This window comes from Prionailurus bengalensis, chromosome C1 (assembly GCF_016509475.1).
Source record: "Prionailurus bengalensis isolate Pbe53 chromosome C1, Fcat_Pben_1.1_paternal_pri, whole genome shotgun sequence".
NCBI lineage: Eukaryota > Metazoa > Chordata > Mammalia > Carnivora > Felidae > Prionailurus > Prionailurus bengalensis.
In genome coordinates, this window is record NC_057345.1 from 28,872,999 (window position 1) to 28,933,946 (window position 60,948).

At 53.4% G+C, this 60,948-nt stretch overlaps 1 protein-coding gene across 1 annotated transcript; it reads left to right on the forward strand.

Annotated features, from left to right (window-relative positions):
* Positions 1–51,313: 51,313 nt before the first annotated feature.
* ZC3H12A (zinc finger CCCH-type containing 12A) lies at positions 51,314–60,351 on the forward strand. The gene is made up of 6 exons (XM_043574516.1): positions 51,314–51,460; positions 52,309–52,780; positions 57,188–57,327; positions 57,812–58,046; positions 58,497–58,603; positions 58,782–60,351. Exons 2-6 carry the CDS (start codon positions 52,389–52,391, stop codon positions 59,654–59,656), a joined length of 1,749 nt encoding a protein of 582 aa, XP_043430451.1. The 5' UTR covers positions 51,314–51,460; positions 52,309–52,388; the 3' UTR covers positions 59,657–60,351.
* Positions 60,352–60,948: the final 597 nt, after the last annotated feature.

Here is a 60,948-nt window from a genome sequence, read left to right on the forward strand (position 1 = left end):
CCCCCCCCACCACCACCACCTCAAAGGACGGCTGCTGATGTCACCTGCCTCTCATATCAGATCTCTAGTCTGAGCTTCTGTTCCGAGCCAGATCTCACTCCCAGTTTGCCAAACTGTCTGGAACTTGGCTTTGGACTAGGGCCCAGGAACCAGCCTCTTCACTCAACCCCCTCCCTATACCCAGTACCCCAGCCACCTCCTCTCCACAAGCAGGGGCGCTGGAGACACAGCGTGTGCCCTTAGGCCAAAAGTTTTCAAATATTATGGTGCTTAGGAATTAATTACTAGGGAAATGCAAAGTCATCATCGCAGAGACCCTGGAGCAGCAGATCTCTAAGGGGCCCAGAAATCTGCATGTGTAACAAGGTGATTCCAGTGTTCCCATTATCCTGGACCCACAGTCCTGTGGTCTCTCCTCTGGGCTAGAAGGTGAAACTGATTGTAAATTTCAAATATTACCTTTCTAAGGGGCTTTGAGGCTGGGTAACGTTCCCTTTCTTCCTCCAACTACAGATGAGAAAATCGAGGCCTAAAGAGAAAAGGTGATTCCTTTCATTTTTTAAAAAAATATTTGTTTATCTAAGTAATCTCTACACCCAACGTGGAGCTCGAACTCACAACCCCAAGATCAAGAGTCACACACTCTTCTGACCGAGCCGGCCAGGCGTCCTTTCAGATCAGACCATTGGTTACACAAGCCAAGACGGGGGCTGCTCCACACCGTCCACGAGGTCCAGAGAGCAGGGACACGGATGGGGGGAGGTGAAGCCGTAGCAACCCCCCAGCCCTTGGGTCACTTGGTTGTGGGGCCATGGGTCAACTCAGCAGGGAGCTAGGAGCCTTTCACACTGATTTATGAAGGGGCCTCCACTGGAAGACTCCTGGGTCGGGCTGCCATTTGTTACTTCCCCAAAGAAGGCTCCAAAATGATGATCACAGTACTGACCCCAAGGCACGCGTGCGTGGACACACATGCACACATACACACAGCCTCTCATTAGTAACTCCCAGGCCATCTGGTGCTGCCACCACCGGGGCTCCTGGGCCTGGGTGTCAGGTGCAGGGGCCGTGACAAGAGGTGGCACAGAGCTGGATTCTTTTGGCCGGCAGGAGAGACGTTTGCGCAACGCACTGAGCTAGAATGGGGAGACACCCGCGTGCGCCCATACCAAGGTGTGGGTACGGGTGGGTTCCCGGGAGCTGCTCAGCTCCTTGGGTCAGAGGTCTGCAGCAGCACTGGCCCACAGAGCTTTTTGTGCTGATGGAAACGGTACGGAAATGACACGTGACGTCTGCTCCGTCCAATACTCCAGCCACGAGCCGCATGTGGCTAGCGAACACCGGAATGTGGCGAAGGAGACCACGAAACATTCATTTTATTCTAACACATATTAAAATGACTTAAAATATCGAGCCAGTTAAATCTCACTAGAGACTTACGAGTAGGGACCATTACTTCCTTCATTTATAGAATGAGGAAGCCAAGGCACAGAGCTCAAGTGACTTGTCCAAGGTCACACGGCTGTAGAGTGGTGGTGCTCAGGACTGAACCCAGTGGTCTGGATCCGGAGTCTCTCCCAAAGCACTAGAGTAAGCCACGCCCTGTGGCAGGCTGCATTCCTGCCTCACCGCCCGTGGCACACCGCGACAGACACACACGCCAGGGTCTGAACCAGGAGCCTGAGCAGGCACCAGGCTGAGAGCAGAATCAGAGCTCTGCTCTGGAGGGGGACGCTAACTTGGTGCAAGAGAGCCCCCTCCCCGCCCCCATACCTTGGCAAGGCCCTGGTGGAATGCATAAAACCCCAGCAACAGCATCGGGAGCCTAGACTCAGGGAGAGAGAGTCCGGTCTCTGCATGATGGAGAGACAGTCTGATAGGAGGAGCCCAGTCCCTGCCCTGGAGCACCTCCCCATCAGCAACCCATCAGACCGAAGAGACAGTGAAACCGCAGAGGCTCCAGCTGGGGGTGTCGTGAATCGGAGGACAGGTGTCCTGTTGAACTGTCACCCCCCCACACACACACCGTCTCCACGTCAGCTGATGCCCAGAAAGTGTTTGCGGTTCCTGGGAGCCTCAGGATAAGCCGCTCCGGAGCCTCTCTGAAAGCAAAGGTCTGGAGGAAGTATGGCATCACAACGATCACTTCTCCCACACTCCGGGGTAGGAGAGCCCTGCTACAGCTAATTAGGAAAATGCATTAAGAACACGACTTACAAACGGCCCCATGATTCCCAGCAGCTCATTTGCATTGAGCCGTTGTTACCTTATTGATTATATTAAATTAGGAGATAGTCACACCGTCTGCAATGCAACAATTATCATCATCAAACCAATTAGTATCAAATAGGATGTGGTCCCTGTCGCTCCAGCTCTGCACTCGGCTATTTCCAACACTGTCAGCCGGCCTTATGAAATAATTGTGTTTCTACCGAAACAGCGGCAATCAGCAGAAATCTTCCCAAGAGACCCACGTCTCTCTCCATGGCTCCGTGTCGGGATATCTTGTCACGCAAACACAAGCAAAATGACACAACTGGTGTCTTCGGCAGCAAAAGTCTCAAGGGGGACGCTGTACAGACAAACTGCACCAGGCCACAGACACCCTTGATTAGTTCATCACCATACCCTCATGCAATGACCGGCCGCCCACGACCCATGCGTGCACGTCCTGGGGACTAGAATATACACACAAAACACATTTAAAGCCCCTCACTCACACACACCCCTCAAGCAAAGGTACACGGCAAACTCACACACACACACTGACACATGTCACCCTCTGGCATCCCCACCACACACGTCTGCAACCAACACACGCGTGTGCAGCTCACACGCGGTGATTATACACCCAACGGGGAGCCCGGGTGGCTCAGTCGGTTAAGCGTCCGAATCTTGGTTTCGGCTCAGGTCATGATCTCATGGTTTTGTGAGTTCGAGGCCCACCTCGGGTACTGTGCTCACAGTGCGGAGCCTGCTTGAGATTCTCCCCCTCCCCTCGCTCTCTGCCCCTCCCCTGCTCACACTCTTTTGCACAAAAATAAATGATAAATTTAAAAATTATACACTCAACACATAAAAGTAAGCCCACATGGGATCCAGATTCACACACACACACACACACACACACTGGCATACTCACAATGATTTGTCACAGTCACACAGAAGCACACACTGCACAACACACTCATGAGCACACGACGCTTTTAGAGACATTCTAGATGGAATCCAGGAGTCCGCCCCAAGGATCCCTAAGACCCCTGCTCATGACTCCTTAGCACAGAAACCTCAATCCTTGTCCTCACTGACGCACAACACTCCGGGTCTGGCGTATCGCTCTCAGCGGTGTGGTTGGAAGCCTTGTCCAAGGTCACTACCTGCTTTGTGGTTCTCCCTCTTGGGGACAGGGGAGGTGGCACGGGAGGGGACTCAGGCAGAAAACCGGATGCTCGGACATTTCCTATGACAAGGCAGCCCTTGGAGAGGGAAGCTCCGCCACAAAGTTTCTCTGCTACGTCGGTGCCTGTTCATTTGCTCATACAGTTTGAACCCCCTTGCCATTTACCAAGCGCACCGTACCCCGTACCCGTCACAGCGACTATTCCTTCGTTTACGCATTCAACACTTCCCGCGTGCCTCCTATAAGCTGGTGCTATTCGGGGCACCGGCGAGTCCACACTGAACAAAACGGTCCCCGTGCTTGTGACACTGCGAGTCTAGAGGAAGAGACAGATGATAATGGAATAAACCGCTACATATATAAAATGTCAGGACCTGCGAATAAAAATAAAGCAGACACAGGGCGGGGAGGGTGCTGTTTCAGGTGAGGGCATCAGCAAAGGCCTCGCTGAGGAGGCGACATTTGAGCAGAGACCTGCCGGAAAGAGAGGCGAGGCAGCCGTTCGAATACCTGGGAAGGGAGCGAGCCACAGCCGAGGCAACGGCCAGGGCGAAGGGCGTCCAGCAGGGGCGCGCGTGTCACGGCTGGAAGCAGAAGCGTGCCCCACACAGCTGGGGAGAGGAAGCCAGAGACAGGTGTCGCCTCCCTCGGGTGCATTATCTCGCTTCATCCTCACAGCTCTGGAGGACTGGATAATTATCATCTCCAGTTTATAGACGAGAAAGCTGAGGCTCAGAGAGGCCACGCGACGGCACCAAACCACACGGCCCTGAAGATACTGAGCAGAGACACGCATCCAGGGCTCCCCACTCCAGGGCCGCCTCTTAGTCCGGGACCCTCTCCTGCCCTCACACAGCCGACTCGATGCCAGGCCGAGTCCGGGTCTGCTAACACAGAATCGCGCTGTCGCTCACTTAAGCACGGTCACCCAAATCACCACTGACCTATTAACTCATTGCTAGAGCTCTCATTACACACATTATTACGACGCACACGATTATGGTCCTAGTGGAGCTCACAACTGCAAACAGCATTAATAACTCAGCGCTCTTTCCGTCACGGCTAACGGGCCCCTCCCAGAGTCTCCCACACAGACACGCGGACCCGGGAGGGACTCCGGCGGGTGCTGGGCGGGGGGCAGGGGGGAGCTTCACAGCCTCTGCAGTCTGCCCCCCAAGCCACCTGCAGCCGCCTCTCCCAACCATCCCAGGGAGCCGGCCACGGCCACACCGACCCCACGGCCCTCCTCTCCGAGGTGGACTCTGCGGTCTGGACTCGCTTCCCTTCACTCGCGTCTTCGGGTTTGGGGGAGAGAGAGAGAGGGCAAGCGGGGCCCCGTAACCCGCAGAGAACCGGACACGAGCGGCAGAGGATCCGCAATTCAAGTTCCAGGCGTAGGCGAGAAGGAAGCCCCTCAAAACAAAAGAGACAGCAGAGGTTCACAGCCTGTGCCAGAAACCCCTCCAGAACGAGGTGGGAAGAAAATTCTAGCTGTAAACACTGCCTCGCTGAATCTTCACGACAGCCCTGTGAGAGAAGGATCGGTATGCACGCCGTACAGATGAAGAAGCCGCAGCTCAGAGACGCTAAGCCACTTGCCTGAGGTCACACAGCCAGTAAGCAGAAAAGCCGGACTTGGAATCCGAGTTGGTCTGCCATCACAGGCTGTGGCCTTGCCTGAATCGCCCGGATCAGGGACACACCAGGGGGACTGAGGAGGATCGTGGCACGTTCAGCCAACTGTAAGACCCTCACGCAGCTGTGGCCCTCTCCCTGCAGGTGCCTGTGGGGGGAGGCGCAGGGAATTTAAGAGAGAGCAAGAGGGGGCAAAGGGCTCTCTCCCTCTCTCTCTGTCCCTACCCGGCACTCCCTCTGTCTCGGTCTCTCAAAATAGATAAACTTTAAAAAATAAAATAAAATACTCACCTCAAACGTCATCACCTCTATGAAGCCACCAGTGACAGGACTCTCACAGGCAACAACTGTATAACACAGAAGGGTATAAAAGTTCATTTCTCCCCCTCCCTGCCTTCAATCTCCTTCCCTGAGGTCACAACAGAGGGTGCATATTCTTTCATAGAATTTTCTAGGCCCATACAAACACGCAAATCACATGTGTGACCTTTTATGTTTTCCTTTTTATTCCTTTCTACTTATGTGTTTTGTGGGGGTTTTTTCCCTTTGTTTTGTTTTGCTTCAAGATTTTATTTAAATTCTAGTTAGTTTACATATAATGTAGTATTGGTTTCAGGAGTAGAATTCAGTGACTCACCACTGACATTTATTTTTTTTTATTTTTTTTTTTCAACGTTTTTTATTTATTTTTGGGACAGAGAGAGACAGGGCGTGAGCGGGGGAGGGGCAGAGAGAGAGGGAGACAGAATCGGAAACAGGCTCCAGGCTCCGAGCCATCAGCCCAGAGCCTGACGCAGGGCTCGAACTCACAGACCGCGAGATCGTGACCTGGCTGAAGTCGGACGCTTAACCGACTGCGCCACCCAGGCGCCCCTTACCACTGACATTTAACACCCAGCGCTCATCCCAACAAGTGTCCTCCTTAGTACCCAGTCCACTTATGTGTTTAATTAAAAAAAATAGGATTTGGGGCGCCTGGGTGGCTCAGTCGGTTAAGCATCCGACTTCGGTTTAAGTCATGATTTCATGGTTCGTGAGTTTGAGCCCCGCGTCAGGCTCTGTGCTGACAGCTCAGAGCCTGGATCCTGTTTCAGATTCTGTGTCTCCCTCTTTCTCTCTCCTCCCCTGCTCATGCTCTACCTCTCTCTGTCTCTCAAAAATAAACATCAAAAAAAATTTTTTTTAAATAGGATTCACATGACTCCATGGGGCGCCTGGGTGGCGCAGTCGGTCAAGCGTCCGACTTCAGCCAGGTCACGATCTCGCGGTCCGTGAGTTCGAGCCCCATGTCAGGCTCTGGGCTGATGGCTCAGAGCCTGGAGCCTGTTTCCGATTCTGTGTCTCCCTCTCTCTCTGCCCCTCCCCCATTCATGCTCTGTCTCTCTCTGTCCCAAAAATAAATAAACGTTGAAAATAAATAAATAAATAAATAAAATATGGGGTGCCTGGATGGCGCAGTCGGTTAAGCGTCTGACTTCAGCCAGGTCACGATCTCGCGGTCCATGAGTTCGAGCCCCACGTCAGGCTCTGGGCTGATGGCTCAAGCCTGGAGCCAGTTTCCGATTCTGTGTCTCCCTCTCTCTCTGCCCCTCCCCCGTTCATGCTGTCTCTCTCTGTCCCAAAAATAAATAAACATTGAAAAAAAAAATTAAAAAAATAAATAAATAAATAAATAAATAAATAGGATTCACATGACTCCACACTTGTTTTGTTCACTCAGGACAACTCGGACAACCCTCTAGGTCAGCGTGTGTAGACAGAGCTCCCCTCCTCCCTGCCCGCTGTGGCCACCGAGGAGCTGAGCCAGTTTCCAGTTAAGCACTTCCCTCTTGATGGGTATTCAATGGTTTCAATCCATCACTACAAACCGTGCTGGAATTTATGTCTTTGTACATGTATCTCTATGTTCTGAGGCTGTTACTCCCACAGGGCGGATTCCCAAAAGAGGGACTTGTGAATCAGAGGGTGAATGTATTTTAAATTTTAATTGCTACTGCTGATTTTGTTCCTTAACATTTGTAGCAATTCTCGCTCGGGGTGATGTATACTAGAACCCTCTTCCCACACCACGGCCAGCACTGGATGTTCACGGTCTTTCTCACTCTTGCCAATAGACAAATGATACTACCTACCTCATAAAGTTGTTGTGAGATTTAAATAGAAAATACAGTATCCAGCATGTAAGTTCTTAATAAATATCAGCCATTTATATAACTCTGATGTCACCTTATTATCATATATCTAAGGAAAGCCTAGAGTACATGATGACCTCTGGGTTCGGGAGATTGTATTTTTTTTTTCCTAAAAGTTTATTTTGAGAGAGAGATCCGGGGAGGGGCAGGGAGAGGAGGGGGAAGAGAGAGGATCCCAAGCAGGCTCCGCACTGCCAGCGCAGAGCCTGACGCAGGGCTCGATCCTACGAACCGTGAGATCATGACCTGAGCTGAAGTCCAATGCTTGACAGAGACTGAGCCACCCAGGCGCCCCAACTGCATTTTTTTTTAGGTAGATCTGAATTCCAACCCAGCCTTCCCTGCCCAGCTGCGTGGCTCTCGGCTAGTCACTTTACCTCCCCAACCCTCAGCGGCTTCACCTGTAAAAGGGGGACCTGAATGAACCCTGCCCATTCTCCTTCATGAGGAAATAGCTCAAGCGAATCCATGACTGTGAGGTCATCTTTCAGACTCCATTCGGGTATGGAGATTTATGCTCTCGGTTCCACTAATAACCAGGCATGATCTCTGAGTGGTTACCCAGAAGCCACTTCTTAGGAGAGCAGGGACCTTGACAGTCAGAGGAGGAGGAGGAGGTCCCGTGATCCTTGGCCTCGACCCTTCAACCAGGCATCCTTGAGGACAAGGCAGACACAAGAATATGGGCACAGGGTCATCTAAAGGGCCCCAAAAGAATCTCCCCCCATCCGTGGCCCAGAGAATACTGGGAGATGTCTGAAATTTCACCACTAGAGACCCATGCCTCCCTGCAACACCCCCTGGGGGGACCGGGTCCGCCCCTAGGCTTCAAGCATTGCTTACCAAACATTTCTGAGTCCGTGCTCCATGGGAGGCACTGTGCCGGTGCTCGTGGTACCCCAGGACCAACTCTGTGCTTGACTGTATCAAGGTCATCTCTCCCCCTCTGACTTCCCTCCGTGCTTCAGACCCATGTCTGTCTCCTAGAAATCTCGCCCTCAGTGTCCTGCAGGCCCCTGAAACTAGGCATACCCCAGAGTGAGCTTACCAGCCCCCTCCATAAACCTGCCCCTCCCTCCTCTCCTCCTGCTTCCCCAACCCCAGGCCTGGCCTCTCCCTGCTCTGGGCCATCATGCCAGAAGCCTCCGCATCCACCCACTCCCCCACCACCTGCAACCCATCACTTACAGAGTCATAAATTCGGCTGCCTTCTCCTCCCGCCCCCCCCGGCCCCGCCCCCAGCCAGGACTCAGATGAGGTGAGTGAGGCAAATTGAAGGAGGCACGCACAGGTCCCTGTAAGTGCTGACCCTCGGAGTGAGCGCCTTCTTAAACTCGGCACCCCATGGGGCACCTGGGTGGCTCAGTCGGTTAAGCGTCCGACTTCAGCTCAGGTCATGACCTCACAGGTCGTGGGTTTCAGCCCCGTGTCAGGCTCTGTGCCGACAGCGGAGCCCGCTTTGAATTCTGTATGTGTGTGCGTGCACGTGTGTGCATGCCCCTCCCCCTCTCAAAAAATTTTTTAAAAACAAACCTGGCACCCTAGCCTCTTCAGCCGCCCACCCTAGTCCAGGCCAGCTCACCACCAGCCCTCTCTGGGCTAAGGCAGGAGCAATTGCCTGGTCTCCCTGCCTCCCCTCTCGGCCTCCAATCATCCTCTTGCCTGTGGCCAGATTTATCATCCCAGATCCCAGCTTTGACCCAATCGTATCCTCAAGCATCTCCCAGGGCTCGCCACCGCCTACCGAATTGAGTACCAAGCCTCGCACTCGCACGGGACAACTTCGCCACCGCGCACCCAGCTTCCCTTGGAATCTCCCCTGCCCAGAGCTTCAGAGCTGACATCTGATTGGACCGCAGATAACCACCAGACACAAAAGCAGCCCGGCCATAGGCTACATGACAGCCTATCACATGGCCTGACACAAAAAGTTCCACCCGGAGACCGTGGGCATCAGCTGAGCCAACCAGCTTTCTTCTCTCAGGAGTTTGTACTAGAAGGAAAAAGAGGACAGAAAATGCAGAAGAAGCTGGACCTGGGTCATGTTAACAGTTAATGGACTTCTTCCAGCTGCAGCGGTCCTGGTGCCATCTCAAATCCAATCAGCCTTGGCTTCCCAGCCCTGTGACAGCGCCTCTTATTGGATCCCCATAAGAGGGCCCTTATGATGCCAGTAGGGCCTTGGGTGAGCTAGCTTGAGTGGACCGCTGATCCAGAAAACCAAAACATTCACAGCTCTTCGCAGTACAGCCCTGCTTAGATTCTTGGCTGCAAGTAACAGAAAGCCCCTCAAGCCGGCAGGGTTGGGGCTGGCTTTTATTCCAGGGATGCGCTGAAACCAACATTGCCATGCCTGTGAACTAAAATCTGAATGAAAAATATAAATAAAATACAAAGATGCAGGGAATTTCCTGGGCGAGGACAAGAAGTGGGGTGCAGAAGGGCACGGGGAACCAGTCCTTTCTCTACAGTCCGCTTGGTCCCTGGATAGGCCCACTCCCAGCTTCCCGGTTGGAGATCCCAACTCCGCCTTCTCCAGTCCCAGGGCTAAATTTCCAGAATAGAGAATCCGATTGACCCCATTTGAGTCTGGTATCCAATCCACCATGAACCAGGAAATCAGTTCATAGGAGAGACACGGCCCCGGAGCCTTTGAATTCCACCCCTGGGTTAGCCATTGCCCTCTCCTGGTTCATCCCCAACCCATGACTGTGTTCTTGCTAAGGTTCTGAGATGGGAACCAGAAGGGGTGAGGGGCTGCTTTTCCTGACCTTGAGGGCCTGGCACTAGGTGAGGAAGGCTGGATCCCACCAAGATCCTGGGGCAGAAGACAGCTGTCTGGAGAGGGGTGTAAACCCCAGCTCCTGCCACACAGCCTGGAGCCTGGCTGTGACACTCACACACCCACGAGAAAAGGGGCATCTGATGTTTCTGTGCAGTTCCAAAAAGCTGGAGACATCTCACACCCACAAATAATAATCATGATTTTCTGTAATTATTATTTGTGTATTTTGCATAATTGTCATAATTATTATCATCAGCTCATCAGCCTCCCATCCCAGTGTGCTCTCCTCCCGTCCTCAGCCCTGAAATCTGATCACATGGGGCACCCTTTCCTGCCTCTGACTTCCTCCCTAGTGCTGGTTCTTAAGGATTCCTCCAGAAAACGGGGTGGGACGCTCCTGAGGGTTCTTCTGCCTTGCTCATCCCTCCAGAGTATTTCTGGGCCTTGGTGCCAACTCTGTGCAGGGCTGTGCCTGGAGGAGGGGCGGGGTGAGGGGGGGGGGTACTGGGTGAAGGCAGGGAAGGGAGGATAGGGGGAGATAGAGGGAAATGAGAGGAGCTGGCTTGTTCACTCGCTGCAGTGGGTGCATTCCAGTGTGTGACATCACATCGGCAGCCTGAAACCAGTCACGGTGGGAGTATTTACCCCACAGAAATTGGCAAAAGGCGTGCTGATAAATGTTTACCAATTAGCTCACTGGAAAAACGCCTTCAAACCCACCCTCCCCACCCCAGACTAGACATTCTTTTTTTTTTTTTTTTTTTTTTTACTTTGAGAGACAGAGAGCATGAGCTGGAGAGGGACAGAGAGAGAGAGAGAGAGAGAGAGAGAGAGAATCCCAAGCAGGCTCCACCCTGCCAGTGCCGAGCCTGACGTGGAGCTCGAACACACGAACCATGAGATCATGACCAGAGCCAAAATCCAGAGTCGGACAGATGCTCAACCGACTGAGCCACCCGGGGAACCGCCCCAGATGTTCTTTTAAGGCTGACGTATAACCATGTCACTGTCCTTTAACGGCTCTATGTGACCTACAGGTGAAGTCCAAAGGCCTCCAGAGCCCTGCATGACCCAGCGCCAGCCCATCACCCTGGCCTCCAGTCTTACCATTCCCCAGGTCCTTCATATGCCTCTGTGCCCCCAGAGAAGTCCCCTCCCGTCTCCTCCACAGGCACCCTCGCTCAGATTTATGTTCGCCTGCCTTCTCCCCTTTCCCCCCCTCGGTTTCGGCTGTGACTACCACACCTCTCTGGGGAGGCTTCGCTGGCCTGGGTCAGAAACCCTTCCCTGATGCTCCCGTCCGTCCCCTACTATCAGGGTAGCACGTGTCTTCACCATGCATCCACCTGTCGTGGCCCCACTAAACTGCCTACAGGGTCAAGTCTCGTGGACTCATTCTTTTACCTTCAGCCCCTGGCACGGAGTCCAGCCACGTTGAATTGAATAGACTCAAACTGCATGGAGTCAAATAGAGTCCATGCCACAGCCCAAGACAGGCTGTGGGCAGTGTCCCGGCAGAGCCCGAAGGGAGTGCTCTGGGAGGTCAGAGGGCAGGATGCTTCTGATGGGGACACGTCCCCAGGGAGAAACACCAGGCCACACATTAGCAGGCAGGACAGGTGCCTTCCTCTTCACTGCTTCCTGTCTACCTGGCCCTCTCAGTGGGCCACCCTCATTAATGGGCCCCCATGCTGCTCCCCTATCTGCCCCTGCTTGATCTGCAGCTTCCCAACACTTTGGGTGCAGGAACCCCCACAGGCACCTGCCTCATGTGCCCATGCACACCTGGCTTCCCCCCAAAAGTGGCTGAGGCTGAATTTCCCAGCTCCCCAGAGGACAACAGCGGGGGCTCGATGTTAGACAGCAAACTTAGCTTAAAAGGGGATAAAACATGGGGTCCCTGGGTGGCTCAGTTAGTTAAGCGTCCGACTTCAGCTCAGGTCATGATCTCACAGCTCCTGAGTTCAAGCCCCGCATCAGGTTCTGTGCTGACAGCTCAGAGCCTGGAGTCTGCTTCAGATTCTGTGTCTCCCTCTCTCTCTCCCCCTCCCCTGCTCATGTTCTTTCTCTCTCTCAAAAATAAATAAACATTAAAAAAAATTTTTAAGGGAATAAAACGTGGTATTTCTTGCACACTTAAATATGCAGACCGAGGTGCCTATATCATAGGTAACATTTATTGAGAACTGTCAAGGAGGAACACAAAAAGCAGCAGAGTTAAATTGAATAATAAAAAATAAACAAAACCGAACCTGAGTGCTTTAGTAAGCTACACAGGGTCCATACACCAGTGGAGATATTCACCGAGCAGTTTGCTAAAGAGAAAAAATCCAGGGTTTTCTTTTTCTTTCTTTTTTTTTTTTAATGTTTATTTAGTTTTGAGAGAGCGCAAGCAGAGGAGGGGCAGAGAGAGGGGGACAGAGGATTGGAAAGCGGCCCTGCACCGACAGCAGTGAGCCGGATGTAGGGCTCGTGAACTTACCAACCATGAGATCATGACCTGAGCCAAAGTCTGTCACTTAACCGCTTCCCCCGCTTAACCGACTGAGCCACCCAGGCGCCCTAATCCTGGGGTTTTTATGCCAGAAAAGGGACAGGCAGCTGATAGCGGTTCTGTTACAGGAGGATGAAAACTGGTGGAGGGGCGCCTGAGTGGCTCAGTCGGTTAAGCATCCGACTTCAGCTCAGGTCACGATCTCGCGGTCCGTGAGTTCGAGCCCCGCGTCCGGCTCTGGGGTGATGGCTCAGAACCTGAAGCCTGTTTCCGATTCTGTGTCTCCCTCTCTCTCTGCCCCTCCCCTGTTCATGCTCTGTCTCTCTCTGTCTCAAAAATAAATAAACGTTAAAAAAAAAATTAAAAAAAAAAAAAAAAGAAAGAAAACTGGTACTCCACCGAGGACTTGCTCACAGACCAGAAAATCTCCAGCTGGGTCCAGTAAGGGTCCATCGTGGGTCACATGGTGACAGCAGCCATCCGCTGTGACGCTTCCTAGGCAAGTGCTGCCGAAAGTAGATGTTTTCCGCGTGAGGTGCTGACATTTACTGCACTCTTCCCATGTCCTGAGGACCTGGCTTCCTGCTGCAGAGGGGGGCAGCAGTTAAGATCCGGGTTCAGAGGCCAGATCACCTGTATCTGTTTAAGACCTTGAGCAACTCCAGTCGGTTAAGTTCCGACTTCAGCTCAGGTCATGATCTCACAGTTCATAAGTTCGAGCCCCGCGTCGGGCTCTGTGCTGATGGCTCAGAGCCTGGAGTCTGCTTCGGATTCTGTGTCTCCCTCGCTCTCTGCCCCCCGCCCCGACTCGCGCTTTGTCTCTCCTTCAAAAACAAACATTCTTAAAAAAAAGTCTTTAAAGACCTTGAGCAACTCAATCCCTAAGTTTCCTCTTCTATCAAATGAGAATTATAATAGTATCTAACACACAGGGCTGTTAGGAGGGTTAAATGCGTTATTACGCGAGGAGTCCTTGGAATGGTATTTTGTAGAATCTTTTAAGAGCTGACTAATCCTCGGATTATCTCATTTAATGTTGTCATCAAAGGAAAGACACTATTCTCTTTTTTTTTTTAAGTTTATTTATTTTTGAGAGAGAGAGAGGGAGAAAGAGAGAGCAAGCGGGGGAAGGGCAGAGAGAGAGATAGAGACAGAGAATCCTAAGCAGGCCACGCACTGTCAGCGCAAAGCCCAAAGTGGGGCTTGATCCCACAAAACCATGAGATCATGACCTGAGCCAAAATCAAGAGCCAGAGGCTTAACTGACTGAGCCACCCAGGCTTCCCTCTCCTTCCTTTCTTAGCACCATTCACACCCCAGGGTCTAAGAATTGGCAGTGTAATGCCAAGGCCCTAGGGAGGCCCCTCTCAGCGTGGCCATCATTCAACAGTGATGCTGTGGAGACACGACTATCCTGGCCCCTCGGACCCCTTCAGCACCGCCAGCACACTCAGCAAAAGCTGGGAACCACACAGTCCCCTGGGCATCCTGCCTCCCCCAAGCCAGGGAACAGACAAGAGTCCCCTCTGCCCGGGCGATCCCAGAATTCCCTTGTGTCCCAATCTCTTGAATCCATAAAGATTCTCCCTCTAGTCAGGAGGAATTCATCTCTTTCTCTCTCTTTCTTCAATACCCTCTCCCTGCCCTTCCCAAGACACCCAGCTTAATCCTCTGGAGAGGCTCCAGCTTTTGGCAGACAAAACCCCAACAGAGAAGTGTCTTGCACATCTCTCTTCCTACCCGGCCCGCCATCCTCCCTGGAGCACGGAAGCTCAGGCCAGCCGCCTGCCACAATGGAGGGAAGAGAGAGAAAACGTCACTACCTCTGACCATCAGTGCACGGGAACACGGGTGGGCGCTGGGATTCTGCTCAGGGTGACTCTCCCAGACGTTGGGAGTCCAGCCCAGAGGTACCAGGCTGGCCCCGGGGCACCAGTGAGATAGTCCCAGAGGAGGCCGCAGTTTGGTGGGGACACACACCCCAGCTGACCAATACTATGCGGAGCAAGAGCTTCGATGGTGGTCTGAAGCTTAGCACTGAGGGAAGAGCTATCCATTCCTCGTGGGAAAGGCAGAGAAGGCTTCCAGGGAGGGGAGCGATGAGCTGGGCCTTACCAGCTCAGATGGGTAAGAGGCCCAGCAGAGGGGGCAGCTGGAGGCTTAATACTGCCCTGGTGTCCAAGAAAACAGTGCCAGGTGGCCCTGAGCATGGTGCCATGGGGGCGGTGAGGGCGGTGAGGTAGGGAGGTAGGTAAAGGTCAGTAGTCAGAGGCCTGGGATGCGGGGCCAGGAGCTTGGACTTTATCCTGTAGGCAGTGAGGGGTCACTGAAGGCTCTGCAGGAGGGAGGGATGTGCCTCGGTGGTGCCCTAGGGGTGGGGCGGTGGGCCCGGCATGCCCAGGGGGTACGCGGGGCCTGCCACCGGCTGCCAGCGAGAACAGCTGCCCACCTGCAGGCCGACTGAACACATTGTGCCTGAAGAGGCCGTGGTGGATTTTTCTAAGCCCGCACTTGACTCTGTCCACACAGAACCCGCCCGTGTGCGGTCTTTGGGGAGGCTGCCCGGGAACAGCATATCGATCAGGCTGCAAGGAGAGAAGGAGTTAAAACACCTTCAAACAGAAGAGCTTTAAATCCGTTATTGGTTCCTAAAGAGCCAAGACCACGAGCACACGCAGGCCGGCTCTGAGCCAGCCTCACGCGAGAGACACAAGGACATAGAGGCAAACACGTGGGTGCAAAGACACACGCGTACACAGAGGCACCGGCGAAGCCGCCGAAGCAGCCGCTAGTGCTCACAGCTGCAAGCACAGAGCGACACTCATGTGTACTGACACATACCTGCAGCACAGAGGCAAAAGTGCACGGGCGCGTGCAGGCAGAACAGCCCAGAAGGACCCGCATACGCCCAGAGAGACGCATTTCCACGAACCTTCAGCCGAGAATACGCCTCTGCACACGCCGAGACGCTTGCGCATGCGCGCGGACACACACCCAACAACCCACTCTGAACTCCCCACCCTTGGGCGGGTGGCGCCCTGCTCACCACCTTCTTTCAGCTTCCAGGTGTCCTGTCAGGAGCGGAGGGCCCCTGGACTCCCTCCTGTGACAGTCGAGGTCACAGGATGTAAATGACTCAGAGCTACCCCACAGGGGGGCAAAGGGGGCGCATCAGTTGCCTCCGGGTAGTTCAGGGCACACGCACGGCACGAGGGTCGCGGAAGAGACTTCTAAATTACTCATGCCCGGGGCCCCACCCCCAGAGACTCTGATCCGATTGCTGAGGGGAGGGCACTGGGCACGGGTAGAGTTTTAATCCTCCCAGGTGATGCCAACGTGCTGCCCGGGTTGGAGATTTTACTGGAGCAGCAGATCTAGCCTCTGGGGTCCCGCGAGCATCCTCGTTCTCCGGCAGGACTGCCTCAACACGGGATCCTGAGGGCGCCCTTCGCCACCCTCAGGAAGCTCTTGACACCCCGGGTCTGACGCACCCCACCCCCCACCCGCAGACTCTCTTCTAGGAGTCCCTGGTGCAGAGCGGAGTCTCGCTGGCGGGCGTGCCCATCCGCGCACTGCGACTGCCCCCTGCTGGACAGAGACGGCCGAGCCCGGCTGCCGGCGGACCTGTTCCCACCGCGGCTGAGGGCAGGCTGACGCGTGGAGCCAGCCAGGAGCGCGCAGTCCTGCAGGGGAACCCCGAAGCGTCCCCAGACCTCTGCTCTGCCCCTTCCTTCCAAGGGCCAGCCACCTCTCCAGTCCCAGCCATCTCGGACCTGGGTGATCATAAAGGTCCTTTTTTGTTCATCTACTCAATGATAGCCACTAATGCCATTGACCTGGGGGGGCGGGGGGGGGGGGCAGTCCTAGCAGCTGGGAGATGAATGAGGGAGGAGGCGTTTCCAGTCTTCGCCCGCGCCCACCCTTCCTCCAGCAGCGGCCTGAGCCGCCTCCCTCCAGCTGCCTACTCCATACACCAGATTCGCCCACTGCCCTAAGGGTAAAGCCCAGACTCCTGAAAACGGCTGCCCAGTCTCCCTGGAAGGACCCCCCCTCCCCCCCCCCCGTGAGGCTGCCTGGCAAACTCTTAGTCTTGCACGTCCTTCTCCTGCCGCCTCCTCTAGGAAGGCTTCCCTGACCTCCTCACTCCACCGCCCCCCACACCCATTAATTGCCTCCTCCTCTTCTTCCTGAACATTACATACCTACCTACCCGTTATAAATAATTCTCTGTTCACATGTCAGCCTCCCCCCCGACCAGACAAGGGGGATTCCCCAAGGGCAAGGACCAGGGGCCTGGGGTCAATGAAGTGTTGTAGTACAATGAATGAAGCCTTCTCCAACCCGCCTGGTCCACGGTGCACGTTCCCGGCTCTGGTTCCACCACGCTGAGGGGCAGAGCCCTCTCCTCAGAGGAGCAAGGTCTAGGACAAGGAAGATAACGACAACAACACTAGCTAACGAAACACTTACTCACCAAGTGCCGGGTGCGTATTCTGCCCCCAGTGCTTTACATACGTCAATTCGTTTAACCGCCACAACGCTATTATCCCCATCTCATAGATGGGAAGACTGAGGCACAGAGAGGCCTAAGCAACTTTGCCCAAACACACAGCGGGGCAGCCCAGGAGGCGGCTCCAGAGGCCACGCTGTTCGCACTTCTCGCTTAAGGGAAGAGAAAGCTGGGAGAAGACCCAAGAGAAGTCATGCCCACATCCTCCCTCCAGCCGGCAGTTCTAGGGCTGCGGCTGCTTTCGCTTCCTTCTTAATTTTTCTGACAAGAACAGATGCCACCGCAGCTGACAACCAGCCTGTCGGTGTGAACGGGAAGGCAGGTCCGGCCGCTCGTTTGTCTGGTAAGGAAATGGAATTGGACAAGGCGGCAGCTGAGCTGTGGGAGACCTGGAGTTCTCCAGGGGTGGGGGCGGGAGCCGGAGGAGCCCCAACAGGTGGAGAGAGGGTGCGGTGGCGGGATGGGGTGCCCAGATGCCCGTGGACGCTCTGGACCAGCCCCTGCCTCTAATCTTTCCCTCCTGCCTTCTTCCCTCCCCCCCCTCCCTTCCTCCCTCCCTTCCTGTCCTTCCTTCCTCCTTTCCTCCCTTCCTCTTCTTCCTTCCTTCCTTCCTCTCTCCCTCCCTCCCTCCCTCCCTTCTTCTCTCCCTCCCTCCCTTTCTTCCTTCCTGTTCTTCCCCTCTTCCTTCCTCTCTCCCTCCCTCCCTCCCTCCCTTCTTCTCTCCCTCCCTCCCTCCCTTTCTTCCTCCCTTCCTGTTCTTCCCCTCTTCCTTCCTTCCTCTCTCCCTCCTTCCCTTCCTTCTATCCAGGCCTAGTGCACAGACTTGCCAGAGCTGTGCCGGCTACAGGAGCACAAGGAAGGTGCAGTCACTCTCACTGTCCTCAAGGCTGATGGCCCCTCAGAGCCTGGCATGAAGAGGGCTTTGACTTTGACGGAGCAGGACTCCGAAGCCCCGGCTGCCTGGGTGCCTTCGACCAAGTGAACTGCACAAGGTCCTAAGCTCCACATCTGTAAACCGGGGCGCGGAGGCTGGGAGGACTGAGCTCACATGGGTAAGCACTCTGACACAGAGCCTGGCCCACAGCCGGCCAGCTCCTTCTCCCTACCCCCAGCTTCCTCGCCAACCCCGGGGAGCCTCGACGCTCCTGTCATTCCTCACACCCCCTCACAATCCAGAAGTGCCCCTGGAGGTCTAACCACTGTCCCTCCTGCTGCAGGGCTCTTGTCATCCACGGCAGCTCTTGGCACGCACGTGCGGATGCGTTCCACGCTGCGCTCACGCCCCTTCTGCCTCAGCCCCCCGCAGGAGGGGTGTGGACACTCTGAGACCCTGGTCTCAGAGGAGGGAAGAGCTCGGCTTGGGTGAAACGGCTCCCGGCCCCAAACCAGGTGTGTCTGCCTCACCAGTGGCTCAGGCCTGGGTGCTATGCGGGTGCTAGCACTGGGTGCTACCCCTGACTGCGAAAAGCCAGCTCCTCAGGCCGTCCAGCTGCAGCACCAAGGTCCTTCTGACAGAGCTGGGGGCTGGGGGGGGGGGGGCTCCCTGGCCCAGCCCCAGCCCTGCAGCCACAGTCCCAGGAAGCAAAGTCACAAGATGGCAGGGTTGGGCCACCCCTCTGGCTTAGCAAGCCCCTCAAAGAGGAAGCACATCCGTGGGTCCGGTGTCGTGAGCGTGTGCCTGAGGAGGTGCTCTTTGTCAGTTTCTGAGCGTGCACGATTGCGTGTGTCTGCGTGTGTCTGGGGGGGGTGGGTGGGAGGGGGAGGGTGACTGTGCATTGGCTTCTGTGCTTTGTGTGATTGTAGCTCACGTGTCTGTGTCTGACCGTGTCTCTCGGTACCTGCATGAACGTGTCTGTGTGGCCCTGGGACACTGTCCCAGACGGGGCGCCTCATCATCATCGCCAGGATCAGCATTGCTATCCCTCACTGAGTACTCACTGTCACTGGGGGCCGTGTGCTTTACCTACGTGGTGTCATTTATGCCTCACAAAACAAGCTTCCTGACTCCAACCCCTTGCCAAGCCCCATGCATATGGGGTCTCAGAGGCCAGGCCAGGCTCAGATTCCATGGTTTTGGTCTTTGAGGTCCCTCACATTCTAGCTCAGAGCAATATGCCAGACTGTATCTCCCACAGTCCCCCTCCTCAGCCAGGAAACTACCCCTCACTCTGCCAGACCCTGCTTCCTCGTGGAAGCACCACCAGCAACCCCCTCCACAGCCCTGCCACCTCCTCCAGGAAGCCTTCCCTGACTTGCCAAGGGTAGGCAACTCTGATGCCCCAGGCAGAGCCTGATTCCTCAACTAAACCTCCAGTATATGGTAGGTGCTCAGAAAGTGGTAACTGAGCCTGTGACGCTTGCCTAGGAGTAAGGGAAGCAGGGAGGTGGCCCCGTTTCCCTTCCTGAAGCTTCCCCCAGCTTCCTTCAAGGATGCAGCTCTGCTCTCTCTCCTGGCTCATCTGTAAGGGTCAAGGTGCCTCGTCCGAAGCAGACGATCCGAAGATGCCCAGACCCGGAGAAGCAACGTAGGGGTGTGCCCAGAGCAGGCACAGAACCCTGCTTGTAGCTGAACTCTCCCCTTTTCCCCAGACAGCTGCTACCCGCGCCCCCCCCCACAAACCTGAGACCAGCCACAGCCACCACCCCTCCCTGTGGTCTCTGGGTGGCCTCCAGGAGGCCTTCCTTGGAAGGGGGCAGAGCAGAGGGAGAGGAAGGAAGTGAAGCAAAAGCAGGGACAGATGAGGAGCTCAAAGTCCAAGGAGGCTGCCGGAAGGGAGGGAAGGGTAGGCAGAAGAGAAAGGGGGACTGATCGTTTATTCCTCTCTGCATGTCTGCAGGCTGATGCTTCCCCCTGGTTAACAACTGCGGTCCAGGCAGCGGCCCCAGCCCCTGCTAATTACCATGATTAGCACTGAGCAAGCTGCTGCATTTTATGACTCTCCAAACCAAAAAAAATAATTAAAGCAATTACTGTCATTAACACTCTGCCCTCTTCACCACCTTCTCTGAGAGTGAGCAGCCAACAGGCCCCGGGGAGTCGTGATCAGACCCTGGGTGCCCTCCCCTCCCCATTTGGTGCCCCACCACCTGCCACCTCCAGGAGCACCAGCCTGGATAGTTCAAGCCCCAGCAAGCCTGGAAGGCCACAAGGCCTTGGTGGGACCCCAGGCAACCCCCTGCGAGCCTGGAAAAGCCGGAGCCAGGCCCCTGGGAAACTGCACAGAGAAGCTGCCCTTCCCAGGCAGGAGCCCACCAGACACACACACACACACACACACACACACACACAAGGAGGACCCCTGCAGCCCCTGCTCCCTCCCGTCCCCACAGCCCGACTCAATGCTCCGCCACACCCAGCTGAGTGCCTGGGTCACCTACACCATGGAGCTTCAGTTTCCTTGTCTGTAAAATGGGCTGCCTAATCTGCTTTGGCTGCTATAAAATACCATAGGTGGGGGTGTTTTGAACAACAGACAGTTGCTTCTCACAGTTCTGGAGGCTGGGAAGTCCAAGATCAAGGTGCTGATGAACTCAGTTCCCTGGGAGAGCCCTCCATCTGGCTTGCAGAAGGCTGCCTTCTCACTGTGTGTGCTCCCACCCCTTTCCTGGTAAGGGAGCTAGGGATGGGGGAGGGGGAAGGAAGCCAGCCCTCAGGTGTCTCTCCTCGTAAAGGCACCAATCCCATCATGGGGCCCCCAACCCCATGTCCTCAGCTAAACCTAATTACCTCCCAAAGGCCCCACCTCCAAATACCACTACACGGGGTTTAGAGCTTCAACATATGAATTTGGGGGGCGGAGGCAGGGGTGGCTCCATTCAATCCATAGCAAGGGCTTTTGAAATGTCTGTGAAACAATGCCTTCCTCGTGAGCCTTTGAAGATTAAATGAGCCGATCAGCAGGATCACCTAAAACAATGCCTGGCACGTAGTAGGCCCCAAATCAGCAGTGGTTCCCTTCAAAGAAGGACTGGGGAAGAGCAGAAGGAGGTGCTGAGGAGGCTGGAGAAGGGACCAGGCTCTGGGCTGGGCTGCTTTCGTAAACCACGGTGCCTGTGACCCAGGGTTGTTGCAAGAGCCTAACTGATCTCCCTGCTCTGTCCCTGCCTCCTACCCTTCCATTTATTCTCAACGCACAAGCCAAAGTGAATCTTCTAAAGCATAAGTCACAGAGCACAGAGGATTCTTAGGGCGGTGGAAATACTGTGTAGGACAGTATAATGATGGATACATGTCATTACACATTTGTCCGAACCCATAGAACGTACTCGGAGAGTAAACCCTGGTTTTTATGGTCTTTGGGTGGCAATGATGTGTCAGTGGAGCTTCGTCAATTGTAACAAATGTACCACTCTGGTGGGGGGGCGTTGATAATGGGGGAGGCTGTGCACGAGGGGGGGCAACAGGTGTAGGAGAAATCTCTGTATCTGCCTGTCAATTTTGCTGTGAACCTAAGCCTGCTCTAAAAAAAAAAAAAAAAAAAAAAAGTCTTTAAATTGCCTCTCCAAAAAAAGTAATAAATACTTAAAAAAAAAAATAGGGGTGCCTAGGTGGCCCAGTCGGTTAAGTGTCCGACTCTCGGTTTCGGCTCAGGTCATGATCTCATGGTTTTGTGAGTTTGAGCCCTATGTCGGGCTCTGCACGACAGTGCGGAGTCTGCTCGGGATTCTCTCTCTCTCCCTCTCTCTGCCGCCCCCCCACCCCCGTTCATGCTCTTTCAAAATGAATAAACTTAAAAATTTTGTAATAAAAAAATAAAAGCATAAGCCAGATCCTATCACTTTTCTGCTCAGAATCCTGCATGTATCCCCATGTCACTCAGTAAAAGCAAAAGTCCTTATGATGATCTCCCAGGCCACTTCCTCTCCTGCTCCCCACCCCCACTTGCTCTGACCTCAAACATACCTAACATACTCCTGCTCTGGGGCTGCCCCATCTCTCAGGAACGCTTTCTCCAGATGCAACTCACCTCTTTCAGGACTTTACCCAATAGCTTCCCAACGATGCAACTCTCACCTACCTCCCAGTCCCCTGCCCCTTTTACTCTTCCATTCTCCCATTGTGCTCAACACCTTCCAACACACTTTGCAATTTACTTGTTTATTGTGGTCATTGTTTATTCTGTAGCCGCCAGAAAGGCAGGGATCATTGTCTGTTTTGTTCTGATGATTTCCTACATCAATGCCTGGCACATAGTAAGGCACCCAGGAAATATTCGTCTGGTCTAACTGAGGAACTAATCTTAGCCAAGGCATTATGCTTCGTCTGGAAGATCTAGTGGCGCCCCCTGGAGGGACGTGAGCCACCAGAGACCTCAGCGCAAGTAGCGGATAAGCAACGGGCTTCGGACAGTGCAGGACTGGCCTTCAACAGCGACACCGTGTGTCGAGAAGAAGCAACAGCAGCGGTGAGCTTTCTTGTTTCTTCTGGGCGTGGCCAATGGAGAGGGCGCGGGGAGATTCTCAGCTGGGCTTTCTTCTAATAAAGGGCAACCAGCAATTATTTTAAAACTCAAAGTGCACATCCATTAGGATGGCTATTACTTAAAAACAACAACCAGATAACAAGTATTGACAAAAATGTGCAGGAATTGGAACCCTCATGCCTTGGTGGTAGAAACACAAACTGGGGCTGTGGGAAACCCATAAGGTGGCTCCTTGAAAATTCAAACATAGGCTTATCATATGATCCCGCAATTCCACGTCTAGGTACCTACCCAAACTAATTGAAAGCAGGGATTTAAACAGATGTTTGTGCATCAGTGTTCATGGCACCATTAGTCACAATAGCCAAAAGGCAGAAGTAGCCCCACTGTCCATCAATGAATGAAAGAATAAGCGTAATAAGGGGGCGCCTGGGTGGCCCAGTCGGTTAAGCGTCCGACTTCAACTCAGGTCACGATCTCTCAGTCCGTGAGTTTGAGCCCCGCGTCGGGCTCTGTCTGGGCTGATGGCTCAGAGCCTGGAGCCTGCTTCAGATTCTGTGTCTCCCTCTCTCGCTCTGCCCCTCCCCCGTTCATGCTCTGTCTCTCTCTGTCTCAAAACTAAATAAACGTTAAAAAAAATTTTTTTTAAGAATAAACATAATAGGTAGATACATACAATGGAATACTATTCGGCCCTCAAAAGGCATGACTTCCTGGGCGCCTGAGTGGCTCAGTCAGTTGGGCCTCTGACTCTTGGGTCGTGATCTCGCAGATCGAGCCCCAAATCGGGCTCTGTGCTGGCGGCAAGGAGCCTGCTTGGGGTTCTCTCTCTCCTTCTCTCTCCGCCCCTCCCCCACTCACACTCCTCTCTTTCTTTCTCAAAATAAATAAATAAACTTAAAAAAAAAAAAAAGGAATGGTATCCTGCCAGACACTACAACATGGGTGAAGTTTAAAGACATTATGCTAGTTGATGGGAATGCAAGCTGATGCAGCCACTCTGGAAAAAAGGATGGAGGTTCCTCAAAAAATTAAAAATAGAACCACCCTCCGACCCAGCAATTGCACTACTAGGCACTTATCCATGGGATACAGGTGTGCCGTTTCGAAGGGACACATGCACTCCCATGTTTTTTTTTTTTTTATTTAAACTTTTTTTTTTAACGTTTATTTATTTTTGAGACAGAGAGAGACACAGCATGAACGGCGGAGGGGTAGAGAGAGAGGGAGACACAGAGTCAGAAGCAAGCTCCAGGCTCTGAGCCATCATCCCAGAGCCCAACGCGCGGCTCGAACTCGCAGACTGCGAGATCATGACCTGAGCTGAAGTCGGACGCTTAACCGACTGAGCCACCCAGGCGCCCCTGCACTCCCATGTTTATAGCAGCACTATCAACAATAGCCAAAGTATGGAAAGAGCCCAAATGTCCATCCATGGATGAATGGATAAAGAAGTTGTGGTATTGGTATATATATATATATATATATATACACAATGGAGTATTACTCGGCAATCACAAAGGATGAAATCTTGCCCTTTGCAACTACGTGGATGGAACTGAGGGTATTATGCTAAGTGAAAGTCAGAGAAAGACAAAAATCATATGACTTCACTCATACGAGGACGTCAAGAGGCAAAACAGATGAACATAAGGGAAGGGAAACAAAAATAATATAAAAGCAGGGAGGGGGACAAAACAGAAGAGACTCGTAAATATGGAGAACAAACTGAGGGTTACTGGAGGGTTACCGTGGGAAGGGGATGGGCTAAATGGGGAAGGGGCACTAAGGAATCCACTCCTGACATCATTGCTGCACTATAGGCTAACTAATCTGGATGTAAATTTGAAAAAAGAGGGGCGCCTGGGTGGCGCAGTCGGTTAAGCATCCGACTTCAGCCAGGTCACGATCTCGCGGTCCGTGAGTTCGAGCCCCGTGTCAGGCTCTGGGCTGATGGCTCAGAGCCTGGAGCCTGTTTCCGATTCTGTGTCTCCCTCTCTCTCTGATCCTCCCCCGTTCATGCTCTGTCTCTGTCTCAAAAATAAATAAACGTTAAAAAAAAAAAAAAAGAAAAAAGAAAAAAGAGAATTAAAAAAAAAAAAGAGACATTATGCTAGTTGGAATAAGCCAGTCACCAAAGGACCCATACTGTGTGATTCTGCTTGTACAAAGTACCTAAAGTAGCCAAATTCAGAGAAAGCAGAATGGTGGTTGCCAGGAAGTAGGAGGAGGGAGGACTGGGGAGTTGTTGTTTCATGGGGACAGGGTTTCAGTCTGGGAAGACTGAAAAAGTTCTGGAGGTGGATGGTGGTGATAGTGGTGGAACACTGTGAGTGGACTTAACGATGAGCTGGCTGTCCACTTTATTAAAACGGTACTGCTTATATTATGTATATGCATATTTTACCACCATAAAAAAAAAGATTTAATTTTTTAAGGCAGAAAAATAAAACAGGAAGTAACAAGGTGGGTGCAACTCCGAGTCCAAGGAGAGATGCTCCAAAGCATGGCGCAGGGGTGGGTACAGACCATATTCTCCCCTCCCTCTGCCCCACATGGAGCCTTCCAAGCCCCTGGCACCAAGGGCACCTACCTTCATGTGCCCTACTTCACCTTGTCGGGACCCAAGTTTGGCTCGTATTTCTTTTCGGGGCCCATCCATAGTGACTCTGAGCTCCTGAAGGTCCAACTGCACAAAATACGTTCCTCTGTGAAGTTCCTTTCCCCTAGCCCTATTCAAAACTTTGGAAATAGGCAAAGTGATAAGCCTCCATCTAAAGTCAGCTGGCTCGGGGCGCCTGGGTGGTGCAGTCGGTTGAGCGTCCGACTTCAGCCAGGTCACGATCTCGCGGTCCGTGAGTTCGAGCCCCGCGTCGGGCTCTGGGCTGATGGCTCAGAGCCTGGAGCCTGTTTCCGATTCTGTGTCTCCCTCTCTCTCTGCCCCTCGCCCGTTCATGCTCTGTCTCTCTCTGTCCCAAAAATAAATAAACGTCGAAAAAAAAAAATTTAAAGTCAGCTGGCTCTAGGGGCACCTGGGTGGCTCAGTCGGTTAAGTGTCCGACTTGGGCTCAGGTCATGATCTCATGGTTCATGAGTTTGAGCCCCCTCTGGGCTGACAGCTCAGAGCCTGGAGCCTGCTTCGGATTCTGTGTCTCCCTCTCTCTCTGTCCCTCCTCCACTCATATTCTGTCTCTCTCTCTCTCAAAAATAAATAAAGATTTTTTAAAAAAATTTTTTAAGTCAGCTGACTCTAGAGCATGCAGCTTTGTTTGATACTCTAATTCCTATTGAGTAGGGCCCACACTCTGTGGAGTTAGACATTCATTTGTAGAAAACTGACAAGGTCCAGATGATTTCCATCCAATCAATAACACCAAAGATTGTGGGGCGGGCAGGGGGAGGCGGTTGCCTTATAGGATATTAACCAATTGGTATCTAATTTAATAATCTTTATTCCATCATTGTTTTTCAAATCAGTTTCCATATCCTCCATTGAAACAGCTTTGTTGGAAGATTCTCTTCATTGGGTTAAATAATATTTTGATTGTGCTCACTAGGTATTGCATGAGAATTATGTTTTTAACATTTTGAGAGTTATACTTTGGCATCTGGGGAAACTGGACAGGTGCTCCTGTGTCCCAAACACAGTCCTGGGACTGCTTGTCACCTCTCTGCCTCAATGCTCCTTCTCCTGACTCCCCTCCCCTGCCTTGCTCCCTCTCTCCCTCTCTCTCCCTCTCTCTCCCTCTCCCTCCCTCTCCTTCCCTCCCTCTCCCGCCCTCCCTCTACCTCACTCTCTTTCCTTCTCACCTTCTCTCTCTCTCTCTCTCTCTCTCTCTCTCTCATCTGAAAATCCCTGTTCTCCTGGGCTCCTACCCCAAGCAATAAAACCAGATCACATCCACAGCAAACTTTGTTTGAAAAGTGGTCATTACGAAACAGAATATTTACCATCTCAGTTTGCCTTCCTACACTTAGATTTCTCTTCAGTCTCTTGCTAGAAAAACGGATGATATTTGCGTTACTATGTAAAGGACCCATCCTGTTGATTTTCTTAAAAAGTGTGAGGGGAGCCATCTAATTCAAGGTCATGGGTGTGTCTACACCTCCAGAAACCAACTATCCCCAAATGGGCTTCCTGTTGTCTTTTTTTTTTTTTGAGTAGGCTTCACATCCAGCATGGAGCCCAATGGGGGCCTTGAACTCATGAACCCAAGATCAAGAGTCAGATGCTTCACTGACTGAGCCACCCAGGTGCCCCTCCTCGTTGTCTTTTTTTTTAAAAAGTAAAAACTGCCTCCTATAGATAACCCATTGTAATATTTTAAAACTGTTTATTGTTAATTACAGAAAGAAGCTTTTTTCCTTATTTTTATTATTTTGTGTCTGACATTTTACTAAACTCTTTTATTAACCATAATTAATTGTCTTGAGTTAATTTTATTAGGTTTTCCGGTGATAAAATTGTGTCTTTGGCAAATGATGATAATTTTCCCACAGCTAAGTTTTGTAATCATGTTTTCTGTCTTATCACATTGGCTGTACTACGTGTTCTTTGCTACGATTAAACGTGTCAAGCTTTTGAATAGCTGTCGAGAAAAATTTATTGGTGAGCAAAGAGGCTAGGGACTCAGTTAGCAGTTAAAAACAAAAACAAAACAAAAAAGATCAGAGTAAACTGTGTGGGTGATGGGGGGAGCCTGGACCAGTATCATGTCTGCAAGGGAGGAGCTATAAGGAACAGAAAGTTTAGATGAGGAATCAGCAACCGGGGCAGAAACCGAACACGGCTGCAGGTCCGCACACCTGAAGCCCAGAGGTCCACCCGAGCGACCAGGTACAGTAGGCGCCCCTTCCACCTTCCTCGGTATCCCAGTGATCATTTTATGAATGGGCATTTGATCCAGACCCACGCCAAATAGGCCCTGATGTTCCCCACCCACATGACCCAACTTGGTCCAAGCAGAAGTGAAGCTCGGGAATTCTGTTGGATGGTTGGCCAAAGGGCACCCCGTCTCTCTCCTGGAATTTGAAGGAAGCAGCCTAGGAGCCATTGGCATCCAACACAGAGAAGCCGGCCTGAACATCAGGTGTAACGCACTCTGGAGCAGACCTATCGAGGCTCCTGCTACCCCCGGACTTTCCAATCCCATAAACTCTACCTTGCTTTTACTGGTTAGGCCCCTTTGCAATGGGTGTTCTGTAATTTGCCATATAAAGAGTCCCAGCTGATAATGCCAGGAAATCGACAATGTTTTTAATAGATCCTATAATTCTTAGAGTGTATTCATCTGAGAAGAGGTGTGAGGGTTTTGGAAAAGTAATTAGAATGCTCAGTTTATAAACATTTCCTAAAATGTGAATTCAAGAGAGAAATTAGCAGATATTTTAATTGTCTACTCCATTTCCACATCCTCACACTTGGTCTACCTACTCTCTAAATGTATTCATTAACATTTTTATAAACACTTTTCCAGCTTACAATTCATCTTCACACATCTTGACTCATTTGGTTCCCACAACAAACAAGAGAGATGGGTGGTTAACAGCAATGCCTCATTTCGTGTAGCTCCCTACGGTTTGCAAGGTTCTTTCTCTTGCATTATTTTGTGTGGCATGGGCATGCCTGGCTCTTGCATGTTCTGGACTCTGGGAAAACTGAAGCACTTGTGGCCAGTTCTCTTAGCCCACAGAGAACTGGTGTGCATTTCTGTGTCCCCACTGGTGTCACTAGGTCAATACTGTCCCTCCCTCGTTCACCAGGTGAACTCCTATTCACACCTAAAAACCCATTTCAGATAAGGCACATCGTGTGTCTCTCTCCCCGGAAGTGGACAGGTGGTGCGGTCCTCAAAAACCGTTGCCTTTGCCAGATTTGTCAAGGTCAGCCAACTGGTTGTTGGGATGGAACAGGGGAGCTCTGGCCAACCGCTTTGTGGTTTGGTAAAACTTCATCCATCACCGGAGGAAAGACTCCAGCCACTCCAACAGCCCCCTGGCCAAAAGAACGTGCTTCAAGCTTGGCCAGACTTACTCTCTTTGTTGTGTTGGAGGAAGAAGGGTCAATATCAGCTGTGGCCTGAGGCCGTTTTTATGGGTTTCAAGCTACCGGCCCTCAGGCCATCCCAGACAGGGTTTGGGCCTTCAAACAGGCCTCAAAGAGACTTACAAATAAACCTCAGACAGGTTCTCAAATTGGTCTCAAAGAGACCCTCACCTGGAGCCTCAGATAGACCTTGGAGGGACCCTTCAGAGCACACACCTGCATCACAAAGCCTCTTCCTCTGACCTCAAGTTCCCTCAAAGACACTCTCCCAAGACAGCCAGAGCCTGGCGCCCACTGTCCATGCCCCAGATGGAGGTCTCTCCAGGGCCTGCAGGGCTCTGGGGTGTATTTATGGGTCCAAAGACCTGGCTGGGGAGGACAAAGCATCCCGGTGGCTTCCAGCTGCACTTCCTGACTCAGGGCAGGTGGGGCACATGGCTTCCCCCATCTTACTGCTGCTCTGGGGACTCTGGTAACCAGAGTGGCCCTCTCCCTAGAGTCAGGGGTCAGAGGGCAGAAAAGGTGGGGAGAAAGCTGCCCCAGTGGGGTTCAGAAAGAGTCAGTGGGGCGAAGGAGGGAGGTAAAGGGATCAGAAAGGGTAGTCCAGACCCTTCCTCTGAAGCTGCGAGGCCTGCAATCCTGGGGGCCGGCTGGGGCTGCAGGACCCCGCCCCGGTAGTTATAGGACCTCGTAGTGACTGTCAGTGTGAAATCTACTCCTGTATCCCCAGCACAATCAGGTCGATGGGGGAGGGGGGGGGCGGGTACCATACTGAATTCCTCACCTTCCATCCTGCTCCTCCGGGGCTCCCCAACTCAGAGGAGGGCCCCACCCACTCCCAAGCCTTCTCTCCCGGACCCCCGGCAGCCGCAGGTCACCAGGACCATCCAGCCTGAGGTCCTCGGCGCAGCCTGGACTAAAGCCACTACACCTAGCTGGCGCCTCCTTCCCCTCCCACCAGCCTCCAGAATCGGTTTTCCAGAAACCACCTCCGACGGTATGTATCAACCTGCTTTGGAACTTCCAACAACCTTCACTGACCGGGAGATAAGGAAGCTCCTCCTCCCACTCTTAAGCCGGCCCCGCCCACCCGCCTGGGCTGCCTTCCCCCCCCCCCCCCCCCCCCCCCCCGCGGAGCTGTTCGCTCTGCCCTCGCGGGGGTCCCCAAAGCCACTCTCCCAGGGCGGTCCCACTGGCACTGCCCCTCCCTCTTGGGATCTTGGGTGGCATTTTGCACCTTTTCTGCCAAAAAACAACAACAACAACAAAACCCTGCACTGGCTGATAAGCTCTCTGAGTGATTCACTGGTCCATTACTCTTGTTTGCTCAAATAAAGTCGTTGTTCAGTCACCGAGGATTTGGGGGGGGAGGGGCACCTACCACACTCCTGGCACCGTCTGGGACCTGAGGCACGGCCACGATCAAGACCAGGCCATCGCCTTCAGGGATGGGACTCATACTGTCCCTGAAGAGCACTATCGAGTGAATTCTGGCCCTTGCCGAGGCCTTAGCTATACGCACGGCTGTCTCCCCAAACTCGGGGTTCAGAGCGCCGGGAATCTGAAGCAGCCATCCCCTGTTTGCCCACCCCCACAACCGCCTGCCAAGGTCACCCGGGCCTGGGGTGCTGGGCGCAGGGCGGGGGCCTGAGGCCTGCACCTGCTGTGTACCCCCCCTCCTCCCCCACCCCCACCGCGGCCCGTCTGAGCACCTCCCCCAGCCGCCGCGAAGGGCTCCCTGCACACCGCGCTGCTGATGTTTAATTTTGCTGAACACCGAGTCCCAACCCCGTGTTAATTGGTTTTACTCCAGCCTTTTGTGCCTCCCATTAAATGAGGAAATGCCACCCATAAAATTTTAATTTTAAAAGCCAACTTGTTTGTTTTATATTGAAATTCCCCGGGCAGCTCCAGCAGAGGGAAACAGACACATTTTCGTTTCATTAAAGCAACTTGAGTGAAGATAAAAAAGAAGCTGAAAAATTAGATTTAAAAACAGAGGGCGAGAAGCATTTAAACAAAATGAATGAAAATGAGCTGCCGCGGAGGGCGGCAGGAACCTGCCCCACCTCCGTGCGGCCCGCACCCCTGCAGGGAGACCACAGGGGAGCTGAAGGGGCAGTCAGTGGACGCTCTCGCCTGGTGCCCCCAGAAGGCTGAACCGTGGACTCCGGCCTCCCTGAAAATCGGCCCGCTGGGTGTCCTAGAGGAATCAAGCTGGAGGGATTCGGCCCCCCACCCCCACCCCCACCCCCACCCCGGGGCCAGCAGCATCCTCTTCCGTCAGGACAAGCCTGGTGGGTAAGCCAACTGCGTGGCCTTGACTCTACCACTTACTAGCCCTGTAAGAAAGGGCAAGTGACCTCAACGTTCTCATCTGTAAAGTGGGAATAGTAATGTTAGTTTAGAAAGTTGTGGTGAGGACGAAGTAAGTTGATACGTTGAGAAACCCTTAAAACGGAACCCGGTAGGCAGTGAGTGCTTCCTAAATGCTAGCTTTTATTATCTTCATTCTGCTGCTACTCTTCCACTCCACGCTCCTAACACATTCCCCTCTGCTGAGTGCACCTGTCTGCCTCCCTCTCTACACATCCCCTTACCACTCAAAGTCGTCCTTTTAATGATGTCCCTAAGCTAAAGCCAGCTAAGAGAGACTAGGGGCAGGTCTGAACCGAGGCTCGGGGAACCCCATTCCATGGCACGATTCTTGTGGTCCAAACTAACCCATTAACATTTTATTATAATCCTTCCAAGGAGAGCCAGTCTCCCTGGGTTCAATCCCCAGCTCCACCAACTGCTACCAGCTGTGTGTTCTTGGGCAAGAGTCTTCTGGGTCTCAGTCTCTCCGTCAATGAAATGGGAACGATAACTGGATCCGCCACGTGTTGTCATGAAGAGCCAATGAAACAAGCTTCACAGGGTGCCCAGCACAGCCAGCTGCCCAGTGAATCGCTGCTGTTCCGTATCGGGTCCAGGGGTCTGTGGTTGCGGAGGTGGAGAAGGGGCAGGGCAGGTGGTTCCATAACAGAGTGACCTTACCACCCATTTCTTGGCTGTTGCCACGGCATAATTATTAATGGCACTCCCTTTCATTCTCAAAGGTGTCCCTAGTGTGGATGACTCACTGGATGGTCATCCCATTTCAAATCCCCCACCCCAGTGAGGGGCCTCAGAGCTGGCCCCAGGGTGCTGGGGAACGGCCCTGACCCCCTGCCCTGTCTTCTGCCTGACTACTGAATCCTAACCCAAAGCCCTAACCTCACACTCGGCTCACATGGGGCTGGGAGAGGCCTGGGGAAAGACCCAGGGCTCAGGGAAGGTGCTGGGATTGGAGTCTGTTGGGACTCCTGGCCTCTTCTCTGCACACCAGAGGGCAGTTTACGCCACCTCTGACCCCAACTTCCTCTTCTTCCCTTGGTGGGTGGGGGCAGCGGATTATCTCACCAGTGGTTGCAAAGATCAAACCAAACCAGCAAACAGATGCCAGATGAGTGACATCTCCAGCCGGCAAAACAGAATTCCCAGGTTCTGTTCCCGGACGTGAGCAGAGACGGGGACACAGAGATGTTACAGAGGGGCGTGATGGAGAAGGGGTCTGCCCCCCACCTCAGCACACGCAAGCCCCGTAGCTCACAGCCAATGTCCTGCAGACCCTGACCCGCTTCCTGCAGGCCCCCACACCTGCCCAGGGCCCCCCAGTGACACCTCCTTGGCCGAGAGCCACCATGGGTCCCCAGCTCCATCAACCTCGGGCAGAAGATGAGCCAGCTACCTCAAGGGCTGCTTCTCGGAAAAGCTCCGAAAGGACACCTTAGTGCCCGCAGAGCGGTATCATTTCTTCTTGGCAGATTTTTTTTCCAGTGGTTCCCAAACTGTACACCAAGGAACCCCTAGCACTTAATGATGGGGCCAAGTGGGCGGGGTTCCAGGTATACTTGCAAGCTCTCTCTCTCTCTCTCCCCCTTCCTCCTGCTCTCCTCTTCTCTGTTCTTTTCTCCCTCTCTCTTCCCCCATCTTTCTCTATCCCTCCCTCCCTCCCTCCCTCTCTCTTCAACCAGAGCATCTTCTATTTTACATAATCCAAGATAATTGCTTGCACAAAAGTTTCCACGGTTAAAATGTTGTTTTCAAAAACACTGCTCTGTTCCTCCCCTTCCTCCCTCCCTCCCTCCCTCTTTCCCTCCCTCCCTCCCTCCCTCCCTTCCTTCTCTCCTCCCTTCCTTCCCTCCTACCTTCTCTCCCTCTCCCCCTCCCTTCCTACATTCCCTCCCTCCCTTCCCTCCTTCCTTCCCTTCCACCTTCCCTCCCTTCCTCCTTGCCTTCCTTCCTTCCTCCTTCCTCCCTCCCCCACCCATCCTAAAGCCCTTAAGTACAGCAGAACAAGAGAGACACCTACTTGCAGGGAGGCGGGGTGCAGAAAGGACAAGCAGGGTTGCAGAGTAAGGTGAGGAGGGATCCACGTGGGAGGCAGCTTGGCACAGGCATCAGAGCCCCTGCAGGGTGAGGGAGCATCTGTTACAAACCGGCAGCCTGTACCAAAGGGAGGCATGCAAATGGACTGGGGGGGGGGGGCGCCCACGCGCAGGGAAGCCTAGAGTGGGTGTCAGAGCCCAGGAGGGTTAAGCAGGGTAGCCACGCTGGATGGATGGGCCCAGGGTGGGTAATCAGAGGCCGAGTTGGATGAGGAGGGGTCCATACATGGGCCAGCCTTGAGTGAGCGGCTGTCTGAATGGAGGGAGGGGTAACCCTGCTTGGGAGGTCAGAGCCTGAGGGGCCCGGGACGCTAGAGAGGGACGGCCCAGGTCCCTCATCGGTCAAGCCTCAGGGCTTGGCCTCCTTCTCGGCCTGCCCAGACCCTTTCTAAAACCAAGGAAGACCTGGGACACCTTCCCAAGTCAACTGGAGTCACCAACCACGCCCTGAACACCACTGACGTGCCAGGCAGCATGCCTGGTGCTGGGGAAAAAGCCAGGCTGGGGGCTCGCAGCCCGGCGCCGAGGACAGACATGGAGCCACCATTCCAGAATGTGAGTGGTGGGAGCATGGAGGGGACAGTGTGACCTCTCATGGGGAATCAGGAGCCGTCCAGAGAAGAGGCGAGCTGAGGGACGGAGGAAGATGAGCCCGCAGGATGAGGGCAGCAATGACTCTGGGCCTGGTTCCTTACCCTGCCCGTCCTGACCTGATTTTCTAAGGCAGAGGGGAGAGCAAGCTACCCTCGGCTGTCCCACCGGTCTTCTAAGGGCCCCGGGGGAGATCCAGGTTAGACACCAGAAAGGACTTCTCTGGTTCAGAGACGAGAGGCCTGGCGTCCCGGGCGCCCGGCCTCCTTGCGGTCACCAGGAGGGGGCGCCACAGGCCAGCCCACGGCCCGTGCCACCGGAGGACCGGGGCCGCCGAGCTGGGAGCCAGCGAGGGTCTGGCGGGCCCTGGGAGCGCGGGGACCGGGGCAGCGGGACAGATGCTGGAGGAGCTAGGCCACTGGGTCGGGTCGGGGGGGGGGGGGGGGCGGGCGACACAGCCCCGCGCCCGCCAGGACTCGGGAAAGGGAGCATTGCCGGCCAAGACGCGTCGTCCCTGATGTCAGCCCTTCAAGGGGCTTCGTCCCAGCAAGCCCCGGGCTCCAGGAAGGGGAGTCGCGGGGCCCAGAGGTTACACAACTCGCCCAAGGTCACGCGGGAAGGGACCGGCACGCCAGGGGGTTGGAACCCGTCATGGTCCGCAGGTGGCCGGGCTCCACGCAGCACCCGTTACAAACCCCGCGGCCAGAGCCCACGGCCTTGGCCTAGCTTCCTTCTTCCCGTCTCTAAACGCTCTTTCATGGCAGGATCTCCTTGGCAGCTTTATCATAAGAGCCTCCTAAAACCACACACGTTTCTAGATGAATTCAGGCCCCCGGTCCCCGGAGTGGGGTGGGGAGGCTTTCAGCAGGAAGGGTAGCTGCCCTCCTGGGAGCCCAGCAGCGACCTGCCAGCACGCCTGCGGGGACACGAGGGCCCTCGGCGGCGCGGGAAGTGTCTGCTTTTGCAAACTCGCGGGTCCTTGGGCTCTGAGTGGTTTTGAGTTCCGTCCATTACGGGAAATCTCCTTTTGAGGATGGGCATTCAAATCCAGATGTTGTCCCCGCAGAACAAAAGCCTCCCTCCAAATTCTCTTTGTGGAGCAGGGCTCTCCTTTGAAGGAGTAACATCTCGTGATAAGTGGGGTATTTTTCCCCCTCCCAGCCAAGAACCCGATGTTCTGAATGTTTTAAAACCGATTTAATAGCCTGTCTCTATTCCACTTCAGCTGCCAGGACGCCAGAGACAAGGTGCAATGTCACCTGCTGATGGATTCAATAGAATCACAAAGAAGAGAATGTTGGGGTTGTTTTGTTTCTTTCAAATATTTATTTAGGTAGGTTTCTGATGAAATACACATTGTCGAGAAACTTTCCCAATGGTACACTGTGCCGATTCAAAAATGCTCGAATAACAACTTCTTAAGAAAGAAGGATGCATTAAATATACATATGGATTGTAGGACAGTCCCAACTTCAGTAAGATTTATTTTTAAAGATACCTTAAGGGGCACCTGGGTGGCTCAGCCGGTTAAGCGTCCCACTTCGGCTCAGGTCATGATCTCACAGTTTGTGAGTTCCAGCCCCGCTTCCGGCTCTGTGCTGACAGCTCAGAGCCTGGAGCCTGCTTGGGATTCTGTGTCTCCCTCTCTCGCTCGGCCCCTCCCCTGCTCATGCTCTGTCTCTCTCTCTGTCTCAAAAATAAATAAACATTAAAGAAATTTTTTTTTTAATTTTTTGAAAGACACCTTAAAATAGGGGAAAAATGGAGTACACATTTCTTGACCCTACGATGTGTATATAGAGCCAAGGAGGAAGGCCCAGAGTTTTTGCTTGAAACTATCTGAGAGCTCAAAGCAGGAACCCTTCCCTCACTTGACTTGCACACCCGCTCCTGACCCCATCACAGAGTTGATTCTCATTCTGCCCTGGAGACAGGCAGGGCTATACTTCTGCTTCTGCTCCTAGATCTTGTCTCCAAGATCAGTGCCCCCAGTTCTCTATCATTTGCCCTCCACAGACTGGACTCTATAGTCTCTCCTTCTCCCCTCAGAAGTATGGCGACCAGAATTGAACACAACCCTCTAGCTATCACCTCCCTTATCCACAAGCCTATACCTCTATAGATGCAGCCTGAGATCCCATTAGTTTGGAGGCAGCTGTTTATCGTGGGATTATACTGAACCTTCAGCCAAAATCTTTTGCATGAAAAATCTTTTCGCTTTCCATCCATGCCTGTTCCATTTTACTTTAGGGGGAGTTAGTCTATCATTTCATCTGCTTCAGGTGCTTTTGAACCCTGCTTTAGTCACTTAAAATACCAGCCACTGCATCTAGGTTTAGGTCCTTCTGCAAAATGAATAAGCAAGCCTTCTGTTCCTTCACTCCAGGTAAATATGTTGCGTGGTGATCTTGACCCAGCCGGCCACAGTCTCTGTGAGACCTCAGTTTCCCTATCTGGTAACGAACAAAAGTGGTAAGTGATTAGCTCTATGAATAGAGCTTGTGCAGACAGTGCTAACATCATGACATTTAATTCCTTACATCAATTCTCTGAGGGAGGAATTATCATCCTCCTCATTCTGTACATGAGGAAAACAGGGACTTTCAGGATTCGAACCCAGTTCTGCCTGGCACCCAATCTGTGCTTTTAGCCACAATGGTTCACTGTCCCCCTCAGAGAGCAAGCAGTATCTTCAGTATGGCCTAGAATCGGGCCCTCTAAGAGCAGTCTTCTTACAAGCTGCTAAACAGCGTTCCTTGGGCACCCCTCAAAGACCCCCAAGTCCCATGCACGGGTCAGAAGCCGTGGAGAGAGGAAGGTTTACAGGGGCTTCAGAAAGAACGCCAGGTGCCTCAACCATGACATGCGTGTGCATGTGTGTGCAAACAGATGATCAGAGACAAATAACGACCCCAGAAAAATGGACCCCTTCCCTCCCCTCATGCCTGATTTTTCTTCAGAGCAAGGCAGATTAAAAACTTTAAGGGGGGCTGGGTGGCTCGGTCAGTTGAGCAGCCGACTTCAGCTCAGGTCATGATCTCACAGCTTGTGAGTTCGAGCCCCACGTCGGGCTCTGTGCTGACAGCTCGGAGCCTGGATCCTGCTTCAGATCTGTGTCTCCCTCTCTCTCTGCCCCTAACCCCCTCACATTCTGTCTCTGTCTCTCTCAAAAGTAAATAAACATTAAAAATTTTTTTTTTAATTTTTAAATAATAAATAAGTAAAGGCACTACTAGCATTTGCCTCTATTTCTACACTGCAATCAATTAATACTTATTTATTAATTTTTTAAATATTTATTTTTGAGTTGGGGCGCCTGGGTGGCGCAGTCGGTTAAGCGTCCGACTTCAGCCAGGTCACGATCTCGCGGTCCGTGAGTTCGAGCCCCGCGTCGGGCTCTGGGCTGATGGCTCAGAGCCTGGAGCCTGTTTCCAATTCTGTGTCTCCCTCTCTCTCTGCCCCTCGCCCGTTCATGCTCTGTCTCTCTCTGTCCCAAAAATAAATAAACGTTGAAAAAAAAATTTAAAAAAAAATATTTATTTTTGAGAGAGAGAGAGAGCTGGGGAGGGGCAGAGAGAGAGGGGGAGGCAGAGGGTCCAAAGCAGGCTCCTCAGTGTTAGCACAGAGCCTGATGCTGGGTTCAAACTCATGAACCGTGAGATCATGATTTGAGCCGAAGTCAGCAGCTTAACCAACTGAATCACCCAGGGGCCCCTATTTGACTGCTTACCAAGTGAGCATTCACAGTTCTTCAGTCTTTTTGTCATGGCTGAATACTGCTGGCCTCTGGGGTAGCTTTGCCTATAAAACTGTTTTGAATTACTTTTATTATAATAACAAAGTCTTAGTCTACACCCACAATGGACCATTGGTTAAAGACAAAACTTTTTTTTTTTTTAATTTTTTTTTTTCAACGTTTATTTATTTTTGGGACAGAGAGAGACAGAGCATGAATGGGGGAGGGGGCAGAGAGAGGGAGACACAGAATCGGCAACAGGCTCCAGGCTCTGAGCCATCAGCCCAGAGCCTGACGCGGGGCTCGAACTCACGGACCGTGAGATCGTGACCTGGCTGAAGTCGGACGCTTAACCGACTGCGCCACCCAGGCGCCCCTAAAGACAAAACTTTTTGATAAAAATAATGCTGAAATACAATTGGGACTTTTTTTTTTTTTAAGATTTTATCTTTGAGAAATCTATACACCCAAGATGGGGCTCGAACCCACAATCCTGAGATCAAGAGTCACATGCTCCACCAACTGAGCCAGCCAGGTGCCCCAGATAGGACAACTTTTTGATGAAAATATTTCTGTAAATTCCGCCTATCTACACACCGCTTATATCTGCTTACCGTTTTCACACGTTGTTGATAAATGCTGTTGGGACCACCAAGGACCCACCAGGATGACTAGATCGGGTCCTGACCTTACACCTATGCCGAAATTATGTTCCAAGGGATTAAAAAAAAACAAAAACAAAAAAACTACACATAAAAAAATTAAACCGTGTGTTAGGGGAAAAAATGGGAGCATTTGTGTCATTATCTTAGAGAAGGCCTTCCTAAGTATCACAGAAATCCCCAAAACCATAAAAGAAAATGATCTGTTTGCATTAAATTGAAAATTTTTTTCCTGGTAAAGAAAAAAGAAAAATAAAACAACCCTTATGCACAAAGTCGAATAACTTAAGAGGAAAAGAAGATATGTGAAATACATCACAAAGAGTTAATTTCCCTTGTCTTTAAAGAGCTCCTACAAATCAATAAGGATAAAAGACCAAAATAATCTAGTAGGAAAACACGCAAAGGATGTAGACAACTAGGCACCAAAATAATGCAAATCTGTCTTAAATGTAAGAAGAAAGAACCCTTATCCTCACTTACACTAAGCAAAATGCAAGTGGGGCTAAAATGAGATGCCACTTTTCATCTACTGGACTGGCAGAGACTAAAATGTCTGATGCCTCACTCTGCTGGCGAAGAAATGTGACACAGACCATTTTCATCATTGCTGGGGGGAAGGAAGGTAATGTACAATTCCTATGAAGTGCAATAGAGCAACACATTGAAAGGTAAATGCTCACATCCCCTTTGTTATGGGTTGAAGCGTGTTTGCCTTCCCCACCCAAACTCCAATGTCCAAGTCCTAACCCTCAGTACCCCAGAATGTAACTTTATTTGGAAATAGGGTCATTCCAGATGTAATAGGTTAAAATGGGGTCATACTGGAGTGGGGTGGGGCCCTGATCCAGTATGACTGGTATCCTTATTAAAAGAGGAAATTCAGGGGCGCCTGGGTGGCTCAGTCGGTTATGACTCATGGTCATGATCCCGCGGTTCACGAGTTCGAGCCCCGCTTTGGGCTCTGTGCTGACGGCTCAGAGCCCGGAGCCTGCTTCAGATGCTGTGTCTCCCTCTCTGTCTCTGCCCCTCCCCTGCTCAATCTGTCTCTCCCTCAAAAATAAATTTAAGGGGCGCCTGGGTGGCGCAGTCGGTTAAGCGTCCGACTTCAGCCAGGTCACGATCTCGCGGTCCGTGAGTTCGAGCCTCACGTCGGGCTCTGGGCTGATGGCTCGGAGCCTGGAGCCTGTTTCCGATTCTGTGTCTCCCTCTCTCTCTGCCCCTCCCCCGTTCATGCTCTGTCTCTCTCTGTCCCAAAAATAAATTAAAAAAAAAACGTTGAAAAAAAAAAAGAAAAATAAATTTTAAAAAAACATTAAAAAGAAAAAAAGAGGGGATTTGGACACAGACACGCAGAGAGAATGCCGTGCAAACATCGACGAGGAGATGAGGTGATGCTTCTATAAGCTAAGAAACACTAAAAATTGCCAGCAGACTGCCAGTAAGCCAGATTTACCCTCACAGCCCCCCGCCCCACACCTTGATCTCAGACTTCCCAACCTCCTGAGGTGTGAAGGCATCTCTATTGTGTAGCCGTCCAGTGTGTAGGACTTTGCAAACTAAGACACCCTTTGACGCAACAAGATAATTAAAAAAAATTTTTTTAATGTTTATTTATTTTTGAAAGACAGAGACAGAGCGTCAGCACAGAGCCTGATGCGGGGCTCAAGCCCACGAACCGTGAGATCATGACCTGAGCTGAAGTCGGACGCTTGACCGACTGAGCCACCCAGGCGTCCTGCAACGAGATGAATTTATCCCGCTATATACTTGCACAGAAGCAAAGTGCTGAGCAGAGGGGGGTCCACACTGCAGTATTTGTAATCGCTAACGATTAGGAACGCCTAGATGTCTGCCAAAAACTGCCTAACAAATTATGAGACACCCCTACAAACGTAGTATTTTTCAGCTGAATGTTTTTCAGTAATGAGGCGGCATAACCTGTTGGAATTATCTCAAAGGTTTATTATGAAGTGAGCAAAAGCAAGGTGCTGTTGGTTGTAGAGAGGGCCTCATTTCTGTAAAAATACCGAGAAAGCTAGCAGGATATACGGTATATGCACAAATATTTGCTTGCAGATGCATTGATGCTGTCTATGAAGATATATAAGAAGCTGCTAACTTCTGTTGTTCTTAGAGAACCAAATCACTTTAAGGACCAAGAAAAGGAGGCTTTGGCTCTACTATAAACACACCTGTACCTTTTGAACCTTTTACATTATGTATTACCTGTTCGGGAAAAAAAAAATCTTATGTGTAATGTCAAAATGGCTTTAGTACTTCAAAAAAAACAGACTAAGAAGAGAAAATATAGCCATTTTAGCTTTTCATCTTTTGGAAATAACAGCTATTCGTCCCTGAAATGGGTTATTTGAGGAGATCATATCTCTTCTCTTATCTCTTCTTTTAGAATCAAAGCACAAAATTTGTTTTTAAAATAACTAAATAAATCACAGAAATGAGGCACAGAATGCAAGAAGTCTAAACGCACATGTAGTGAAAGCAGAGTATATCTATTTTTTTAATTCAGCATGTAAATTTCTGTCTATGAGGATAATTTCAGCATATATTCAGTCCTCAAACCAAGTGTGACAAAATATGTTTAATTCATTTGTCTAGAAGTCTTACTTTTCTTCATAAAATTAATTTAAATTCTTTTAACAGTGGGCATTACTTACTAAATAGAAAAGGGTCAAAAGTCACTTTAACACAATAAGAAATCATAATTGGGGGCGCCTGGGCCCTCTGATAGCTCAGAGCCTGGAGTGTTCTTTGGATTCTTTGTCTCCTTCTCTCTGTCTCTCCCCCCGCTCATGCTCTCTCTCTCCTTTAAAAATAAATACACATTAAAAAATTTAAAAAAAAAAAGAAATCTTAATTGATATGAACTTTAAAAAAATATTTATTTTTGAGAGAGAGACAGAGCCTGAGCTGGGGAGGGGCAGAGAGAGAGGGAGACACAAAATCTGAAGCAGGCTCCAGGCTCCAAGCTGTCAGCACAGAGCCTGATACAGGGCTCGAACCCATGAACTTCAAGATAATGACCACAACCGGATGCTTAACCAACTAAGCCACCCAGATGCCCCTATATGACCTTTTTAATACAGTCTTTGGGATCAGACTAATGTAAAATAAAATGAATTTTCTCCAAATATCTTCTCTCTCTTGTGAAAAAGATGAATTTTTTTATTCAAAAAAGTGTTTTCAAGGTCATTTATTGCTATGAAACCAGTTTAAGGGTTCAAACATGTTGAGAATTGAAACCTAGGCTCACCGTGTATGGTTGCGCACGCTGTGAAATGCACAACTCCAGGGGGCGCCATTCAGATTATAAGCCAAATTGTGCAGTGCACCACCTGTGCAGCTGTGCATATCAATCCCGTGACTACTGAAAACGTTGCGGAGCCATGAAAGCCTTTTGGGTAGGGGAGGCTAGGTGTGAGAGCTGGGGCCACATGAATTGTGAGGCCAGAGTCTCATACATACAGCTTCCTCTCTCTCTAGGTTGACCTCCTCCCTTTTGGAGGCACTGGCCTAAGTTTTCAATAAGCCTCATACCTTTGGTCTTCCTAAGGCTGTGGGGAAGGACCATCTCCCAGGGCCTGCAATCACTTCCTTGGCTTGTACAACTCAAAGTCCTCTGTAATCACTTGGCAACTAAGAAGAAAGGCCAGAAGAAGGCCCTCCGCCCCCCCCCCCCCCATGCCCCTAATCTTTACTGCTACCCTAATGGAGGCAGAGGTGGAGGGAGCTGAACTTTAAGTGACGTTCAGGTCATTTGGTCTCCAGACTTTTCTGTGTGATCTTAGCAAATCTTTAAGCGTCTCTGGGCCTCTGCCTCCCTATTTGCAAAACGAAGAGGACCTATTGCCATTCTTTCTCTGCCTCGTGGAAAAACCGACAAGAGAGAAAAACAGGTAGTGATGATTTCACAGAAAATGCAGAGAAATTCCAGCACCCCAATTATTGTCATTACACATCAAGAATTAGTGGACTGAGCGCCAGGAGGCCCTACTGAGCAGCTATAGAACCTCAAGCAAATCTTATGACTTCTCTGGGTCTTACCAGGTGCCAAACAGCAGACTTTGAACTAGATCAGCAGCTTGCTGGCCTTTTCACCACTAAGAGTCTGTTTTATTATTTCCAGACATCCCCCACAGACCTCATATTGTATAAGATTTTATCCCCTAAGCTATATTTAGGTAGTTATGACAAGCTTAATAATTATTAAATGATTGCTGCCACCATAATAAAAGATATTTTCAGTTGGAAGAATTATGTGCTTACACAGCCGAAAGGCCTAGAACTGGTAATGGCTTCAGGCAAGGCTTGATCCAGCAGCTGTTACCAAGGACCTACGTTCTTCCAGTCTCTTGGCTCTGCCTCCTATGATGTGTCACAGGGTGGCTTCCAGAAGCTCCTGGCACTACCTGCTTTACTCATTTGTGATTGGCAAAAATCAGACAGCTTGCTTCCCAGTTAGCTCAAAGACAAGACCCAGAATTGAGACTCAGTTTACCCTGATTGGCCTGATTTGGGTCATGTGCCTTTTCCTGACCAATTGCTATAGCCTGGAGGATTATTCTGACTTGCTTAAACCAGTTAGGCCCCGCCCTTGGAATGGGGTCATTTCCGGCCATATCACATGGCTGGGAAATTCCCAGTACTGTTAGCAGGGGAATCAGGCAAGGGTGCTGTGGAACCTACGAGCAAGCTTCCTGCTGCATGTTTAGCAGTCAGTGAGACCTCAAACGGCCCATCGCCACTTCCGAGTGGCATGTGAGCTACTCACTAGTGACCTCTGGGATCTTGTGAGTTGGGTCGAGATGGCAACCCCGTCTGTGGGCGGCCACCTAACCATGTGAGCTGACGTCAGCCCAGCTAGCAGCAAGCTCCCTACTCTGTGGTTAGACCTGGCCTAGATGCAAGTTCACCCGTGTCCAGCTTCCAGTTCTCCGTCCCCATCTGAGCCTTCACAAATGGCTCAGTTGGGGACCCCAGGTGAACCGCCAGCTCTCCCGTTCCCAGGCCTACGACTGCCCTGTTCAGACACAAGGTAACACCTATGAGCTGCACTGGGCAAACAGGGTACGACAGAGACGCCCACGGCCAAACATCCACTGGGGCTCACTCGTCCATTGACTCACCATGCATTTACCAACATCTGGGCCAAATCGTGTCCCAGGGAGCCACAGTCAGGTGGGGAGACAGTGACGCCCCAGACCATTACAATTAAGTGTGGGAACACAGTGTGGGGGGCAGTGGGGGCCCAGGGACAGGGACAGACCCCTTCCCTTCCCAGGACAGAGACGTGAGCATCCACCCCAGCACACTCTCAGCAGCAAGGTCGCCTTGGCCCAGCCCCTGCCCTCCAGATCCTAAGGAAGCCCAGGGGCCTCTCTGGCAGCTCCGAGATCAGCAAAGTTGTGTCTGCCACTGTAGAAAAAAATTTTTAATGTTTCTTTCTTTCTTTGAGAGAGAGAGACAGAGTGTGAGTGGGGGAGGGGCAGAGAGCCAGACACAGAATCCGAAGCAGGCTCCAGGCTCCGAGCTGTCAGCACAGACCTCAACATAGGGCTCGAACCCACAGACTAGAGCCGAAGTCAGGGGCTTAACTGACTGATCCATCCAGACGCCTCTCCCCCAGTACAGAATAGGAGTGTTCAACCCGGAACTGGGGACCTGACCCCGTAGGGCTCTACAGAATTCTTTCTGGCGCCTTCAGTGCAGCTCTGGGGCAGGGGCAGGCCGACTCAGCCTTCTGCCCACCTTCAGACCCCATGTCTTCTTGGATCTTCAAAACCAGGTGGGGTTCGCTGCTTAAGGGGGTGCACGGTGGGGGAAACTTCCGCCGCACCCACCCCCTTTAACAGACACTTGAGATTCAACCATTCCTCAGTGTTAGGCACTCCCCGGACCTAGTCCCTTAAGTGAGTCACTGGTACTTCCGAGCACTCGTGTGGGTCTGTGGCGAATGAGGCCAGGGGTGCCTGGGATGGAGAAAGCCTGGCCAGTCCCCTTCTCAGCTTTGCCCAAATTAACTTGCTGTGCGGCTGGGGGCAAGTCCCTTTCCCTGTCAATCTCCTCATCCATAAAACAAGGGCTCCAGGCTAGTAAGTCTCTCTGGGGCTTTCCAGCTCTAACCATGCAGAATGTGAGCGTTCACAGTTCAGAAAAGAGGGAACAGGGGTAACTGAGGGGGGGGGGGCAGTCTAGGGAGGAGGGGAGGCAGGAGGGCCATCTGCCCAGGGCCCCATAGACCAAAGGCCCCAAGTGTGGACTTTGGATGCTATCTCCAAACGGAATTACACTCAGGCACAGTATACATACAAACCCATAGAAACGAACAAACACAGGGGCGCCAGGGTGGCTCAGTCAGTTGAGCGTGGGACTTCAGCTCAGGCCATGATCTCTTGACTCGGTTTGTGAACTCAAGCCCTTCATGGGGCTGCTTGCTGCTGTCAGCATGGAGCCTACTTCCTGCTTTGGATCCTCTGTCCCCCTCTCTCTTTGCCCCTCCCCAACTTGTGTGCACGCTCTCTCTCTCAAAAATAAACTAACAAAAAGAAATGAACAAAGACATCAGCCTCCTTGCCAAAATACACCACCTACAAGGCCCATGAAGTTATATATACAGGGATTTTTTAAAATAAACTTTTTATTATTGTAATTAATGTGAGATTTACAGAAGAGCTGCAAAGAGTGTAGAGTTCCCATATACCCCTTACCCAGTGTCAGTTTTCCTAATATGATCGTCTCACCCCTCAGTGGCATGTTTGTCAAAGCTAAAACAAAACAACACTGGGGTGCCTGGCTGGTTCAGTCTGTAGAGCATGGAACACTTGATCTCGGGGTTGTGAGTTCGAGCCCCACGTTGGGTGTAGAGGTTAGTTAAAAATATTTTTTAAAAAATATTAAAGGGGCACCTGGGTAGCTCAGTCGGTTGAGCCTCCAGCTCTTGAGTTTGGCTCAGGTCACGATCTCACGGAGTTTGTGAGTTTGAGCCCCACTTTGGGCTCCCTGCTGATGGTGCTGAGCCTGCTTGGGATTCCTTCTCTCTGGCTCCCCTGCTCACGTGCTCTCGCTCTCTCTCAAAAAATAAATAAACTTAAAAAAAAAAAAAACCTTAAAACAAAACAATTCTGGTACATCTCTGTTGCTAAAGTCCAGGCCTTATTTGGACTTAACCAGCTTTTCCATTAGCGCTCTGTCTGATCCAGGAACCTACCCAGGCAACTATATTGTATCCAGTCAGCACATTTCCTAGCGTTCTCTGGTCTGTGACTGTTTCTGTCTTTCCATGCTTTTTATAACCCTGTTTTCAGGAGTCCTGGTCAAGTGTTTTATAAAATGTCCTTCAAATGGCGTCCGTCAGAGGTGTTCTCCAGAGTCATGGGTTTGGGGGAAGAAAACCACAGAAGTGACATGCCCTTCTCATCACATGATATCAGGAGTACACGACATCCAGTCCACTCACTGCTGGTGACGTTAACCTTGATCACTTGGCCAAGGTGGTGTCGGCCAGCATTCTCCATTGCAAAGTTACTATTTTCCCATTTTCCGCTCTGTAGTTGAGAAGCTAGTCGAATGTCCAGTGCACGGTCAAGGGAAGGGGAGGGGTAATTAGGTTCCATCTCCTGGAGGGGAGAATCTACATAGATTAGTTGGAATTCTTTGGGAAGGAAAATTTATTTCTTCTTTCCCAGTTAGCTATCTATTCAATAATTTCTTTTTTTTTTTTTAATTTTTTTTTTCAACGTTTATTTATTTTTGGGACAGAGAGAGACAGAGCATGAATGGGGGAGGGGCAGAGAGAGAGGGAACACAGAATCGGAAGCAGGCTCCAGGCTCTGAGCCATCAGCCCAGAGCCTGACGCGGGGCTCGAACTCCCGGACCGCGAGATCGTGACCTGGCTGAAGTCGGACGCCCAACCGACTGCGCCACCCAGGCGCCCCTCAATAATTTATTTCTACCAGTGTGGACTCATGGATGTGTATTCTATACTTTTGGGTAATAATCCAATACTCTCTCTGTTATTTCTTTTATTGCTCTAATATTTGCAATTTGGGCCACTGGAGTGATTGGGCTCCTGGGTCCCTCTGACAACTCATTCTTTTGTGTTTTGAGTACTTTCCAATTCTGGTGCCTCCAGATGTTCCAGGCTCACCTTTTCCCTCTCCGAGCCCAACAATCAGCCATTGCTCCAAAGAAATAGTATATTTTTAAAATGAATCCTCCATGGGGCGCCTGGGTGGTTCAGTCAGCGAAGTGTCCGACCTCAACTCAGGTCATGATCTCACAGTTGTGAGTTCGAGCCCCGCGTCGTGCTCTATGCTGACAGTGTGGAGCCCGCTTGAGATTCTCTCTCTCTGCTCGTCCCTTGCTTGTGCTGTCCCTCTCAAAAATAAATAAACATTAAAAAAAAATTGGGGGGCGCCTGGGTGGCTCAGTCGGTTGGGTGTCCAACTTCGGCTCAGGTGACGATCTCGCAGCCTGTGAGTTCAAGCCCCACGTCGGGCTCTGCACTGATAGTTCAGAGCCTGGAGCCTGTTTCAGATTCTGTGTCTCCCTCTCCCTCTGCCCCTCCCCTGCTCTCGCTCTGTCTCTCTCTCAAAAGCAAAATAAAAACATTAAAAAAAATTTTTTTAACTAATTCTGCAATTACTATCTTGTCAGTGGTCCAAATACATCGCACTGCATTTGAATACATGATGAAAAAAAGTTATCTTGTTCAATTACTGCTTAAAACACACCTTAATTTTTTTGCAGCCCTACTGTGATGTCTTTTTACAATATACTAGGAGATGGGGAGCCTGGCTGGCTCAGTCAGAGGAGCATGTGACTCTTGATCTCGGGGTCATGAGTTCAAGCCCCATGTAGAGACTACTTAAAATAAATATGTGAATAACTTGGGCCACCTGGGTGGCTCAGTCGGTTCAGCATCCAACTCTTGATTTCAGCTCAGGTCATGATCTCACGGTTCATGGGATCAAGCCCTGCCTCAGAGTCCGGCTCTGCACTGACAGCATAGAGCTCGCTTGGGATTCTCTCTCTCCCGCTCTCTGCCCCTCCTTTGCTCTTTCTCATACATACATACATATATATGTACATAAATAACTTAAAAAAGTATACTAGGAGCATAGAAACAGGGGAGGGACCTGTGATCTTTTCTCCACTTCCAGGAGTCCTTGATGAATTTAACCTCTGTGTTCTGCTAAAGCTTGGGTCACCCTTCCTACAGAGGTGACCTGGCTCCTGGGTCCTCCCCAGTCTGAGCTGCCCAGAGGAGCTATCAAAGGCCAAGGTAATTCCTGGATCCTTTCTCTCTCCAGGTCCCCCATCCCCCGCCAAGGAGATAAGCAGTCCTGGACCTCTGCAGACCTCACCCAGGCTGGCCAGGTGCAGGCAGGCTCCAGGAAGGAAGCTGGCAAGCCCAGCCACCAAGACAGACAAATGTGGGCAGGGCACCATTACATCCAGAGTGTTCCTGGGAATTGGGGCCAAGGTTTGCAAAATCCAGCCGTAAGTGGAGCAGGGGTTCCCCGGAGCAGCCCTGGGTTCTGCAGAAGAGTCAGCTTCTCGGGAAAGAGCAGCTTTCATGAGCCGGAAGAGGGCGAGACTTCAGCTCACGGCTCACTTTGGGAGGGCACATAGCCGCGTGACTCATCACCCGGTCGTGCCGGCTACAACTGGCCCAGCGCTGGACCTCCCAGAGGAGGTCCCAGGCAGGCAATCAATGCCGCACGTAGGGACACAGGCCCAGTGCTGGGGGAGCCCTGGGGAGGAAGGAAAGTAGCATTTGAAGAGTCTCAGGCAGGCCTCACAGAGGAGGTGACATCATCAAAAAGATGAATGGAATTGGCCAGGCAGCAGTCCGGAGGGAAGGAGGGGAGGGCACTCCCAGCCAAGGAAGAGGCAGATGTAAAGGGCTGGCACAGGGCCCGTGGCCTAGACAGTAGTCCATAAATGTGAGGCATTATTGTTGTGGTTGACTTATCATCGTGACGGTTGTTAACCTGGACTTGTTTCTTAATATTTTTACTATCTTACAGGTACTTACTACAATGAATAAACGCCGAATGTCACTGAGTTTTTCTTACCTATAAAAGGGCTGCTGTGAAGATTAGGGGTACAGGGGCACCTGGGTGGCTCAGTCGATTGAGGATCTGACTACGGACGGCTCAGGGCATGATTTCATGGTTCACGAGTTCGAGCTCCATACCGGGCTCTGTGCTGACAGCTCAGAGCCTGGAGCCTGCTTCAGATTCTGTGTCTCCCACCCACCCCCCTCAAAAATAAATAAACATTAAAAAATGTATATAAAAAAGAAAACATAGTAACACATTAAAAAAATGTTTTTAATTAAAAAAATTAAGATTAGGGCCACAGCATACACAACGCTCAGTGGAACAGCTGAGACCAGCTGTGGGCCCCAGTCGCCTCGTTTTCCCTCTCTTCTTGGCTGGTGGCCAGCCCCTGGGGTTGTGCATGGGGGGCACAGGAGGGAACACTTTGGGATCTTTAAAGTTGATGGGCAACAAAACAGGGACTTGGGTAGGCAAGGTCAGGCAAGCCCAGGGGAACAGCTTCAGGGACCGGGTACAAATGCACGCTCCCTCCGCCTGGGCCCTGAGTCTTCTGTGGCCTCCTAAAACCAGCAGGCACTGGAGGCTCGCTGCCTCAAAGAGAGCTGTGTGACCCTGGGCAAGTGACGTGTCTTTTCTGAATCTCTGAGTTTTTTGTTTCCTCAGCTCTGCAAGTGCATTAAAGCCATGCACAACAATGTCCAAAGCCCACTCCCTGCAACAGCTATATAAACAAATAAATAACGAATCCTAGAAATAACATCCAATAACAGAATGGATTAACGACTAGTGGTATATTCCTAAAATGGAATATTATTCAATCGTAAAATAAATAAGTCATAGGTATATAGGCAATAGAAATGTATTTTTTTTAATGTTTATTTATTTGGGGGGAGGGGGGAGGGGGCAGAGAAAGACAGAGACACCGAATCTGAAGCAGGCTCCAGGCTCCAAGCCGTCAGCACAGAGTCCTGACAGCACAGAGCCCGATGCGGGGCTTGAACTCACAAGCAGTGAGATAATGACCTGAACCGAAGTCGGACGCTTAAGCGGACACTTAACCGACTGAGCCACCCAGGAGCCCCAACAGAAATGTATTTTAAAAAACAATGCTAGGGGTGCTTGGGTGGCTCAGTCGGTTAAGCGTCCGCCTTCAGCTCAGGTCACGATCTCGCGGTCCGTGAGTTCGAGCCCCGCGTCCGGCTCTGGGCTGATGGCTCAGAGCCTGGAGCCTGCCTCCAATTCTGTGTCTCCCTCTCTCTCTGTCCCTCCCCCATTCATGCTGTCTCTCTGTGTCTCAAAAATAAATAAATGTTAAAAAAAAATTCAAAAAACAATGCTAGGGGCGCCTGGGTGTCTCAGTTGGTTGTGTGTCCGACTCTTGATTTCAGCTCAGGTCATGATCCCAGAGTGGTGGGATGGATGGAGTCCTGCCTTGGGCTCCACACTGAGCCTGCTTGAGATTCTCTCTCTCTCTCTCTCTCTCTCTCTCTCTCTCTCTCTCTCGCCCTCTCTCCCCTTCTGCCCCTCTCCCCCACTTGCACTCTCTCTCCAAAAAGTTAAAAAAAAAATGCTATGTTGTGAGTGTCTGGCTGGTTCAGTGGGTAGAGCACGACACTCTCGAAATCAAGGGTGTGGGTTCGAGCCCCATGTTGGGTATAGAGATTACTTAAATTCAGGAAGGGCGCCTGGGTGGCTCAGTCAGTTAAGCATCCGACTTCGGCTCAGGTCATAATCTCACGGTTCGTGGGTTCGAGCCCCGCATCGGGCTCTGTGCTGACAGCTCAGAGCCTGGAGCCTGTTTCCGATTCTGTGTCTCCCTCTCTCTCTGCCTCTCCCCCACTCACACTCTGTCTCCCTCTGTCTCAAAAATAAATAAACGTTAAAAAAAAAAATTCGGGAAAGTGGTCCTTCAGGATGGGAGGGAGGCTGCACTGGACGCATGTGGAAGGTCTCAAAGGTACTGGTGTGGGTCTAGTTTTTATTTTATTTTATTTATTTATTTTGGGGGGGGTCTAGTTTTTAAATTAGCTAGCGAACACATGGATGCTTGATTGTAATTATTATTAGCCGTTAAACTGCACATGGTGTCTTTTACAATAAAATTTTCTGTATATAACACTAATACCTACCTTCTAGGATGCAGGCCTCTCTGATAGGGCAGAGAAAATGTGAGTAAAGTATTGGCACAGTAAGCTCTCAGTTTTGAGTGCTTTGGCTCCCTAAGCCTCAGTTTCCCCATCTTCAAAGTAAGCTGGTGGCACTGCTGAGGCTTTGTCCTCCAGCTTGTGGGTTCTGTGTTCCCTTTGTTCACACACACACACACACACACACACACACACACTGGAGGGCAGGTGTCAGGCCCCATCCTCTCTCCAGTCTCCCCACTGCCCTGTCACTGGTAATTTCGAAAGTGGCAAAGATGACACCCGGGGCCCTGGAATGGGAGCTCCTAGCCCTAGTTCCAATCCTTTCCAAATGGGGCAATTAGGCCTTTTCTGAACTTCTCGAGGATAAAATAGGCATAGCAATCTGTTTTCCTCCTCTAAGCCCATGGGTTAATAGTGGAAAGTGCTGTGCTCCAGTAAGAGACCATGACTGGTTGACCTGGGAACCTAAAAGCGTTCTCACGGTGGGGGTGGGTGGCATCCGTGAGCCGTGAGAGACTATTCTGTGACCGCTCACATGGTGATTGGTGTAAACGTACCTCTTTGCCTGGTTTTCCGCCTCGGTCACTGTGTACTTCCTGGTTGTACTTTTCTATCCTGCTAAGTGTCCTCACCACGACCCCACCGCTGTGTACCTGCTCCAGTCACGGTGTGCCTGTTGACTGTCCCTGTCTCAGTCTGAAAGGTGCCTGTCTTTGCAATTATGGACCTACCTCCAACGCTGTGTACACCAACCTCTGTGTACCTGATTCACTCAGCGCGACCGTGACTGTCCCGCGGTCGGTCGGGGCGGACTTGTCGGGCGCTCCTAGGTCTGAACGTGCGTGGCTGTACCTGTACCGGCCCTCGCATCGCTGTGCGCACTCCGGTGAGTCCGCGCGCACCTGGCTCGGCCCACGCCTCCCGGACGCCGGCGGGCTGTGCGCTCCGGTCCCGCAGACGTCGGCGCCGCGGGGGCCCCCGTGCCGCGTCCTGCGTGCGGCGTCCCGCGTCCCCGCCCCCCTTCGGGCCCGGCCGGCTGGCGCGCACCGGCTGCGGGGGCGGGGCCGGAGGCCGGGGCGGGGCGCCGCGGGGGCGGAGCAGGAAGGGGCGGTGGCCGCTCCGCCCCCTGCCGCCCGGGCCGGCAGCCACCTCCCCTGCCCGGCTTCCGCGTCACGGTGCCGAACGCCACCTGCCTTCTCCGTATAAAGGCGCCACCGGCCTCGCCCCCAGGACTCGGCCCCATGGAGACGCCGCGGGCCGCGGCTGGCGCTCGGCGGGGTGAGGCGCGTGGCGGGGCGGGGGGCGCGGACCCCGGGGGCGGGTGGGCGGCGCGGGGAGGGCTCCGGCCGGTCCGGAGGGGAGGGATGTGGGGCGGGTCTCTCCGATTTCGCCGGTCCCCGGGAACCCCTCTAACTTAGCCCAAGTTGGGGGGAGCCTCGGGGCGGGGGGCTGAGGTCCGGAGGGGGGCCGAGGGGCCGCGGAGCTCGGGGCCGCGACAGCCTCCGCGTCACCCGCGCCCGGCGGCCAACCAGAGTTTCCCAGCAACTTTTCTCGCCAGTGGGTCGCCTCGGAAACTTCCCCCCCCCTCCCCCCTCCCCGGCCGGGGAGTCCGGCCGCGGGCCCTGCGCCTCCTCGGCCTGGGCTCCGAGCGCGGGGCGGGCGGAGGCGCTGACCTCAGCGGGGAAGCCCCCGGTACCCCCTCCCCCCCGCCAGCGCCCGTCCAACCCCGGGTTTCCATCAGAGAGCCCCGCCCCGCAGCTGTGGGGGCGCGGCGACGTCCTCCGAGGCCTCCCAGGACTTCTGGCTCCCCTGGGTTGCCACGGGACTAGGGGCGGGGTAGGAAGTGGAGTCAGACAGCGTAAGTTCAAGTCCTTGCGCCACCAGCTAACAGCTGGATGACCTTAAGCAAGTTCTTGAAGTCTGTGGCTCAGCTTCATCCTGTATATACTGGGAATGATGACTCCTAGCTGGGACAGCTTTCGAGAGGGTAGGAGAGGTGACACGTGCGGCCGGCTTTGCCCGTTGCCACCAGTCAGTGTGGTCTCAACCTGTTGGGTGGGGTAGGGGCTGGAGAGGGGTAGGAGAGAGAGCCAGTCCCATCTTTAATTCTTGTGGTTGTCCTACAGGAGCCGTGACAGGTGCTTTCCATCGGTGTGAGCTGTGAGTGGCAGGTGGAGAGAGGTCCACTCAGGAAGCCAGCCCCACCATGAGTCTGTGGGAACTTGACAGTCGTAGCTGCCAAGGTACTCCCAGGCCGGATCAGGAGCCCAGCACTGAGGAGGCATCGGCTGTGGAGCTACAGATGAAAGTTGATTTCTTTCGGAAGCTAGGCTACTCATCTGCTGAGATCCACAGTGTCCTGCAGAAACTGGGGGTGCAGGCCGACACCAACACGGTGCTGGGCGAGCTGGTCAAACATGGGTCAGCAGCCGAGCGGGAGCGCCAGGCTTCCCCGGACCCCTCTGCTCAGCTCCCCCTGGTCCCCCGGGGTGGGGGCACCCCCAAGGCTCCCACCCTGGAGCCCTCGCCCCCAGAGGAGAACAAGGAGGGCAGCGACCTGAGGCCTGTGGTCATCGATGGGAGCAATGTGGCCATGAGGTACGTGTCATTTCTGGGGCTAAGACCAGGGCCTGTGGCTGGGAATGGTGGCCATGTGTCTCTACACCTGTGGTAAAGAGGCCTTCAGGAAGGAGTGTGACCTGTTTTCACAGACCTGTCTAGAGGAAGGGAAGGCCTTTTACTGAGGCTCTACGATGTGCCAAGAGACCCCCTTAATCCTTACGGCGTCTTGGAAGTGGGTCTGTTAGGAATGTTTCCGGGATGAGAACAGAGGCTCAAAGACGTGCTCATGGGCTCAGTATTGGTAAGTGGTAGAGCAAGGATTCGAACTTAAGCCCTTCTGTCTCTGGAGTTCACCTTAGGCACTACGTCTCTCCCTGAAGGCCAGCACTCAATCTCAGTTCCTCTCCTGTGACATCAGGCAGCTTGGTGTAAGGGGAGTAGACTGTGGGGCCAGCTCCTCCGTGTAGGAGCCAGTCACTTGATGTCCGGGAGCTTTCTCTGCTCATCAGTAAGACCCAGCCAACCCCTGCTCAGGTGACATTTGTGAGGAGGGGCGGCACAGAGCCTGGAGAGAGACGGAAGCCCAGTAAGCTGTAGTTGTTCTTACTGCTGTTACTTAGGGTCTGGGGCCTCTGAGGCCTTGTTGTGCCAGACCTGGACCCCCAAGGAAGCAGGCCCAGGTACTGAGGCCTTTGTCGCTGTGACCAAGAGTGACCTCAAGGATCTGGCTTACATGGGGGGTGTGGGCAGGTCAGCTGTGACTTGGGTTGCCTCTGCTACAAATGAGGCACCTGGGCCCCAGGGCCAAAGCCAGGACTCCATCCCAGTAACAGTCCCCTCTCCACAAAGACTGTCACAGGGAAGGGGGGCAGGTGAAGGCAGGGGCCACGGCTGTCACTGACCCCACGGAGCACAAGCCTGCTTTCAATCCAGGCTGCTCCCTCTGGCCCTGCTTTCTCCCAGTCCTTCCAAAGTGGTTGCTGAGTCAGGGCTGGGTGGATCGTTCACCAGGAAAAGTTCCAATGGGCGTGGAGAGGGAGCCCCCAGACTCAGGGTGGGGCCTGGAGAGGGTTCTTTGGTGCCAGAGGGGTCTCCCAGGTGGGCTGCCTAAGGCTTCAGTACCCAGAGCCCCTCCCACTCCCAGCCCAGCTGGGCCAAGTCAGCTGTAGGGCTGGTCCTGGCCCAGCTCAGTACGGATGCAGGTGGCCTGTTCTAGCCACCTTTGGATCAGTCTTCCCGTCTCGGAAATGGGCTGAGCCTAGGTGGGAGGTTGGGTAGAGCTGGCTGCCACACGGCTAGCGGCAGCTGGTTACAGTCTGTGCTTTGAGCATTAGGGGGTCCCTTCTCAGGCTCCAGCAGCCTGTGGCTGGGCGAGGAGCTGCATAGGTCTGTGACTTCTGCCCCTGGAGGCTTGGGTGGGCTGCACCAAGCTAAGGCTGCCTGCCAAGGACTGTCTTCCCACCCCCTCCCACCCCAGGGGCAGCCATGTGCTCTGTGTGTTTGTATCCAGGCAGGAGGAGGAGGGGCCTGGGCGGGAGGAGGGGGTGGCCCCGAGAGGAGCTGGGCCGGAGAGGCACCGCCTTGGGGGTTTCTGAGCTGGGGCTGTAGCAGGAGGGGAATTCCTGCCTCAAACTTCCTGTCTCAGCTGCTGCTGGGTTCCTGCCCTGCCGCCCCCTCCCCCCCAAGGGCAGACAGACCAGCCCCCACCGTATGCAAATCGTGGGGAAATTCACCTCTGTTTCCTTCTAAGGGAATTTTTCTCTTGTAGCTGGGCCCAGCCCAGGCAGATCTCTTTACCTGGGTAGCCTGGCCTAGCCCTGCCCTCTATCCTAGGGTGGGAGCAGCTGAGCCCGAGTCCCTACATCCTCACACATCTTAGCCAGTCCCCTCACCTTCTGGGCGAACGGGACTGCGGTGGGGGAGGGAGGATGTCTGGTTTTCCTGTGCCAGCACAGCTTCCTCCATTGCAACAAGAGGGACTAAAGTTAGCTCTAGGGAGGCACTCCTGGCCTGGCTTGACTTGAGGGACTACATCATGGGCTCTACTCCTGCCAAGAGCAAGGCTCTCCCTACCTGCCTCAGGAGTGCTTTCGGGGCTAGGACAGCTGCGGGCAGACTTGTCCCCAGCTCAGGCTTTTGATGCCCAGAGGCAGTACTCTGTCCTTGAAAGCTGTGGCATCCCATGAAGTCCTAGGGCTGGCAGATGCTGGCCTCGGACGGGCCATGTGCACGTACGTACGTGTGTACAGAAGCAGGTCAGTGGGTGCATGTGCTGACTGCTTACCTGAGCCAGGGAGCCGAGCCAGGGGATGATCACGTTCCCAATGCGGAGACAGCAGAAGGCCCAGGGAGGGGCATCATGAAGACAAACCAGGGACCTAAGCCATACTGGAAGGTCAGGGAGGCTTCTCCGAGGCAGTGCCGTTTCACACGGGTCCCAAAGAGCAGGAGTTTGGCCGCTGCACTCTTGTCTCTTGTTCCCAGCCTGCCCCTACCTCTTAGCACCTTGTTCAGACTTAAATTTGAGGGCTTTTCCTTCTGCTAGATAAACTTCAGGTCTTGCTGTTAAGGGACTAGAACAGCAAGCCAGTAGCCCCAGATGTGGGTTCAAGTTCTGTCTCCTACCACCAGCTAGGGAACCTTGGGTGAGTGGCAGAGCCTGAGTTTCCTTCATTGTGGCTTTGTTAAGGATGAAGACAGAAGGTGCGGGCCTCATCTGGCCCCCAGTGGGAGCTTGGTGCCCGCTGACCGCTATCTGCCCCAAGGCCAGGGCTGGTACTTTGTACCTGTCTGAGCATCAGCATCCGTGGTGGTTATGAGCACAAGCCTGGGGCTCGCGTCTCTGTTTCACCATTGCCACAACTTCTGTGCTCTGTAGACCAGTTTTCTCATCTGAATGAAGGGGAAAGGGGCCTTTGATGATAGCACCCTCCTCAGAGGCTTGCTGACAATTCAGCGTTAAGCACTTGGTTAGAGCCTGGCTCACAGCCCTCAGTAAATGTGAACTTTTTATTATAAAGGAGCCGGGTGGACAGTGGGGAGGCCCCGCCACCTGGCAGGGATGAGCGCTGCCTTCAGCTGGACTTTGCCCCCCTACGATTTATGGAGACCTTCAGACCCGGGAGCCCCAGCCTATCCCCCAGACAGCCTCCATGCCCTGCCGCTGCCCCACCTGCCTCTCTGTCTTCTCGTGGGGCTATCACCCACCCCGAAGCTACCCACAGGATGTGGTTGGCTGTGGCCTTGCCTCCTTTGTGTAACGTTTATTCTGTTTAATTTCACCAAGCGTAAGAGACTGAGAGCTGTTCACGGAGGGGTGAATGAGGGGTAGGGGCTGTTGAGGAGGGAGCTGCAGCTGGTCCCGTCCAGCGCCCCCAGCCCGGGCCTAGAGCCCTTCTACAACACCCAGGGTTCCCTGGGGGTCCCCTGGCCTCCTCTTATCCTCCCAGGAAGCCTCCACTTTGCTGGACTGTCTCTGGCCTCAAGCAAACAGGAAAGTTATGCTGCTGACATGGGCCCTTCTTTCAGAGGCTGCAGGCTACCAGGCCCATTTTACAGATACGGAAACTGAGCCAGAGCAAACTAGCAGCCCCTCAGGGCTGGCTTCTGGATCCAGCCACATTTGGACGGGGTGAAATCTAGTCATCAGACCACAGCAGGGAGTGTCCCATCTCCAGCTCCCCTGCTAACAGAGAGTCCCCTGGTGTCTTCCTGACTGTCTTTCTGCCTCAGGTCGTGCCCTCCCCAGAAGGGTGAGGAAAGGACAGGGCGGTCCGGGTCTGGGCGTTTGGGGGAATTGGTAGTCTTGGGAGGAAAAGCAATGCCCTTTCACTTTCAGACTGAAAGGTTCCTCAGTGGCCTCTCCCACTCTGTCACTGCTGGCCTGTGTTGGACAATGGATCCTGGCTCCTTCCCCTTCGCCCTCCTGAGTCCCAGCCCCTGGGGCTTGTGTAGGACTGAACTTTAATCCATGTTTAATCCAGAACAATCTGGTTTCTCCTCAGTTAGCTGGGGCTCGTCCCTTCCCACCCCCACCCGCAGCACCGCCCAGCCGCCGAGGGAGGGGTGGTGACTCAGTGTGCCTGTGTGCATCTACGTCCCCGTGGTCCCAGCACCCCCGGGTGGGGCGGGAACCAGAAGGCTGCCAGAGCCTTTCCCCCACCCCCAGGTGTGTTGCAAGCGGCCTGACCCTCCCCCACATGGGAAGCGGGTGCCGCCAGATTCCTGGGCGTCTCCTCACTGTCGGGAGATGGAACTTCAGGGAAAGTCCCCGGTCTGGCCATCCCGGACGCTGTGGGAACCAGCAGGGAATGCAGGCCTTGGGCCAGAGGGCAGTGAGCTGAGCCCAGGGCAGGGGCCCGCAGAGCCACGCCCTGCCTGCGGCTCGGGATGGCAGGCCAGCCACCCTCCAGGGCTGACCCTGTGCCCCTTCTTCTTCCCAAGCCATGGGAATAAGGAGGTGTTCTCCTGCCGGGGCATCCTCCTGGCGGTGAACTGGTTTCTGGAGCGGGGCCACACAGACATTACGGTATTTGTACCATCCTGGAGGAAGGAGCAGCCTCGACCTGACGTGCCCATCACAGGTGAGTGGCACCTTTGGGTGGGGGGGCGCACTACCCCAGCCGGGCTCTTTCCCCAGGGAGACGGTTTGGGTGTGACTGACCACTTCTGGGCCTCAAGCAGGGACCAGCTTGGTTTGTTTTTGTTTTTGCTTTTTACTGTTTGTTTATTTTTGAGAGAGGAAGCGAGCATGAGCGAGGGGTGCGGGGAGGGGCACTGAGATCGGGGACAGAGGATCCCAAGCGGGTTCCGGGCTCTGCACTGACAGCAGAGAGCCCAACGCAGGGCTCGAACTCACCAACTGTGAGATCGTGACCGAACCAAAGTCGGATGCTTAACTGACTAAGCCACCCAGACGCCCCAGGGACCAGCATTTGTTTTCCTGGCTTCTGCTGTCCTCTGCCCCTGCCTGCCTTGGTGTACCTGGAGTTCGGAGCTCCTGTGCCTGGCCACCCAGAGGCTCTGGGTCCAGATGGGGCTCTGACCTGTGCTGCCACTGCCTCCCAGACCAGCACATCCTGCGGGAACTGGAGAAGAAGAAGATCCTGGTGTTCACCCCGTCGCGCCGGGTGGGCGGCAAGCGCGTGGTGTGCTATGACGACCGCTTCATCGTGAAGCTGGCTTTTGAGTCCGACGGCGTCGTGGTCTCCAATGACACGTACCGGGACCTCCAGGGCGAGCGGCAGGAGTGGAAGCGCTTCATCGAGGAGCGGTTGCTCATGTACTCCTTCGTCAACGACAAGTACGTTCCTGGCTCCCGGGCCCCGGGGTCCCGGGGGAGAAGCCGGACGTGTCCTCTGGCACGGGGCTTTGTTGCGGGGAGCTCTGCTGGGGCCGCGGCCTTGTATGCAGGCAGCTTTGGGAGTGAGTGCAGGGGACTCACCACCAGGTAAAAGGGGCCAGGCTAGGCCAGGGGATCTGAATGTGGAGTTGCCGAAGCTTCTGTGATAGGTAGGATCTGGTCAGTGGTTCCCAGCGCTCGGTCTCTGGCCAGAGGCCGGCGGATGGATGCAGCCTTAGTTGCAGATTTTCAGGTTGCTGGCCTCCCCACGCCCTCAGGGAGTGCCCAGCAAGAGAACTGCCCTGGCGGGGTCCTCTTCCCCTCCCTTGGGGCATTCCTGCCCTGGGCCCAGAGGTGTCCTGCAGTTTCCGAACAGCAGTTTCCGGAGCTGCTCTCCCACCTACCCTGCAGGTTCATGCCCCCCGATGACCCCTTGGGCCGTCACGGGCCAAGCCTGGACAACTTCCTGCGGAAGAAGCCACTCACAGCTGAGCACCGGAAGCAGCCGTGTCCCTATGGTAAGAGACCCAGCTGCCCCCTCACTCCTTCCCCTTCCTCTCTCATCCAAGGCAGCCTGGGCCCCCGAGTGCTTCCTCTCCGAGACCACCCAGCCCCACGTTTCCTGTGCCCCACCTTTCCCCCTCCCAGCCCTGGTTCTGGAACCCCTTGCTTAGAGACCCCCTTATTCTCTTCCAGGGAGGAAATGCACCTATGGGATCAAATGCCGGTTCTTCCACCCAGAGCGGCCCAGCCGCCCCCAGCGCTCTGTGGCTGATGAGCTCCGTGCCAGTGCCCTCCTCTCACTCCCTAGGGCCCCGAGCAAGGAGAAGAGTGGCCGGCGGCCTTCACCTTCATCCCAGCCCGGCTCTCTGCCGGCAGAGCATGAGCAGGGCAGCCTAGATGGGAAGAAGCTGGGAGCCCGGGCATCGCCAGGGCCGCACCGAGAGGGTCTGACACAGACCTTCGCCCCAGCGGGCAGGAGCCTCCCACCTAGCGGGCGCAGCGGCAGCAGCTTTGGGCCCGCAGACTGGTTCCCACAGACGCTGGATTCTCTCCCGTACAACTCCCAAGAGTGCCTGGACTCGGGCATTGGCTCCCTGGAGAGCCAGATGTCAGAACTGTGGGGGGTCCGAGGAGGAGGCCCTGGAGAACCCGGCCCGCCTCGGGGCCCTTATGCTGGCTACGGCCCCTACGGGGCCGAGCTCCCGGCCGCTCCAGCCTTCCCTACTTTTGGACGGGCCGTGGGTGCCGGCCACTTCAGTGTCCCTGCTGACTATGCCCCGCCGCCAGCTGCCTTTCCACCCCGAGAGTATTGGTCTGAGCCGTACCAGCTGCCCCCACCCACCCCAGTCCTGCCGGAGCGGCAGGTGCCAGGCCCCGGGGCCGACCGGGGCCCGTGGGCCGGGGCCGGGAGCCTAGCCAAGGAGCGAGCCAGTGTGTACATCAAGCTGTGCGGGGTGTTTCCCCCGCACCTGGTGGAGGCCGTGATGGGGCGCTTCCCTCAGCTCCTGGACCCCCAGCGGCTGGCTGCCGAGATCCTTTCTTACCAGCCCGGGCACCCCAGCGAGTGACCCAGCCGTGCGGCTGCCGGCCCTAAGGCTGGACAGAGGGAGGAGTAAAGTAGGGAAGGGAACCCACAAACCAAAGATACTGTAGGATTGGTCCTGGCCCACCCGGCACCTGGAGCCGGCTGCCGAGTGGGGCAGGAACGATCACCCTGTTGATGCACATTGTATCTGTAGTTTAAGGAGACGCCGCCGTAAAGGCGTCAGTCCGTGGCTGAAGCCCAAACCCTCCTTTCTCTCAGAGGGCGGGGAGGGAGGTGGTGGGGAGCAGAGGCCTGGGCTGGGGGCCCTGCGCACGACCCCCCACCTCCGCCCCACCCCTGGGATGCCGGCCTCGGCTGGCTAGTTAGGCACTGTGTGCCTGCCCTCCAAGGGCCCCTCCTGTACGCCAATGAGGCCTCATCAGTGCTCTCGCAGGGCACCGGGCCTCATGTTAGTAAGCAAGATGCTTCTTAATAACCCACCTTCTGACCCACTCTGTTTGCAGCGTCCTTGCCCCCGCGGGGGGTGGGGTGGGGGGAGCGGTCCAAGGGCCCTCTGTCCCCACCCCCTCTTCCCTTCCTTCTATACTGAGTCCTCTCGCCCTTCCCCGAGGGTGGGGACACGTATTTGTGTGTGTACAGGTGTCATGTTAACTACTTTAAGTGGAAGTCCTCGCGCTCCCTTAACACGTCAATAAAGTACAATGTGAGCCCCTTTAAGAGATGCTGGTCTTTGTTGTACCCGGGGGTTGAGCCGGCCTTTGGCCTTTGGGCAACGGAGGTCGGCAGGTGGGCACCAAAGTGCTCAGCCCCCCAGGGGCGGAGGCTTCCTTTACTGAGAGAAGGTGGTGGGGGGACACAGGATTGGGCTGTTCCCCTTTTCTGTGCTGGGACCGGAGCTCAGGGCAGAAAACTATCTGGCTGAGAACAGGGCATCCAGGAGAGTTTGGGAGAGAAGGGGGTGGGGAAGCCCTTGGGTGCTCGGCTCAGGCACCATCTTCCCAGACACTGCGGTGTTCTAGAGGCCGAGCTACACAGCGGAGCAGGGGGCGCCTGGGGGGCAGCCTGGAGAGGCGGTGCCAGGCTAACCTCCAAGCGGGAGGTTAGGGGTCCTGGTCCTAAATTCAAGAACTGGCTTTGCCACCCCAATTATGTCACCTGGGGCAGTGACCACCCCACTCTGGGTCTCCCATTTCCTCATCTGTGAAGTGGCGATAATGTACCTACCTGACAGGATTGTAGGGGGTACACAAGAGCATGCTTGTTGAGTGCGTGACCCAACGCCTGGCACATAGTAAGTGCTCATTCAAGAGCCTC

Excerpts from the sequence above, each read along its gene's own strand:
- ZC3H12A (XM_043574516.1), top strand. The coding sequence starts at position 52,389 with ATGAGTCTGTGGGAACTTGACAGTCGTAGCTGCCAAGGTACTCCCAGG. Across the intron at positions 52,781-57,187 it reads GGGAGCAATGTGGCCATGAG|CCATGGGAATAAGGAGGTGT; the intron begins GTACGTGTCATT and ends CTTCTTCCCAAG. Across the intron at positions 58,047-58,496 it reads TACTCCTTCGTCAACGACAA|GTTCATGCCCCCCGATGACC; the intron begins GTACGTTCCTGG and ends CCTACCCTGCAG.